The following is a 70,889-nucleotide window of genomic DNA, read 5'->3' as shown; positions in this document are numbered from 1 at the left end:
GGCTTGTGGTTCACCTTTAACCTCAATACAGTCCAGAGATTTTCAGTAGCTCAGAGTCAATTCCTCTGGTATCATTGCAGCCCAAAGTGAGTGGGACTGATGCTCTGGGAATGAAAGCCAGGCTTAGCATGGATGTATGGGAGCAAGGGAGCTTAGCGTGGATGTATGAGAGGAAGGGAACAGAGGATTATGAGTGGTTTTAGGCGAATCTATTATCACTGCTTACAACGTAACTTAGAATATGTTCCTCCGACCAGAATTCAGTAGCATTGCCTTTCACAGCAAAGCATAGCACAGTGATTGACAGGCATCCTCTGAGGTTAGTTCTGTTTATCTAATTAATGAAGACCAAAATCTAATATACTGAATGACTTGATCCTATACAGTCGGATTCTATGAGAATTTGGGGAATTCTCTATGTTCACTATTGCTTTGATCAGTCCAGACAGATTTATTTGTGCCACTGTCATAAGCAGTCCCTGCGACTTTCAGTGGCCTTAAATATTACATCTCAACCTATACCCATGACTATTGTGGGTTGGCTGGAAACACACTCTACCATCTGGATGCCCCCAGATTGCAGTGATGAGGGGAATGGAAGGCAGCTAGTGGCACTTCAGCAGGTAAGACAGTCCCTATGACAGCAGTAGATGGCTGTAACCCCAGTGCTTAGGAGCCAGAGACAGTCGAAGGATCAGGAGCTCAAGTCTCACCCAGTCTGTACAAGACCCTGTCTCAAAACAAAATGAGACAAAAAGATTCCGTGAGGAAGAACCATCTATCTTCTCTTCTCATATTGCTTTGACCAAGTGAGCCATGCATGCACACAGGGGCACGGAGAAGAAACCTACCATGGCGGAATAGTGACGCAAGGCCCTAACGATAACCACAGTCCACCTGTCTGCTCACCCAGAACTCAGCTCTTCTCATTTATTCTCTGCCCAAAAGGAAGACTTCAAAATCCCCAATGAGTCAGAGGCTAGGCACCTCTGGGTGACGCTCTTCATATCTCCATCATGAGTTCATTGCTTGCTGCGGCCACGGTAACAGAATACCACGGACTGGGTGGCTTAAAAAGGAGAGGCTACAAGTCCAGGATCAAGGCCTCTTGGTCTTAATTTCTCCTGTGACCTCTCTCCTTAGCATGCAGATAGCCAGCTTCTCGTTGTGTGCTCATGGGACATTAGTCTTTCCTCTGTTGCTTTTGTCTTCTTATAAAGCCACCAGTCTTATTGGGATAAGCCCTGGTCCTGTGGCCTCATATAACCCAACTACCCTTTTAACATCACGGTTTCTAAATTTATGACCCCATTGAGGGCCAAGGCTTCAAAATAAACTGTGAAGGATGCAATGTAATCCATAGCAAGAGGTAACAGGATAACTGAACTGGGTCTGGATGGGCACCTGCTGTTCTGGAGACCACGAACTAAAAAGACAGGTAATCTACATTCTAGACACCCAGTTCACAAAGGTGGGTCTGGAAACACACACCTCCAGGAAGCATTCCTGTTTGAGAAGAGGGAAAGAGGAAGATGGACAGCCACACTGGCTGTAAGCATCTCTGAAAGTCCCTGAACAGTGTGAGGTCCAGCGAGGAAAAGTCATCAGCCCTTAACTGTGCTCAATGAGGGAAGCCTCGGCACCGCTACTGTGGCCTCTGGATTGCTGTCCCATTATGCTTCATGGCATATGTAAAGTAGGCATCTGAGAACACCCTTAGCTTGAGTCTGTGCAGCTTTCTTACTTTACTTCCTGCTCCAAACTGTTTCTGGTCCTCAGATCATTTAATGTCCCTTACACTTAGCCTTTTTTCATTCTGGTGGTCTCTTTGTACAACATCTCTTGAAATGACTTCATCCGCTGTGTACCAGCTGATGACAGTTCCACGCGCTAACATCCACACCTACAATTTTCCTCAAAGATCTCCTTGGCCTTTGCTCTATACACTTTAGCTCCTTCACGGGCTTTGATAATGATATGATGGCAAATGACATATAATCAGTTGAGTGGTGTTTGAACATAGATGTCCAGGCCATGCCCTTTGCTTCAAGGCTCAGCTTTAAAATATTTTTATTACCAAAAGGCTTTCCCAATTTTATCCCCTTACTGTTTGGAACCAGAAATCAGTCAGCTTTTCTGACACTATGAAGCATCGCACTTTCCATTAATTCCTGCTTGGAGCCCAGCTAATTCTTCTGTGACCTTGTTTGTTATAAACACCTTGTCAACCAATAGAAACCAAAACACATTGCTACTATTGCGTTTCCCTCCTCTTCCCCTATAACTATCAATTTCACATATAATTTGCCTTCTGAGTCACCAGGGGCAACGGCTTAGCCAAGGTTCTAGCTGCTGCGTCACTTGTCATCCTCTAAGACGTTGCTCTCTCCACAGCCTGCCACTTGTCCTTCAAAACAACAACAAATTACTCGTCTCTAATTATGTTGGTACCCTGTTCCAGCCAGCAATTTATGAACTAGTCAGAATAAAACCAAGCTCTGGAATAATGGTTTCTTTGTGGAGTGATTCCCTCATTATGAATTAGCTGGAAGGTGGGAAGAGTAGACTTGGCCCCACGTCATCTTCACGTAGGAATGGGGGTCTGATAAAGCCGATACTGTCAGAACTGCTAGGACCAGAAAATATGCCTGCAATTGGTGCATTAGACTTCCAGGCTTCTGATGATGACACTTTATTGGCCAACTCAAGTCACATGACCAGGTTTAATTCATGATCGGGGAAGTACAATCTTACTTGCCCCTGGAAAGCACAGTATCGGCAGAGTAATAAGCATCCCTATGTCTAGCAGTGGTTTTGGCGGCTTGTTTTAGGTCGGGGTACTTTGGAATAAGCTCCAAGCAAGCTTCCCACGCACAAAAAGCTACACCTGCCTTCGTCCATGCTTCTACCCAAATTTCCCGTCATGAGCTCAGCAGGTAGCTTCACTGGATCTTAGGAGATTCTACATGGGGAAAAGAAAAAGATGTATGTTGTAACAAAGCTGACAAAGGTAGGTATGAAGCAGAATAGTTTTCTTCTCTGCAGATGCAATCAGAAGCCTCTCATGGAGCTAAGTCATGTAGCATCAAACACACTGTGTAAGGAAAAGGCTTTCATCTTTAATACTACAGTTTGGTGAGTTAACTCTGGGTTGTGCAGACTTCCATTGCTCAGGAAATCATTCCCAGCTTGGTTATTCTGGAAGACTCGGACTATAACATCTAAACAATTACCAGTATCTGGAGAGGCCTGGCTTCAGCATGCCAAAGTGTTCATCCTATGCTTCTCTGAGGAAGAGAGGAAGCTTTCAGTTAGCACAAAAAATGCCTGAAGCTTTCACGTAGGCAATTATCCCACCATGGATTTGCTCCCCTCTCCGCTTGACTCACATCAGCTATCTATGTGGAGTTGGTCTTTTCCTTCTGCACAATCCTAAACACTATCAAGAAATCGTTTCTCCCAAGTATCACCTTTGTAGTCTGCATGGAGGTGACTTTGCTCATTTCACAATAGAACACCAAACATATATTCCTTAACACCCAGGGTGTGGCCCAAGCTCAGCCTATCTTCACTGATGCTATTGCTAGAATATACTATTACTGGTGCCCTTCTTGGTATGAATACCATGACCTGGTTTTCCCTGGGGAGGACAGGAAAGCTTGTCCGTACTTGGACCTCAGTTAGTCTTACATCCACGACTTAAGAAGCATGAGCCAATCTCAGCTCTGCTGCTAAGTGCACTATGAAAGCTGGATGCTTGTTGCATTGCCACAAACAACTTTTCCTCTCTGTGCTCCTGTCTTATTTACTTCAACAACATTGGGCACACACTCAAGAAGGATAACGCTCCATGGTTATGTCTTCTCTGGGAGTTGCAAACAAGACTCAGCCAGCCTGCCGAGCACATGCATATGGGTATTCCAGTGTGAGACAGAAGCTGCACTGCTCACTGAACAGAATGATCCGCAGCTGCTGGTTTAGTTCTGGCTCGGATCACGATTTGTGACTCCTGCCATCTCCGAGGGCTGGTTAGAGCTCTGATTCATGCACGAACCACTCAGGCCATATGGGGTAGGCAATGCAGCTAGGTCTAAGGCTTTCTGTTCAAATGTCATTGAGTCCAAGAAAACAGGCTTCTGCTACCAGCTCACATCTATTTCTGATGACTAGTTCCCAGCTGCGTTTAAAGTCCCCTATTTTAATCTTCCCAAATACAATCTGGCTTACTCAGAGTAAAAGTTAGAGCTGTTAAAAAAAAATTTGCCCTCCCAGTCGCAGACCTTAGGCTAGAACCTGATATTGCTATTTTGCTAAGTGGCCAGGCTGTCACAGTGTCTTCTCGGTATCTGTGTTTATCCCACAGGCCTGGCCAGCTGCAACCTTGTTCACAGAAGCTTCTTTGCACTGGGCCGCAGTCAATAGGGAGAGAAGTGCATGCCTGGTCAAAGGGCTTGAGTGCTCTAGGTCAGCTCTCACACACACCAAACGTGAGGGAACATCTCAGAAAAAGAGGCAGAAAGAAAGTAGAGTGGGAGTATGGGAAGAGTACTGTCCCCTGGACATGACGCAGCTGTCACAGTCATGAATTCACAACAGCAGAGTTGCCTGCATAAGACCAGCACAGGACCAAGCCATCAACAAATCTTAGCATGGGTGGAGTAGATGACCTCCAGGCCCCGCCCCTTGAGTAGAGTAGATTATCTCCAGCCCTGCCTCTTCCTGGGATGTTGGTGGCTGATAGTTGTTGGAGGAGGAAGAATCATTTCTCTGTTGTTGTTGTTGTTGTTGTTGTTGTTGTTGGAGAATATGGCCACTGGACAGCTTCTCATATCCCAGCAGATGGCCTTGCACTCATGCAAATATGGATAGCATTAACTAGACTTAGTGAATTATAAAAAAAAAATAAGAATTCTTTTTAAAAAAGAGTTGGGAAAAGGAACATTGTAGGGAATATGGGAGGAGTTGTTGTGAGGAAATGGAGATATATAGGATTATACTCCATTGTATGCATGGATGGAATTTTTAAGAATAAAGAAAATAATTTTTAGGATAATTCTGCCTGGCCAGTGAGATGGCTCAGTGGTTTAAGAACTTGCCAACAAACTTGAATGGCCTCAATTCAATTACTGGGACCCTCATGGTAGCAGGAGAAAACAAGTTGCCACTAATTCTCTGGCATTTGGCGTGTGCACCTCTGTGTGTGTGTGTGTGTACATGTGCTTCCCTACTGATATACAATGTAATAAATTTTTAGTTAAAGATCCCTCGCAGCCAAAGCACCTTCTCCATCTCTTTTTTTAATTAATTAATTTATTTATCTTTTCACTTTACAAACTGATCTTAGCCCCCTCACTCCTCTCCTTCCAGTCCTACCCTTCCTCACTTCCCCCGCCCCCACTCCTCAGAGAAGGGAGAGTCCCCACACATAACAATCCACCCAACACATCAAGTTACATCATGACTGACTGCATGCTCTTCCCCTGGGGCCTAGCAAGGCAGTCTTGCCTGGGGGGAGTGATCAAAAAGCAGACAGCAGAGTCTATGTCAGAGACAGGCACCACTCCCCTAATGAGGGGACCCACATGAAGCCTGAGCTGCCCATCAGCTACATCTCTGTAGGGGGCCTAGGTCCAGTCCATGCATGGTCCTTGGTTGGTACTTGAGTTTCTGAAAGCCCCTCTGGGTCACCATACAATAAGGATATTTGCTCAACTATCTTCAACTTTATTTGTAATAGCCAGAAGCTGGAAACAACCCAGATGTCCCTCAATCAAAGAGTGGATAAAGAAACTGTGGTACATTTACACAATGAAATACTACTCAGCTACTAAAAACAAGGACATCATGAAATTTGTAGGCACATGGATGGAACTAGAAAAATATCATCCTGAGTGAGGTAACCCAGACCCAGAAAGTTATACATGGTATGTACTCGCTTATAAATGGGTTTTAGCCATGTAGGGCAAAATAAACATACTACAATGTACAGACTCAAAGAAGTTAAGTAACAAGGAGGACCCAAGGGAGGATACTTGAATCTCATCAGAAGGAGAAATAGAATAGACAGCAGAAGTGGTTTAAGAGAAGGAACAAGGGAGGAGAGGGAGCTCGGAGAGAAATGAGGGTGGAGATCAGACCTGGGGAGAGTGGGGCGAGAGGACAAAGGGCCTGCAAAGAGAAACCATGGGCAGGGGCATCTCTGGAACAAGCTGGAGACCTACAACAGGGTAGGTTCCTGGGAGGATATGCAGGTGACCCTAGCTGAGACTCCTAGTAGCAGGGGTCATGGAGACTGAAGAGGTCGCCATTTAACTAGATAGGACTCCTGGTGGAAGGAGGGGAACACTAACCCACCCACAAAAACTTCAACCTCAAGTTCACCCTGCGTACAAGATGTGCAGGGATAAAAATAGAGCAGAGCTAAAGGGAAAGTCCAACCAATGCCTGGCCCAACCTGAGACCCACCCCATGGGAGAGAGCCAACCTCTGACACTTTTAGCGATACTCTGCTATGCTTGCAGATGGGAGCCTAGCATAGCTGTCCTCTGAGTGGCTACACCCAAGGGTGGGTCAAAACAGATGCTAAGACTCACAGGCAAACACTGAGCAAAGTGTAGGGAGTCCTGTGGAAAGATGGGGCGTGGGGTGGATAGAAGGACTTGGAGGTGACAGGAGTTCCACAAGAAGACCAAGAGAGCCTCCTTCTCCGTCTCTTTAAACAAGGGCTCTACCAGTTCCTTGCCTTGCCTCCTATGTCTCCAGGAACAAGCTCTGAGCCTGTGCTCTGAAACCTTGCCACTACAGTGCCCTAACAGCAGCCGGTGGCAGTGTCCACTGGGAGGCAGGAAGCTCTGCCAAAGATACCTGCAGCTCCTCTCCATTCCTGTTCTCCTTTGTGTGTAATAAATTTTGTGCATGCTCTGAAGATAATCAGGACTAATTCTAACAAGATGGAGAATACTGAATGAAGTGCTTATATCACTGGGGGCATGTGCCACCGAGATCAGAAACACAGTGTGCCCACTGTTCAATGAAGAATTTAATATGAAAAGACTGCAGTCCCGTATTGATTGCTTTTAAAATGCAGATAGTAACTAACACATCAGACCTGAGCAGCCAAGGGAAGAGTTTAGGCTTATGAGACACCCAAAACTGAGAGAAGAGGCTTTCGAGAGCGGTACAGGAGCATCTCCAGGTGTTCCTGGGAGGTCAGGAGTCAACAAGGCTAGTTCTAAACAAGTGCAGAGACTGCAACATGCAAGTAAGCCTTGCTTCTGAGAGGCGACTCCAGGAGTAGCTGGACACCAGAGTCAGGCGTAGGAAAGGGGAAGGGGATGGGTCTTCCTGCACCAGGCTTACGGCCTCTATCCAGCACAGATCTTGCCAAGGTCTGCCAGGGGAAGCAGCTGGCAGAGCAGAAATGTGTTTGCGGTCTCCAAGTGGGCAACAGTAGCCTAAGCAGGGGAGGCTAAGAGGGGAGCTGGAGGCCACAGCTGACTACCTGCCACACTTCCTCTCTGCCCAAGGTACTTCCAGTTGATGCTTTAGGAAAATGGGCCAGGACTTTCATTCCCTGGCTTTATCTGACTCCAGCAAGCAATTTAGAGGCTTGACCAGGCACTGGCATTGGCTATAACCAGCCAGCGAGATGTGAAGCAAGCACTAGGACCACCAACTTTCCTATGCCAACACAGCAACTTCTATGACTTTGGACACACCACTTTTTCTGTTTCCTGCTATTTAACATGATGAAATTTTCTTAAAACTCATTCCAATCCATAATTCTTAGAAATCAACATGGAAAAGTTCATGTTATCAGCTTTGTTTTTTTGTTAGTTTGTTTGTTTGTTTTGTTTTGTTTTTATGGGAGAGAGGATCCCACTGTCATGAGATCCTGAGATCCAGAAGAAACAAAAAAGGTGGCTCATGAAAGGACAAAAGTCCTGATAAAGAAAAGTAGGAGAAAGAAATAAAAGGTAGAATAGGGCCATAGTGGTGCTGCAAGCCTCTAATCCCAGCATTCTGGAGGCTGGGGCAGACAGAGCTATGTGTATTTGAGGCTAGCTAGTTCCATACATACAAAGTTCCAGACCAGCCAGGCCTATGTGGTAAGACCCTGTTTCACAAAGGAAAATAAAAAGGAGGAAGAAGAGGAGAAAGAGGAAGAGGAGGAGAGGGGGAGGAGGAGAAATAAATACAAAGATGCCAAAGAGAAGCTGTGAGTGTTTAGGGGGAGGATGCACCCAGCAGGAGCCTGTCTGGCATCTCTGTGACTCTGACCACTGGTGACGGTTCCTTAATGGCTTCTGGTGGCTGTGTCTTGGAAGTTCTGCACCCACTATAATTCCTGCACAGGTTGGAGACAGAACGGGCACCAGCCCACTTCAAGGAAAGCCAGCCATCTGTAGGAACAAGTTAGAGTCCTAGTGTTGAAACTTAATCTTCTCTTCCCCTCGGGGCTCTAAAAAATGGAAGATGAGAGGTCCGTACATATAGCCATCTGCCACAAAGCATTTCTTGACACCCAACTCCCTTCAAATAGATGAAATACTTTGTGCTTCTTGGCAGAATGATGTTATTCCAATGTGCACGTATAACTCACTCCCACGCTATGGGACGAATTGCTTCCAACTGAATCATAGAAAAGGCTGGTGACATTGCTGTGGCTGGACTTTGTATGTGTAGGGCGGACATCAAAACCCTATCTGCCATAGCTCTCCCTAGAATATGGTGACAAATCACCTGATAATTAAATATCCTCTTCAGGGTACCATGGTTATTTTAATGAGGGCAAAACTCATCATAACAGATTGTTAATCTGAGCTGGGGTTCTTTTTTTTTTTTTTTTTTTTTTTTTTTTTTTCCCTTTGTTTCATTTCCAAAGATTTTTATTGCTATAAGATATTTGGTTATACTTCTTATTAGGCTGATAAGTTTTGAATTGCTTTTCATTTTATTATCACATTAGTTCCTTCTTAATGGTTTTACTGGAACTCAGAAGTCTCCTGAGTTTTAATAACCTCTCTTTTTCAGTACTTGTAGTGATGGAATTAATTGTATAGAATCATGATCCTTCACTGACTGTGTCACTGGGCCAAAAAAAGGAAATTCAATAAGAAGAATTGGACCTTGAAGAGTGATTAACGATTCATCCTACTGTAGGGTCTCACTCGAAGACTTTCATTGCCTTTGTAGTGGCAGAAATTCCCTTCTCTGTACGTTAAGAAATTTCACTCAGACTAAGTACTTCAGAAATCTCTGACATGGGGACCGGCACAATGAACTGTTTAGGCATCAGTGAAATTATTTTTAACATATGAAAGGACTCCTCTTACTTACATAGGAATGACCTCTTTGTTGCTGGCTTTGTTTAATGAATGGTAACAATAGTATGCATGGGAGGAAATTACCATGTTATAGAATCAGTAACCAAAGTTTCTTTGAGTCTTATTTCCCTGCTAATTTTCCTTGCTCCACGGTGATAGCAATCTTCCCAAGAATAAATACCTACTAATTAGAATACTGAGGTCAAATCTTCTCTTTACTAAATCACAATTTAATTAATATGAATTCATGTTGAAAGAACAAATGTCAGCTGTAACAGGCTCTAAAAGAACATAAAATTTACATAATTTCTTGGATATCGTCAAACAATCAAAGTATCAAGTGGAAATAGTCAAGCTTTCCAAAAAGAACAAACAATTAAACACCAGGTTACAGGAAAAAGACTTGGGCAAATTAAAATTATAGCTACCAAATATATCATCATCAAGCAAATGAATATTTTTAATAATTATAAACCTTTACTTTTGCCAGTATATAACTAGATAGACAGACAGATAGACAGATGGATGGATGGTAAGTAGGTGCTTCAGAGAACATATCTCCAGCAGCGACAAATGAGAACATTACCTCATGTCAAAATCTCACTTCTAAATCTAACCCATAATGGACGCCCTGTAAGTTCTACTAAGTGAGTGGGCTGTCTTTTTAATGGATTAAATAGGATAAAAGGAACAGAGACCATCAAAAATAACCCCTTGGTCTGAAAAAACTGAAAGTTTTGCATGCAGTCAATTATTAACGAAGTTTATCTTCCAGGATTTGAATTATTTCTAAAGGTAAGTAAGTAAGCAAAGTATTAAAGTGAGAACCAAATTAAAACACAATTGTTAACATCTTCAAAAGCACACATAGCCAAATGGCTTCACTAGTGGATTTTACAAAATGCAAAGAATAATTAACTTGAATACCTTAAATTTTCTACAAAATAAGCATCAAGAATATCAAAAGGGCCAGGCGGGGCAGCTTCTGCCTGTAATCCCAACCCTTGGGAGGCTGAAGGCATCAGAGTACATACTGAGTTCCAGGAAAGCATGGACTGCAGAGTGAACCTGTGTTTCATGAAACAAAACAGAAGAATATGAAGGAAGAGGGAGCCTTCCCAAGCTCATTCTGAATCCAACATTATCCTAATACCAACAGCAAAGTCATCATGAGAATAGAAAACTACACAGCACCGTCCTTTATGACTACAGATCCTAGGCTAAGCACTAGAATGCAGCAATGTGTTACAATTGCCCACCATAACCAAGTGAGATCTATCCTAGCAGCAAAAGACTGATCCAATATGGGAAAATCTACTGAAGTGATGCATCATAGTGACAGAATCGGTTGGGGGGGATCTAGGAAACACACACACATATGTGGCACTTCATAGCATCCGACAGCATTTCATAATAACAACGTTTAACAAACTACCTGGATAAAGACTGTACCAATCAGCAGAGAAGGCCCCATATATACTGCAACTGAAGAAATCCTGAGAGGATTTGGCTACTAAAACCATACAGTACTGGTAAAAACAATCTCGGCTTGTGGCAATCCTCCTGACACCCAAACTGTTGGTATCATAGCATGTGCCAGCATATGCTACCTCACCAGTTGGTCTTTAACACAGGTAAATTCACAGTGACTCAGTTGAGTGAGAAGTCAGAAGGAAAAAAAAGAAAAAAAAAGTCTTTACTTCACACCTTACTCTATAAACAAGAATTAATCCAATGTGAAACACAGGATCATACACCTAAGTGCAAAACTAAAGGTATAAAACTGAAATTAAATATATCAGAAAAAGCCCTGTGACTTTGACAAAGCTTTCTTAGCCACACCAAAGCACAATTCACTTATTTCAAAAACTTAATTAAATTGAACTTTATCAAAATTTAAAACTCCTACTCTTCAAAAGACACTGTTAAGTGATTAAAAAGAAAGGAAGGAAGGGAGGGAGGGAAGGAAGGAAGGAAGGAAAGAAGGAAGGAAGGAAGACCATAGACTAGGAGAAATATTAGCAAAACACAGCCTGATAAAGAATTCGTGTTCTGTTTTTTTCTCTTCTGGTCCCAGGCACTGACAGAGCCTCAGGTTACCATGCAAACATAGCCAAGTCCAAGAACCACATACACAACCGGTCCCGCAAATGGCACAGAAACACCAGTCACACAGATAGAAATCTCTTAAAAAGGCTAACCCCAAGTTCCTGACGAACATGCATTTTGCCAAGAATCACAACAAGAAAGGCCTCAAGAAGATGCAGGCAAATAACACAACGCGTTGTGCATGAGTGCGCACGCAGAGGCCATTAAGGCCCTTGTGAAGCCTAAGGCCGTTAAGCCCAAGATGTCAAAGGGCCCCAGCCTCAAACTCAGCCATCTTGCTTTTGCCGTTCACCTCAAGTCTCCGAAGCAGATTCGAAGCTACATGGCCAAGGGTCACAGGCTCTGCCAACAAAAGCCCAAGGTTTAAACCCAGGTAGAGGCTGTAGCTCCAGCTAAGGCCCAAGCTTCAGCCACAGCTCAGGCGTCCAAAGATGCTCAGGCCCCTGTAAAAGCCCCATAGAAAAGACTTCAGCCAGCTGGTGTGGTGGCTCACGCCTTTAATCCCAGCACTCGGGAGACAGAGGCAGGCAGATCGCTGTGAGTTCGAGGCCAGCCTGGTCTACAAAGTGAGTCCAGGACGGCCAAGGCTACACAGAGAAACCCTGTCTCAAAAAAAAAAAAAAAAAAGAAAGAAAAAAAAAAAGAAAGAAAGAAAAAAACAAAGAAAGAAAGAAAAGAAAAGGCTTCTGTCAATATGAAGACAGATGGAGTAGTGTGACACATCTACCTACACACTATTTACAGATGACCAGTGTCCTGTGCTGTCCTTACTAATAAACCCAAGGCAAAAGAGGGGGAAAAAAAAAGTTAAATGTTAAGAAAGAAAAAAAGTGTTCTAATTAAAGACCCATAAAAGCCCAATAAGAAATAAACAATCTAAAATGTTAACAAGAAAAGGGCTTTGTCGTCACTTACCAAGAAACTGGGACAGAGGGGAAGGCATCCTATTGGGACTCTAAATGAGAGACGCATGGGAGAATAGCAAAATAAAAGGATACAGAAGGTCCTAGAAACCTACAAGTAGAACAATATGATAGGCAGATTTGGGCCCAGGGGTCCCGCTCAAACTAAGGCACCAGCCAAGGACAATACAGGAGGTAAACTTTAAACCTCTTCCCAGATCTAGCCAATGGTCAGAATATTCTCCACAGTTGAGTGGAGAGTGGGATATGACTTTCTCACGTACTCTGGTGCCTCACATTTGACCATGTCCCCTGGAGGGGGAGACCTGGTGGCACTCAGAGGAAGGACAGCAGGTAGCCAAGAAGAGACTTGATACCCTATGAGCATATACAGGAGGAGGTGATCCCCCTCAGGAACAGTCATAGAAGAGGGGAATAATGGGAAAATTGGGGGGGTGGGGAGGAATGGGAGGATACAAGGGATGGGATAAACATTGAGATGTAACAAGAATAAATTAATAAAAAAAAATTTTTTTTAAATAAAAAAAAAAAAAGAAAAGGGCTTTGTGTAGCTATTTCCCTGGAGGCAGCAAAGCATATGAGATGCTGTTGCACTGCACAGTGTATGTCACAAGCAGCCAGTAGAACACACCAGGAGGGAGGAGCCAGGAGAGCTGAGACGGGGAGCACCTGGCACTCTCCCAGGCTGGCGGCACACTCTGCAGCTTGCCTATAAAGTGGGCCCATCCTGAGCCACCCTGCTCACAGTTGTTTTGTTTTTAATCATCAAAAGAGGACAAGAAGGGCTGGAGAGATGGCTCAGAGGTTAAAGCACTCACTGTTCCTCCAAAGGTCCTGAGTTCAATTCCCAGCAACCACATGGTGGTTCCCAACCATCTATAATGTGATCTGATGCCATCTTCTGGCCTATAGGTGTACATGCAGGCAGAACACTCTATACATAATAAATAAATCTTTAAAAAAAGAAAAAAGAAAAGAAAATGAATCTCTTGCTAGTAATGAGGAGGTCAGCAAGGTGGGGCACACCCACACAATGGACCCTGCTTCATAACAGGAATCTCAGATGCATGAACCCAAAGAGCAGCCAGTCCAACGAGCTCATCTCTGTGATGTCACTCATGCGACATTCTGTACCCTAATTGTGGTGATAATCACAGGACTCTGGACTGTCAAAACTCACAGCACTGTGAACTAAAAGGTGTGAATTCTTTCCATGTAAATTAGAGCTGAAATGTAAAGGGTACGGCTTTTATATTTTACCACAAATGTCTTCAAATATGAGGTTACATTTCTGTAGTGTTTATATATGTTGCCATTATCAGTCTCTGAGCAGATGATATTCCAATTTCTTAGGATGGACTATCAGTTTTTCTGAACAAAGAAATGAAGACTGACAGAGAAATATCAAGCTTGCTTTGAAATCCCCTCCTGCTGTGGGAAAAAGAATGTTCCGAAATTGCAAATCACTGTCCTCCGTTTCCCTTCACATGCAAGCTGAGCATAAAGCCTTCTTTCTTGTTTGTGTTCTGGCAACAGTCGTTTGCTTTGGGGAGAGGCCTCAGCATAATTCATCTGAATTGTTTCCTGCTTGCTAGCAGTTTGCAGGATCTGGCCAGTAGTCATGTGGACGATCTGAAAATGTGGCTTATTGATATCAGTCTGGACATAATCTGCCATATTTGATAGCAAAGTGATTCTTTCTGCTTGAAATAAAAAAGCGAGACCATCTGTTTTCCCAGAAGCTCTCCCTATGAAGGATCAAATTGCATGTCTTAAGTGGCACCAAATTTTTAAAAAGAAAGAAAGAGAGAAATATTCACCAAACAATTGAAAGTACAAAATCCCCGCGGGTGAGCCAATTGACCACGCTGAGTAAAATATGAATCTACTGCACACTTATCTCATCCAGGGAAGTGCTGAGCATCTGAGCAGCTACTCTCGCTTCTCAGCACTAATGGGTGGAAATGTTTTTCTTTCATTTACTGAAAACAACAGAGATGCTGCATCAGCAGACAGGCCACGACACAGAACACACACCGAAAGCTAGATGCCGCCTAGCAAACCGTGAGCAAAACAAAGAGCCTTCATTAGGGCCTGAATTTTGCAGTCTACAGTTCAATTCTGAAAAAGTAAATTGTGGAAGGAAAATGCCTCCACCAAGGACAGAAAGAGTGCGTGGCACACACAGTGACACGGAGGACCAGAGGTCTTAGGCACACACAGTGACAGGGAAGACCAAAGGTCTTAGGCACGCACAGTGACAGGGAGGACCAAATGTCTTAGGCACACACAGTGACAGGGAGGACCAAATGTCTTAGGCACACACAGTGACAGGGAGGACCAAAGGTCTTAGGCATGCACAGTGAAGCAACAACTAGCTAAATGTCAGAGACTGGAAGATAAAAGCAGCTTGATTTTCCTTTGGGTGGAAAACTGTTAAGTGGAAAAGAATTGGTTACATGGGAATAAAAGCATGTGGGACTCATGATAAAATTATCTGGGCTCCAACAGCCTTCAGTTGACCCACTCCTGAGTTCTGTAACCCACAGCACACGTAGCCTCCAGCCTGCTCTACTCAATGCCTGCAGTTCTCCTCAGGACAAAGCCCGTGGTCCTGGCATCTCCAACATCCCATAGTCTCCACTGTAACTTGGGCTTCACTGTCACCACTTTCTGCAATGTCCTTGTCAGATAACCGCACCTCAAAACGCCCTACCTGGCCTCAGCATGTTTCTAGAACCTCGGTGCAAGTCTCCATGACTGCCCGCCCCCCCCCTCAATCTCACATCTATCATGTCTGACAAGAGATAAGGCTCTCAAGTTCTGCTGCCAGCTTAAGATGTACCCTGGACACTCCTGAGCTGCAGCTGCCGCTTGTGTGCCTTGGAGAATGCGGCTGGGGACGCACTAGCCTAGGCAGCTGTTTTTGAGCATCTTCTGTGATGCCCTTCTCCGTTCATGTTCCCTCCACTCAAGTTTGTATTTCCCAAGTTAGAGCCTTTGATGTGTGGAGTCTTGACATCAGGGCATTCCTCCTATCGGCCCAATGCAAAGTGAACAGTTCCTCTCCAATGGTGCTTATATTCATTGTTTTCCTATGGCTGTAATAAACAAACAAACAAACAAAAACAAAAACACATAGCCAAGGTAAGTTATAGAAGGATTTATAGGGGCTCATGGCTTCAGAAGGATAAGACTCCATTTGTGGGTCAGGCATAGAAGCTGGAGCAAGGGTCTGAGGTTTCACATTCTTGAATGGCAAAGCAGGAAGCAGAAGACAAAGCAGAAAATGTGTGAGCCTGGATTCTCAAAGCCTGCACCCCAGTGACGTTCGCACTTCCCCCATCTAGGCCACATCCTGTAAACCTCTCAAGTGTTCCAATGTCCAGTGGTATGGACCCACATTCTCATTCAAAACAGCGCAGTGCTAATCTCCAAATACAGCTGATTCCCTACTTATCGTGTCCCCGACTGTACACTCACTGAAACCTCTTCCTCGCCGTCTACACATCTTCCCATCTTTCTCCTCCATTTGCTGCTCCTTCTCTTCGTCGACCTAGATAAGGAAGGCACAACAGCCACCCCAAAGTCTGCACGCTATCCCGTCCCAAGATGTCCTCAGCTAGTCAGCCTATTCCCTTTTCATTTATCCTAGGGGAGAAGCCTCTGGTGAAACCAACTCTGTCGGGACTTCGGCCTCCAGAGATGAGGAGAAGTTCCTGTTGTCTAAGCCTCAGTCTGTGTGTGTGTGTTGTCATTCTAGCTCCAGCTAATAGAGACATGTGCATGCAACGTTAGTTTTCTAACATGGGTGATGTTTTTGCATTGGAGTGTCTGAGAGTGGGGGAAAACTGTAATGCAGTTCTGTTCTTAGAAGATCCCGCTTCGATAACCTTAGTTAAAGTGGGTAGAAGAAATCTGTTAGATCTGCAGCTTTCTCCTTCAGGCATATGCCTTCGATCAAGGACCACCCTTTGCCTACCAAAGAGAAGCCTGATTCAAAGAGGCTCAGGACCCAAGCTTGGGAGCTGCTCGGATGCTGCTAATATCTGAGCTCATGCTGTCAAAGGGATTGGCTCACAGCAGCAGTGCCTTCCCCATGCCCTGGCCAAGAAGTACAGATAAGAAAAGGACGTGTGTGTCTTTACTGCCAGCCAGAATTTAGAGATTGAGCAGTTGAGTGTGCCTCGCCAAACGTTGTCGCTGACTCCGTGCCTTAGTTTATCCAAAAGAAAAATGCCATGTCTACACTGCAGAGTTGATAGGATAATTTAATTCTTTCCCCCTTTTTCTGCAACAAGGTGTCATGTAATCTAGGCTGCCCTTGAATTTACTATGTAGCTGAGTCTGACCTTGAACTCCTGACCCTCAGCTTTCATCTGCTAAGTGTAGAATTACAAGTGTGCCACCACACCTGTGACATTTTCCTATGTGTGTAAGGCCTGTGGTGGACAGGTGACGTATGACAGCAGTCACCATCAGAGTTCCTCAGTCACGGGCTTCTCATCACAGCTCTGCCTTCCTGAGCTGCCATGGGTATGCAATGCGCTAAATGGGAACCACAGACGTCAAGAACCTGACATTGCTCAGTAACAAATTAACGTTTTCCAGTCTCAACAAAATTAAACTTATGTTAGATTCTTTGAAAAAATATAAATACCTTTGAAGATAGCATTAAGTAATCTAAATCTAATACTTAAGTGGATATGTGAACAAAAGGCCACTGATAAAATGATCTTTTTAAAAAATATATTTATTATGTATACAGTATTATGCCTGCATGTACTGCATGCCAGAAGAGGGCACCAGATCCCATTGTGGATGGTTGTGAACCACCATGTGGTTGCTGGGAATTGAACTCATGACCTCTGGAAGAGCAGTCAGTGCTCTTAACCACTGAGCCCTCTCCAGCCCCTAAAATGATCTTTAACAAGCTAGGGACCATGCGGAGATGGAGGGTAGAGGGAAAGATCACAAACAAGCAGCTTTGCCTGCCTTGTCATTTTGCCAACTGCTACTTACAGGGATTTAGTCCAAAGCATTCTACCACACCATCATCCTGTTAACTGTTCTCTCTGTCTCTCTGTCTCTCTGTCTGTCTGTCTGTCTGTCTGTCTGTCTGTCTCTCTCTCTCTCTCTCTCTCTCTCTCTCTCTCTCTCTCTCTCTCTCACGCATGTGCGCGCGCACACACACACACCAGAGTTGAATTCAAAGCAATTCCTACAAGACCCAACTTCCTAATGTATCCAGCAAATTGCAGACATGTGTACAGTTTTCTGAGACCAATCTGGAGCTTCGTTTTTCACATCGGTTTGGACCTGCTGCTTATTTCCCATTCGGCAATATGACGAGAGAGAGAGAGAGAGAGAGAGAGAGAGAGAGAGAGAGAGAGAGAGAGAGAGAGAGAGAAGGAAAAAAAAAAAAAAACCTCAATGTCTCCCTTCCACCCTTGGATTAAACCCGGAGATCAATGAGCCATTGTTTGATCAATCCTTCCTGGAAAATGTTCACACCATAATATTAAATTAGAAAAATAAGACATCTAATTTCCCCACCTATAAAAGTTATATGGCGCTTTTGTTCATGTTCAATTTGCATCAGTTCATTGAGTCACAAGTGTGCCGCTTCCAAGAGACTCATAAGGTGTCATTATTACAGAACACCTCGCTCTGAAGGAAGGTGTCCCCCGAAGAGGGCTCTCAAACCCCTAGAGGTTCCAAGCTGAGAGCCATTATTGTGTTATTTAGATGCAGCTGCCCTCTCATTTATATAAATACCCACCTTCCTACTTAAGTATATGGTCCATGATATCTTTAGGGATAATAAGTTCCCTGTGCTTATGCCTATTTTGGCAAGTGGTATTTTCACTGGGTCTAAAAATTACCTGGTTTTATAAATGGAGTCCTGCAAGAAAAAGTTCACTCAGTCTGAGCAAAGAAGGGCAGACGGGCTGTTTGTTCCCAAGGGCCTGTGGCCCTGTGGTCCTCCTCCCATTTGGGACCATAGCATGCTCAGAAGTCTGTTGCCTTGTCCTTCCAATGAGCACTTCCAATGTTCCTCTGGCTTCAGCCCCTAGCCTTTAACTCTGACCCCTCTGGCCAGTCTTCAAGTTCCCTAGTCTAGCATGGACTCGAAGTGGCTGCTTGCTCCTTTCTGCCAGCAAACAGTCCACCTGCCAACAGTGCACAGATTCACATAGTCCTGTTCCGACCAACTTCGGGAGGTTTGCTTTCTTGACAAGGATGGGAGTGGACAGTGTCCCTTAAGACAAGATGAGGAACCACTAGTGACCTATACTGACAAGAGGTCTCAAGAGCTGTGTCCATGGACCACAAAAGGCTGTGTGAGTTAAGGCCTTTGTCACCAAACCTGATGATCTGAGATTGATTCCTAGGATCCACATGGTAGAAGAGAAGTGATTCCCACAAGTTGTCCTCTGACCTCCACATGTGTGCACAGGTTAACTCCCTACTCCCCTGCCCCATGTGTGTGCACGCACACACACACACACACACACACACACACACACACACTGTGAAAGACATTTTTTAAATGAGCTCTGTCCACTCTAGCTTAACCCCTCTCTAAATGTTAGAGCCCAGCTTCCCTGAGCTCCACACTTCATGGCTGCTCTGGTATAGTTTAATTCCACTCATCCTCACCCCAATATTCTGATCATTTTGTTTTGCAAAATTACAGTGAAAACCAGCCATGCGCAACCTACATCTGTGGGGATAGGAACTTTTGCCAAAATCACACTCCACCTTATCATACTGACTTTAGAGGTCTGTTCCAATGATTCAGGAGGCCCTCTGAAGGATGCAAACCCCTGTCACTTCGGTTCATCTTGGGACTCAGGCGTGCTGTGAGCATCGCTTCTGCAACATTCCCCACTGAGTGGCGGCCCAGCCTCTGTTTTCTGCCTACAAGAAGGAATTTCCTGGGCAGGGCAAGCCTAACTCAGGTGACCTCACAAAGCACATTTCTTACTGCGCTTGGACTCCTTGTCTACATCTTCCCAAGGAGCCTCAATGTTCCCAAGAGCCGATCAGCACAGCCTAATGCTTGGGTTGGATGAGCACACTGGGGAGCTCACACTCATTAGCGAGGACCCCTTGGACCAAAATATGTATGAGCGAGGAGTGACAACTAGGCCTTGCACGTGCTAGGTGAGAGCTCTCACAAGAGGTTCGCCCCAGAAGCCAGTCTGTCTTCTTTAGCTTTGAATTTTATCAAGTTGGCATTTGTCCCTGATTCCAATCTGTTTAGACATGAACCCTATTTTTGACATTCAACATAGTAGGGCCTCATGAGCAAGCTTGATCAGTGTCCTTAACCTAGTAACCGATAAAAATTCAAACTAGGCAGAGAGGAGAAGCCATACCTCCCAGTAGGGAAGTCCTCATTCGTTTACTTAACGAAGCATCACTCACTGTAAGGAATAATCCTGGACCTCACAGAAGCTGCTCAGTGCACTTCTATGAAGCTCTGAGGTCACAGGACCTAGCAACTGCTAACTCTTACCATGGTGGAGGGGGAAATGACTGCAAGTCTGATGCCGTTATAAACCTGTCAGAAGTATACATAGAGAGCACCTCCATGGTGCACATCTACTCACTGCATATGTGTGGCAAGGAGCAGTGGCGGCCCCTCTCAAAGTGTGTCCAACATATCACAGCAGTCGCTAGAGCAGGAGGTGAGAGCCAGAGACGGACACCAAGATCTGCAGTCCCACCACCCATGCCTACACAGTTCACTGGAGGCCTGGGAAGGGAAGGCCAGCAGCAGACAACACATGATCTAATGCCCACACCGAGCATGTGTTCCTCACCAACATACAAAGCATCTACTTCTTCAGGGCCTCCCACACACTAAAACTTACTACCTGTTGCTGCGCTCTACAAATCTCCCAGTGGCCAGCAGCCAGGCAAGTCTCTCATTGTGAACCAGCAGACCAACATCATGTGTGTGACGAATGAGAGATGCGCGTGTCCCCAGTTGGTCCTCACAAGAAAAGCATCAAGTGTTCCTATCTTCCTAAGTTTAGCTAAATATTCAGCCATTTTTTAGAATTCAGTTCTCATTAGGACAGCTGGAGACTTAGGTCCCAGGTGTAGGAATGGAGCTCAATCTTTTCTCTGATAAGAACAGACAAGTTGAGCTGCCATGCCACCACTCAATATTCATTTTTCAGATCTATGAAGCCTGTCTACGCACAGTCAAAGGTTTTTGTTAACTTGTCTTCTATCTAAATCAGTCAAGTCTCTTCTCATAAGTGAGAAACGTTAAATAAATGGCTGTTCTCATAAGAGAAGTGACTAGCAGAAATAATCTGTGACTTCCCTGCATACACTTCCCCTTGTGTCTAAAATGTAAAGACCACTGGCAGATCAGAGACTGCAGTTGAGTCTTAAAAACTGATTCCCCCTGTACTCATGCTCAGTGTGCCATGGTCGGCAGCCTCCAGCAAGGCTCAGAGACAGTAAGTCACAACCTAAGACCTCCTGCTAAGAACAGAAACTCAGTTCAGTTTCCAAAGCTTAGTCACTCACTGTTAACCCATAACTAACTGCTGCACAGGCCCAGCCAGATCTCAACCCCTCCCCCATCTCTGTGTGTGTGTGTGTGTGTGTGTGTGTGTGTGTGTGTGTGTGTGTGTGTTAACCCCTTACTAACTGCTCCATAGGCCCAGCCAGATCAGTCACTCACTGTTAACCCTTTACTAACTTCCCCGTGAGCCAAGGATCTTCTCCAACTGCCTCATCAAATCTAAGACATTACCCATGTAACACAATGATTCCAAATATACAACACTGCCAATTAAAAGTCAAGTGCAATTTGCCACAATTTCCCAATGTTAAAATATGTGCATGCTACATTGTCCATTTACATACAGTTGTACATGTACATATACATATTTAATTAATAAAGTACAATAAGCCACCAACCTTAGGACTAAACATTGCTTATAAGTATTGAAAAGCATAAATGTCACTCTGAATTTTTCAGAGAATTAACTTAGGTTCCGACTACAGAAAGGAAGTCATTCTCACTATGAACACAGCTATATGGAACTGCAGATGTTTGCATAAGTGCCCTTCGCCTTCATCGGTGGCATCAAGCTGAGAGATGACAACCTTCCGGCCCAGAGACAGACTGTTACCTATGGAAGTCTTCATGTATGGAAAGGCAGCACAACCAACCACAACAGTCCACTAAGAGATTTTACTGGGAGGGCAGAGATGGATGGATCACAAATTCAAGGTCAGCAACAGCAAATTCAAGGCCAACCCAGGCTATGTGAAACTGTTGTTTAAAGAACAGCAGATTTTAAACCAAAATGTTTTTCTGAGCTTGTTTGTTTTCTCCAAAAGGAAAGGAAAGCAGCAGCGGTGACTTCTTGTTGAATGTCAAGCAAAGTTTGCTGTGTGGCCTCAGACCCAGGGGCATCTCGGGCAAGAGGAAACGCACATCTCATCTGTCTCCACGAAGCTCTACAAGATGCTCCACTGGTGTTCAGGCCCTCCTTCGCCGGCCTCTGAAAGTGCCCATGTCGTACACCCAGACGGTGTCGATGCCCTCTCCGGCAGTGTGTTGCGGAGTCCAGTGTGGGAAAGGAAAGCGGCAGGCAATAACCCTAGCACCATCCTCAAGTTCACGCTCCAGCTTCCTCTCCAGCTGCGGCATCTGTGGAGGACAGCAGCCACCAGGCTCCCTGAGCACAGGAGGTGACTTCAAAGTCCCTGACAACCCTGCAGAACGCACCACCTCAGGCACAAACACTTATCTAGCAATCCACTAACACAAGCAGACACGTTAACAGCAGTTACAGGGACACCTTCTAGTACCAATTATAAAATAACCTATTTCAGTAGGTATGTATCATACATTCTTGGCTTTCTGACAAAAATCTTGATCTGGCAATAATTAAAATACTATTTTAAATCCTTTACCTACTAAAGCACTTCCACATAGTATGTGGCATGTATTTCAGGCATACTTTTCTAAACTTTTAACATCTCTAAATTGGGGCACATCATACAACTGACATTACCCCAGGATTATGATCACTGTTATTTTTTTCCCTCAATAATTCACAGTACACTGAAGCATCAACATTTAGAATCTGTGAAATATTGTTTAATCAGACTATGAAAAAGTATACACATTCTACCAATTAGAAATAATCTTAAAGTGTGTTTATAATGCGCTGATGATGCACGTCTTCCCTTAAGTCCTCCTCTACAAAGCGCGGCCAGGAAGGACCTTACACATGCTAGGCGCTCCTCTTCCACTGAGCTACATCTGCACAACAGTGAATTTCTGAATAAAATCGATTATAAAATTCTTGTATTAATTTTAATTATCCAGCCTACCAATAAAGTATTTTTAATATTTGCTGAAAGTATTGACATTTTAATTACATCAACAATTTAACAACTATTTAAGATGATATGTAGTTTGTAAAAATGTATTAACACCCTCATATCCTAAAAATGTTTGTTTCACTTTCTACTTTGAATTGAATTTGAGATGGTATCAATTTGTAGACAAGCTATAAGAACTTGTAAGGATTCACATGTAGTCCACGCAGGGCAGAGTTCCAGTGCTGCCTCACAGCTCATCGCAGGCTTCTTCCTCCATGAACTCTGTTTCTAAACCTTTTACAAGAGGTTGCAGGCAGCCCTCCCATTGCCCACACTCCACATGAGGATCACATCAGGAGAGCTATCACTGTACCCACGGTAACCCTGCAACAAGTCAGTTTCTTCCTCCCAGTGGGGTCCTGCACCACCCAGGAAAAAACCAATACGGAGTAAGGCTCTGTCTAAGCTGTATGGTTTCTTTGATCTCCTAGTTTTAGTTTGTTTTTGTTTGGTTGTTTTGTTTTGTGGTAGCAGGGGATAAGCCTAGGGTGTTGTGCATGCCAATCAGGCAGGGCTCTACCACCCAGCTGTACCTCCACTTCAGTCTCTTCTGATCTGGAACAGTTCCTATCTTTGTCTTTTATGACAATGGGCTAAATGACTCTCACCTTATGTTCCTCTGATATTTGTTCTTCATGGCTCAGTGCATGGTGTGTGGGTCTCTGGCAATGCCCCTGCTACAAGCCTATGAACTTACCAGAGTTCTAGAAGCCCAGGGGGCCCTTCTGCCCTTGATGGTTCCACCAACCACTTGTTCAGGATGGATCTGGTATCTCCATAATGTAATTACTATGTTCTCTTTACCCTTAGTGACCCCTTGTAGGAAACTATAAGCACCTTTACTCACAGACCATCTCTGGCCTAGAAGTGCAATTTTTACTATAAAGGCTGCAGAGTGACAATGGCTAATCCCTTCCTGTGTCCCTCTGTCTCCTTACCTGCAACATCTATTGATGGCAAACATGAATGTCCATATGCCAATGACTCATAACTCATTGCGGCCTGCCTATGATGCTGTTCACACTGTGCAGAGTCAGCCATGGAGGGCCTCCTGCATCTGGCTTCTCCAACCTTTGGCAGCACTCCCATTAAATATTTTGAATACTTCCTTATGTTTTGGCTCAACAAAATGTTCAAAGCTTTTGTACCTTCCCTTCTGCAACCCTAGGTCAGCGATTCTCAAGGATCCCTGGTTCCCTGTAGTGAAAAATGATACTCAGAAACACAGATCTAGGCAAAAACTATTCCCTCTAAAAGTAACTACAGCAAATAGAGAAACCAGCAGGGCTCTTGTGACCAGCATCTTATGCAAATGACTTAGAAAAGCCCCAAGATATGGGTAGAATAAGCCAAAATTCTAATACATCATTAGAGCTGATAACAAAGAATAAATTCCATTAAGGAGACAAGATTTCTATTCTTCTAGTGGCTGAGAAAGAATTAAAAAAGAGAAATTATTCCATGAGGGAAATATTAAATAAGCAAAAAATGAGACAACATGCATTTTTCAAAATATCAGGTTTCTTATGGTAATTTGTTCATAAAAGATAATTGTAAATGTATTCATATTACTATTCTTTTCTTTTTTATAGTTTCTTTTATTTCGGAGTGACTGTCATATGCTAAGTCAAGATAAACCTAAAAATGAAAGAAGCTATTTCAATCATAAGAAATTAACTGACTAAATTACACATAAATATGCATCAAATCTGTCCTGATATCACACACGAAGAGAAGCAGTGATGTGTTATGCCTCTAATAGAATTCAAAATTATTCCTACAATTATGGGTTCAAAGTGACACAAACTCATCCTATTCTAGTCATATCTTCAAACCTTGAAGCACGCCTTGAATCAGCTGAAGGCGTGAGGCAGGCCTGTGGCTGGCAGTGCTAACCCATGACCTGGCCCCCTCCTTCCTCCTCCACTTGGATCCAAGAGTGGGGACATCCTTAGCAGGAGGGTCTCCTGAAGCCTTGGCTGGTTGTTCCTCACTTCAAGCCCTGGGCAGTTCTTCCCTGAGATCTGCCTGCCTCCTGGAGCTGCCCATGTGTGTGCACCACCATCAGTCATGCACACCTGAGCTCCAGACTCTTCCTCACCCACCACTCCAACATGACTTCAGGAGCCCACACTAAGCTACTGCTGATGGCTCTGTCTGTTCTTCTCTCTCCCCCAGCTCAGCTCCTGGCCACTCAAGCATCCAGAAAGTAGAAGACAAGTAACTGGCCTTGACTCCACTGTCTCTCACTAGTACTGGATATGCCCACTACTGCTGCTGAACTTTTCTTTGCAGTGCAGCTGGAATTTGTCATCTTCTCATCAGAACCTACCCTAGCTAGACTGAGCCTCAGTCTGTCACCTGGACGCCCAAAAGAGCACATAATATGTTTCCCAATTTCTAATGTCTTGGGGCTGAGCTCCATGAAGCTGTGGTAGTCTTTTTCTGCTGTAAGCAGTCCCTATTCCCTCTACTCACCCTCAACAGTTCCTTCCCTTAGGAAGACCAGCATCCTTTATGTACTGGTTCGACTCCCTGACTCATCTCAGATTCCCATCACCCTCATCACCTGTACTTAGCTATTGCTCTCCAACCAACAGGTACACACCCCATTCAGCACTGTGAGGCCCTCGGCCTGGATGACTAGCCATGCGCAGGATCCTTCCAGGGATGCTGGCCTTCCTTGCCCCTTCCTTACTTCCAACAGCCACACAAAACATATTTCCCCTCTAATACATGGCATATTCTACATAGGTGTCTCATTTATCATATAATCTTTCTACTAGTGTAGAAGTACTGTCACACACGGTTCCAGAATGGAGTCATATGAGGAGAATTCTGGGTGCTCGTGAGAACACTCCAAGAAACCATACAGGAGTCTTGTGACTTCGGTTTTTTCAAAACATAAAATTGTTCTTAGAATTTTTTTTGGTCTCCTCCCAGGTGTAGTGGATGGAAGTGAGTTTATTTCAGGTTACTCATTAGTGCTTGCTGTTGTGATAGAATTAAATGCTAAACTATCTTTTATATGCCTCTACGGAAAAACGTGTTTTTGCCACATGTGCCTTGTCTTTGTGATTGTGTACAGCTTGAACTCATGAGAACTTTACTCATGTGACCCAACTAACCTGTTCCACATTTTAAAAAGGGCCTCTTGCTGCATAAGCTCATGCTAAATGTGGGTATTTGCAAGCTTTACAGTGTGTTTACCAGGTCCAAATGGGACTCCTCAACCTACTTTGGCACATACTATATATTGAAGCGTTGGCACTAATGTCCACTTATAAATGCACTGTGCCACTAGGAATAACCCAGTTGGTACCAGAAACAGGGCTGAGGATTCGCAGTGCCGGCTGTCTTCCCCTGCACTTCCCTAAGGCTCCCCCTGACTCTCCAAGTGCCTATCAGTGCGTCAGCTACCTGAGCCACTTTCCCACAGCATGCTGGCTTTAGAGGGCCACCTGCCCATGCCAGGGGTGGGATGCAATTTAACAGCGTCCTTACACAGATGGCTAACGGGCTTTCCCAGGCCTGCTCAACGACCAGAGGGCAAAGCTGATCTCCAACTCCAGCCAGCATTCTCTCCAGCCCCTCACTACCTCCACTTGAGCAAAGTTTGATGTGGGCTGAAAGTGGGGGTTCCACACATGAAACTCAGCCTTTCAGCTCAACAGAAGCCAAATGAGCTTTCTGCGCCCCTTACCAACACAGGCTGGCTCAATCTCTTCTTTAAAGAACATGAATGTTCTATGAATTCCCGCTGTTCCTCTTTTTCCCTGGGAACAGTGAAATGCTGAAATTCCTTGGTTGAGATTCGTCTGTGTGCAGGAGAATAAGCAATAGTTGCAAATGCATTTTTTAAAATAACAAGACTCACATTGCCTCTGAGGAAACAGCCCTGACAATGTGCAAGCCAGCCCTGACTCAGGCGGCAGAGCAGCCTCACCCAGCATTACAAAGGCCGCTGCTGCCCCCAGCTGGGAAAAAGAAAGCAGCAGGGCTTCACAGCCTGCGCCCGAGCCTGACTCTCTCCAGGCAGCACAGAATTCCTAGTCGATATACTTTGTATTTTCCTACAGTAATGTTACTCCAATGTGTGAATTATTACATCTTAGAAGGAAAAATCCAAGCATCATAAGTAGTAAATCAGCATCAAAATTCCCTATTAGTCTATGTTCCCAAATTATGTTTATTTGTGGGGTGAGGGAATTGAGACAGGGCCTCACTCTGTAACCCAGGTTGGCTCACACTCACACTAACCCTCCTCCCTTGCCTCCTAAGTGCTGGGATTGCAGGTGAGAGCCCAGGCCTGACCCAAGCAAGTTTCTAAATGATCAGGGACCACAACCTCACACCTGCCTTCACTTTTAGAACAAAAGCAGTTATTCTCAGATCCCATAACAGACATGAGTACAGTCACTTTCTAATACCATCACTTCTGGTTTATAAAAAGCAAAGAATGTACCATTACACTGAAAGTTCCAATGTGGAGATAAATGTGTCAAGCAGTTAAACATTATGTATAAAAAGCACAGCTGAGCATGAGAGTGCGCAGGCCCAGAACCGCCACACTTGGGAATCGGAGGCAGGAGAACTGCTGCAAGTTGAAAGCCAGCCTGAGCTACATAGCAAATTCCAGGCCAGCCAGGGCTACATGATACTCTAGCTCAAAAAGAAACAGTAAAAATCTAAGGTATAAAAAAATAAAACACAAATGAAATTTCCTCTTTTTTTAAATTAAAAACCATATCAGTTATATAGCGCCATTTCAGCAGACATCCAATTCTGCCAAGACTATTATAGCTACAATTACATACTTTGAGAAGTAAAAGGGGGATGGTGTCTCTGGCCTCTAAGCCAGCAATGACAGAAAGCATCCTACCCTGTCTGTCTGCAAAAGCTGAAGAGGCCCACTGTCAGTACAATAGTGACGTTTTCACTTTGAAAGTACATAATCAAAGTTCAATACTCAGTTCTCTGGCAAATCTGCGAGTAGGAGGAAATTGAAACCAGTCAATGCTCATCCACCCTGAAAATTATCTTCCAGCAAAACTGGAGGAATGATCAATTCAAAGGAAACATCCCATTAACTTCCCCGAGTGGCTGCGGTGGGTGTGAGTGAGCAGCCATGGAAATCACCAACCATATTCACTGCCGGAATCTCATGAAACAGTCCTCAACTGCGATTGCTAAGCTCTGAGATTTTTTTTTTTCCTCTGAAACTTAAGTTTTAAAATGTGGCTGAATCCTTAATGATTAAAGTTTTAAGGTCCATAAGTACTTTATTAAGCCAGTGAGCTGAAACCCAGTGTTCCCTCAAAGTCGCTGGGAAGCCATCACTGCATGTACGAGAGAGGTGCAGCTGATAGTGCCAGCTATGTACAGATCACAGGGAAGGGAGTGCAGACTTACCATCTGGGGTACACCAAAAATAACAACATTGGAATACTGTGCAAAGGTGACCTGAAAGATGGATAACAAAGGCGAATTAATTCTAAACAGTCATGCATCACAATAAACTTGTTTCACAGGAGCCCACAGTACCAGTTGGCAGGTTTCCACACACCATCCCCCTTAAGAGGCACAGCAAAAAGAGCACACTGCCAAACTTTGATGCATTGGCTTTCTAGATGCATGCTGGGACTCATCTCCTCATCCTCACAAGGACTCCAGCAAGCCCTGCTGTGCTGCTGCTCAAACTACTTAAAGCCACCTGTCTCACACTATGGCATCTTCAGGCCCCTAATCCTTTTCCTTTTCCCTCAAACAGGACACTCAAAGTACAATAAAATGGTTTTGCAGCAGTGGATTCATTTCTGGGTCTTCGATTCGATTCCATTGATCTACCAGCCTATTGCTGTGCCAGTACCATGCTGTTTTAATTACAGTTGTTTTATAGTACAGCTTGAGATCGCATATGGAGATTCCTCCAGAGGATCTTTATCGTATAGGATTGTTTTTGCTATTTGGGTTTTTTGTTTCTCCATATGAAGTTGAGAATTGATCTTTCAATGTCTTCAAAATATTTTGTAGGTATTTTGATAGGGATTGCGTTGAATCTGTAAATTGCTTTTGGTAAGATGGCCATTTTTACTATGTTGATTCTCCCGATCCACGAACAAGGAAGATTCCTCCATCTTCTGATGTCATCTTTAATCTCTTTCTTCAGAGATTCAGTGTTGGATTTTATCAAATGCTTTTTCTGCATCTAAGGAGATGATCATGTGGTTTTCTCTTTCAGTTTGTTTATATGGTGGATTACATTGATGGATTTCCGTATATTAAACCATCCCTGCATGCCTGGAATGAAGCCTACTTGGTCATGGTGAATGTCTTTGATATGTTCTTGTATTCGTTTTGCGAGTATTTTATTGAGTATTTTTGCATCAATGTTCATAAGAGAAACTGGTCTGAAATTCTCTTTTTTGTTGGGTCTTTGTGGGGTTTAGGTATGTATCAACATGACTATGGCCTCATAGAAAGAATTTGGTAATGTTCCATCCATTTCTATCTTTTGGAGTAGCTTGAAGTGTATCGTTATTCGCTCCTCTTTGAAGGTCTGGTAGAATTCTGCACTGAAACCATCTGGCCCTGGGTTTTGTTGTTGTTGTTGTTCTTGAAAGTAAAATATAAAGATGCTGAAGTGTAGCTGTCCACAGCTGAGACTCTGCTGGGGTGGGTGGGGAAGGACTCCGTTCTCTCTAAGGGCTGGCCACTGGGATTTTGACCACGCTCCAGTGAGCATATGGGCAACACAAATTATACTGTGGGGACTTTCCTTTCTTTGTTTCTTTCTTTCTTTCTTTCTTTCTTTTTTTGGGGGGGGGTGGGCAGGTCACAGGAGTAGGGAGCACACATGGGAGGGCTGAGAAGTGAGTGTGATAAGGGTACATGATATGAAATTCCCAAATAATCAATAAAATATCACGGAAAAAAAGAGTACAAGTATATTTAGAAAACCTTCAAAATTTTATGAGGACAAGAAAGAACCATCATAGAATGGTTCATAGGCTCTTTTCTCTATCATCCATCTTTGTCTGTCTCTTAACGTAAAACACACACACAGAAAAGACAAATATTTATCAAGAATAACCTATGATTTTCAAGTGAGATGAAATACTTCATTATTCACAATGGGAAAAATGAAATGAAAATGCTTTAATTTGGTCAATAAATTCTTAGCATTCAAATTAATTTTATCAAAACTTGAAGCTTTATACTAAAGTACAACCTATTGTAAACCCTATCAGTTTAAAATGCATATAGACTTTCTTATGCCAAAATATTCATTTGGACTTTATTTTTCTTTCAACTCACTTTCTTATCAGTCATACTAACTATAAATAAAGAAGGTCTGTTAGCTTTGCAGCACCATCATCCAGAGGCGGTACATACCTTCCACAGATCTGAAATATAAAACTTGGCAGAGCCATGCACTCCCTCTCTCCAGGCACGGTATCTGGAGTACCAAACCAGCCACGGGTTCAGTTCATAGCCCACAGCTGGGAAGCCTTCCTTTGCAGCTGCAATCACCTGGACAGGGGCAGGTTAGCAAAAGAATGAAGTCATCTTGAGTGAGAGTGCCCTAGTTATGGCTTATAACTCCAGAACATCCCATTAAAAGGTACTTCTTGGGGGCTATTAGGAAAGAGGACTAGATCAGAGAGAGAAATTCCCCCCAGAAACTCTCTCTTCTGTAAGTTGCCTTGGTCATGGTGTCTTATCACATCAACAGGAAAGTGACTAAGATGGAAGCTAAGAGAAGGCAATGGAGTGAGCAGGAGCAAAGTGCTTATTGCACATGGTCAAAATTTCACAGTGAAACTCATTATTTTGTATAATTAATATAGGCTCAAAAAGGCCACACTACTCCCTTTGATGAGGATGCTATGTTAAAAAAAAAAAAAAGTCATATCTAAAGTTCTATAACTCATGAAAAGGACAATGGCCAACTCAGTTTTCTATATTTTGTCAACTATCAGGAAAGCGACATTCAGGGTTGTGTTGGACAAATGTATCCCTGATTCTGGCTAATCCTAGGTAGCAACAAACTACGGCTGAAAATCTGCATTTCTCTCCACCAGTAGCTGGCAGAGCAGAAGGGAAAATGAAAATAATGAATAATATGCAATAGAAATAACCTGTCCAGGGCCAGAGCACTCCTGAGCTCACAGCACTGCAGTTGTCTGCACGAGATCAAGCCAATCAGTCTTCTAATCTGGAATGGAGAGGCACACACAAGCCCCATCCTAACCCAGAGGAAAGCATCCATGGTGGGCAGTGACACCAATTGACCAACAGGGATTACTTAAGATCACACGACTAAAAATGGTGACAGTGCTAAATATTATAGTTCACAATATTTTGCCACAGTATAAGAAATATTGTTCAAGTTGAGAGGCTTTTACGTATCTGTTATTACAGGGCTCTCCCACAAAGCCAGCGTCCACAGGACTACTAAAGGTGCTGCAGTCCTGCTGCTCTTACCCCACATGCTGCCAGAACACAAGCCCTTGCTGTCTCCACTCTGCTCATCATCAGGATGTGGCCTCCGTCCTCACTGAGGGTCACCTGCCAGTCAGTGACCTTTTCTTTATTCAGAGATTCAGGCTGGGATCACACATTGAACCTCACGTAGCCCAAATTCTGTATATAGAAGAGGCTGGCCTTGAAGTCACGATCCTTCCACCTCCACCTCCCAAGTACTGAGATCACAGCTACCTGCAACTCTGCCTGCCCACCCTGAGTTCTCATCCTAGTCCGCAGGGCCTCAGCAATGGCTTTTCTTATTTTAAGCCTCTACCAACTCCTGGTCATTGATTATTCACTTATCAATACAGAGAAGCATAAAGCAAGCATCTAAGCTGCAAGAATGAAGATGATTAAACTCCATGACTCAACATGGTTCCTGTAATCATGCCGCCTTTACTGGGCCAAAAATTCTAATAGACTACTTAATAATTAGCAATTAACTGCTTCTTTCTATCTAGCATGTTTACAGAGTACTTTTCCTCTGGCGGGCGGGGGGGGGGGGGGATCAATAAGAGAAAAATGAACTCTAAACACATGCTGGTGGTCCAACAGTTTAGCCAAACACAAACTGAAACACACACTTTTCAAACTGTCACATTTGGCAAATCTTTGCAGAAGCCTCATAAGAAATGTTAACAATTCTGGTTCGAAACCTTAAAATGTTTGGCATAACTTACAATCCGCCCATCACCACTGCCAATGTCCACGAGGGATCCTCTTCGGTGCTGCAACATCTTGACAACATTTTCAATCTGCTTCGACGTTGCAGGCACAAATGGCAAGCAAACCTTCCGGAGGGCCGGTGTGATAAACGGTGTAGCCACAGCATACACTGTCACCAGTGCGCCACCAATGATCCCAGTAAACAAGAACCCCCAATTACTCTTCTTCAAACAGTCAGATTCCAGACTCGTAGGATGAACACCGTACTTCTGCCTTTCTTCCTCGGGCTTTTCTAGGTATGAGCCATTGTAATGAGAGAGCAGAAACACATGGTAGCACACATTAGAAACCCAAGGCTACATCTTCTCATCCACTCCTGTGACACACTGACTAGAGCTTTTTATTATGCTTATTATATGTGTGTATGTGTGTGCGTGTGTGTGTGTGTGTGTGCGCGCGCGGGCGCGCATGTGCGTGTGCACAGATGCCTGCAGAGACCAGAAGAGGGTGTGAGATTCCCTGGAGCTGGAGCTACAGATGTCTGTGGCTGCCTGGCGTGTGTGCTGGGAACTGACCTTGGGTCCGCTGCAGAAAGCAGCAAGTACTCTTAAGTACTGAGCAACCTCTCCAGCCCCACTAACCTTTTTTAAAGGTTTAAGTTCACTAAATATAATCTAATTTACAAGTATAAAATTCTACAATGACTTTTAAATCCCACTGACAAATTAAAAGTGATCTGGGAAAAATTCTTCAATACTAAGAAAGATTAAACTCTTTTCTTTCAAATCTAGTGTATGTCCAATACTCTAGTAACTAATGTGTTATCTTAGTATCCATTATTTCAAGTTTTAATCATAAAATTGACATTTTTGTAGTCTGAACAAAGAAAGCTTCAAGAAAAAAACATTTAAAATAGGCTGAATGCATTACACACCAAAACTGCCCTATAATCTATAATCTAGTTGCATAAATACAATTTTGAAGTAACCAAGACGAAAATCAGCATGGTATCACTACAGTAGTAAAAATATTTTTTAAGCACACAGTGGGGTATTTTAATATTCTCAACCCAGGAAGAAAGCAAACAAACTCTAATCTGTAACTTCAAAGAAACGAATGCACCTCAATACCCTCCTTTTTAGTTCCGCCCTTTAATGCATCCTTAGTGGGATGCAAAGCTGAAGGGAGAAGTTCATTAATGACAAGCAAAGCACAGCTAAGAGCCAGAAGGCGTGGGTGCCAGCTTTGTCAATGTTAACAATGTGACACAGCATGGTGGTGGTGCAAGCCTTTAATCCCAGCATTCAGGAGGCAGAGGCAGGGGGATCTTTGTGAGTTTGAGGCCAGCCTGGTCTACAAAGCAAGGTCCACACAGAAAAACCCTGACTCAAAACAAAACAAAACAAAATGTGACCTCACAACCAACCTCCACCTCCATAAACTTTGGGCCCAGAGTAGCTGGGAGAGTGAATGAGTGGATGCAGGTTAGGCACCCAGGAAGCAGAGGCACCCAGGAAGCAGAGGCACCCAGGAAACAGAGGCACCCAGAGAGCAGAGGCACCCAGGGAGCAGAGGCACCCAGTAAGTAGAGGCGCACAGGGAGCAGAGGCGCACAGGGAGCAGAGGCGCACAGGGAGCAGAGGCGCACAGGGAGCAGAGGTGCACATGCAGTAGAGGCACACAGGAAGCAGAGGCACACACAGAGTAGAGGCACACATGGAGTAGAGGCACACACGGAGTAGAGGCACACACGGAGTAGAGGCACACAGGAAGCAGAGGCACACAGGAAGCAGAGGCGCACAGGGAGCAGAGGTGCACAGGAAGCAGAGGCACACACGGAGTAGAGGCACAAAGGAAGCAGAGGTGCATAGAGGCACCCAGTGCCCTCTATTTATACATTACTGGGAAAATGTGGAAGACCACAGCAAACAGACCACTGTGTGGGTAAGTTGAAAACACAAGTCCACAGGAAGCAGGAAAAGGTCAGAGGACGGACAGCAGATGCATACCATTCAGATATGACTGGTCATAGTTGTAAGAATGTCATTCAAAGGCCTGCAGTGTAGGCTCTGTAAGAAGTGGTCACCGCCTTACTGGCTCATAACAGCACACGTTTCTCACCATCGCCTGGAGGTCAGTAGTGTGCTGTGGGCTAGCAAGGCTGCATTCCTCCTAAGGCCTTAGACTAAGACCAGTTCCTTTACATTTCTCAGTTCTCAAAAGCTACCTGCATGCTTTGATTTTTAAGCCCACAGCACTCCAACTTCTGTTTCCATTCTGTCTCCTTTCTCCCATCCCTTTCTTTTTGACAACAGTGTAGCCACCTAGTAAGTCCAAGATAAACTCTGACCCAAGAGCTTCAACCACATTTGCGTAAGTTACACCTGTCAGAATGCAGATATATTTGGGGACCATTCTACACACTCTACCCATGAGCTATGACACTCTATTCCTTGAGATAACCTCTGAACATAGGACACAACACAAGTTGCCACACAGCAACAGGACAGCTCTTAATGGCCAGCTCCTCAGCCAAACTTCACGCTCCTTCACTTCTGATGCCCCTACAGTGACTTTAAAATCTGCTTCTGTAGTGGAGAGGCAACATGAGGCGGGGGAGGAGTCTGCTGCTGGGGCTGCCTTTAGGTGCTTGGTAGCTGTAATTTCAGTTAGAATTCTGACACCGTGTAGAAGGATATGGTAAACTAAGGTCATTGCACACTAACTTACTTGCGAGAAGTCAGGGCTCATTTGCCGCCTTCATGCAGTGGTCTCCTATGAGACACAGCACAGGTTGTAAACACATTTCAGATGCACATCTGGAGTCTCAGAACCTAAGTTAGCTGCTTAACATCTGGTAAGCTGGTACTGCAGTATGGCTTGCTAGCCAGCAAAATTTTTATTTTATTTTTTCCTGCACAACTCAAAAATTAAGAAAAAAAAAAGTTTGATAATACTACTATATTTGTCTGCTTACCACAATGTTTAACATGTACAAGGTAGAAACTGAAAGACTGAATAACAACTGTTAGCTCCCATCCAGAGACCACCACTGGGAGGGGTGGAGGCTCCACTGTTTTTTCTTTTTGAGACAGTCTTGGTATGGAGCCCATGCTGGTCTTATATTGATCCTCTTGCCTCAGCCTCCCAAGTTCTAGGATTACAGGCATGCACGACCATTAAACTTGGAAACCCAGTTTTTTAGGCTTTACTGGGACAGGATTAATCCAATTTGTCCAACTCAATGGGTTTTAGCAACCCTCCTCAGTGAGTTTTAGAACATCTTTATTGCCCTAGAGCCCCCTTCATCCTTCAGCTGTCATGTACCCATCCACCCTCTGCTTCCTGCCCTAAGTAACCGTTACTTGTAGTCTCTCTATCCTCAACTGTGGACTGGCCTAAGTGCCGCACAAAGGTGACTCGTGTCAACTAGCTTGAAAGGCAAGGGAGATGGCTCAATACGAAAATGCTTGTTGCTCCCCCACGATAACCCGGGGTCAGAATCTCAGAACCCACACAAAAGCCAGGCCTACCCATGGCACCCATGCAAAAGCCAGGCCTACCCACGGCGCCCGTGCAAAAGCCAGGCCTACCCACGGCGCCCGTGCAAAAGCCAGGCCTAACCACGGCGCCCGTGCAAAAGCCAGGCCTAACCACGGCGCCCGTGCAAAAGCCAGGCCTACCCACGGCACCCGTGCAAAAGCCAGGCCTAACCACGGCACTAAAAGGCGAAGGCAGGTGGACCTCAGGGGTGGGCTGTCGAGCAGCAAAAACAGACAAGTTCACCAAGTGACTGTCTCAAAAAAATGAAGCGAAGTACAACAGAAATACCTTAGGTCACACTTTGGCTTACATGGGTGTGCATATGGAACGTCTGTGCACACACGAAAAAATATAGACATGTATGCATACATACATACATACATTATGCATTTAAAATGTCCTCTAGATTCATCGATGCTGTTCCTTATCAGTACTTGATCTCTTTTACAGCTGAACATAAGTCCATCATAAAGACAGATGACACTGTTTATCAATTTGGACAAGGACAGTTAAGCACATGTGTCGGATGGCTCAACTTCTACCTCACCTGTATACGCATGTACCATTCCATAAAACCAGAAGGTATACAACAACAGGGCCTTGGTCTCCAGGGTCTCCCAGCTGGCCTTTGAGTAGCGGGGAACCAACTGAGGCAGACAAAAGAGGAAACAAATCATAGGCCACAAGCAAGCATCTGAAAGGATACAGGGGAATGACAGGGAACGGAAGCAGAACACTGAGGGCAAAAGCATCTTTGCCTTTGGACCAGGGGACGGGAGGAGGACAGACTGGGTGCAGAGTGGAAGCCTAAGAGAAAGGCAGGTCTGTAAACATGTGGGAGTCCATGTTCTCTTTCACCATGGGGGACCCAGAAGCCAAGCACAGGGGTCAGGCTTGGCAGCAAGTGCCTTTACTTGCTGAGCCACCCTTGATGTCTTTCTTGAAACCAGCTTCCTGTCCACCAACAGGTGAACAACAGAGTGTGCTATATACACCCAACGGAGCTTTATTCGGTTTTAAAATGACTCAGAAAGGCAAACATCATGCTTTCTCTCACATGTAGAACCTGTGTGTGCGTGCGTGCGTCTGTCAGAGGAAGAGGTCTAAAAGGAGGGAGAAATAAGAGAGAGCAACAAAAGAGACAAAAATACTGCATGTTGTCTTCTATGTGGGACCTAGAGTTTGCAATATAAAATACATACATACATGTGATAAATAACTACTTGGAGAACAAAAGGGGCCATGTTGCGATGGGCATAATGAAATATGTCATGAGATATGTCAATATGCATAATGAAACCTGATTTTTATGTTTTTTAAAAACCCTTTCTTATACTGACTTAATGTCAATCTGTACCTTTTGCCTACATATTTGCTATTGATTCCAGGAGTGATCCCAGACAGCCTTCTGACAGGAAATAAGATGCAGAGGACACCATTAGAAATTTTCTATTCTTCTCAAATTAGCAAGCAAAATGGATTACTGAATCCACCACTTGAATTTTTTAAAACCCAAAAGACACTAGGAGCATCACTGAGTCTAGGAAACAGAGGGCTAGACATTAGGCAAGATTAAGAAATCACCAACTGTATGGCAGCAGGCTGGCTTTCAGGTCTGTGCTGTCACATGCATTCTAACTTTGAGTACTCTAATAAAAACCAGAACTAATACTGTAGGGATTCTGTATTCTTTTCTGTAGGGTACGGGTGGAGAAAAAGTTAGTAACAAATAAATCCAAGCTTATAAAATGGATCGTGATCTCGGGTAGGCATACAGTGCAATTAGCGTTCCAGGAACACCAGGCGGTGCTACTTTGTCTCCACCTAGTAGTGTGCCCGTGGAGAAGTCACAGGGTTTGCGGAACGTGGGGAGTTAAGAACAGATACTGCGTGCTGACTATAAGACACTGTTCTCCGAGTACTGACAGCAACCTTGTGGAGTAGGCATTATTATTGCTATTTGTGCAGACAAGAAAATAAAACCGCGGCTCAATAACTCCAAAGCAACAGTTAGCCCACGACAGGGCTGATTCCAGCAGCCCTAGGACCCGGCCGAGGAGTGAGTCGTGTGCACGGCAGGGTGGACAGCAGTACTCAGCAAGCACTGCAGTAGCCGCGACACAGCCAGGAAAACATCAGCAGGGGCATGGCGGACAGCGCGGGGCAGAGAGCTCGGCAGCCGCACCTGCCGCCAACCGCGAGATGCTGGCGGCCCTGGTTCACACACACCCGAGCCCCACACACGCCCACGCCGCAGCCAACTAAGGTGGCCGCCGCCATGCCGGTGAAACCTCACCTCCTCGCTCCATCGCGGGAAATTTCCGGGGAGACCGGAAGTGGAATCTATCAATGTCTCAGCAGGGGTGGGAATAAAGGGGAAAAAAAATATCTTAAAGAAATTATCTCCCGGCTGAGACTCTGTATTCAAAGAGTTTCAAACATCAAAACTTTTAATCAGTGACTGAATTACGTCTAGTGTTAGTAATTGGGTTATAAAAACTCCCTTCTAAGTTTGGAATCTCCCTAGTTTTCTGGATGATAGACGCTTCCAAGAACCTTGGATTCCAGAAGGTACTCTGTGGCGTTAAAAAAGTCACAGTTGAAAAGTAAATCTCGCGGTCTTCACTGCGCACGCGCGAGAGTTTACGTCCTCTCGCGAGAAGAAGGTGCTTTCCCTATTCTGGAGTGGTCCCTGCCGGTTATTGGAGAGCTCTTGTTCCTGTTCGTCCACCATGGCGTCCGTGGGGACCCTCGCCTTCGATGAGTATGGGCGCCCCTTCCTTATTATCAAGGACCAAGATCGCAAGTCCCGTCTCATGGGGCTTGAGGCCCTTAAGGTAACGGCCCGGAACGCGCGGCAGCGGGATAAAGGGAGGCGCCGGAGCGCTCTTGCGCCTGCGCCGGCAAAGGGCGCAGTTCGGCCATGTGCTGGTCTGAAAGGCTGAGAATCTCCGGTTCCGGGGAGCCCCTCTGAGGTCCAGGTGCACACCCACTATCTGGGTGCGGAAAAGGGTGTAGAGGCCTTAGCCTGAAGGTGGGGATGGGAGGGCCGGACTGTTCTTTCAAGCTGGGTGGGGTCGTATCTCTAGGCTCCTCTGGGGAGCCGGCCCGCAGCCACCTCAACAAAATGTGTAAGTCATTCACTAGTGCAGCTGTAAACGGCTTGTCCCTTAGACACGGTGCCGCCCCGTAAAGAAAGAATTAGAAGCGTGAAGAAGGTGCACAGGACAGGCCGTGTGCTAGCCGAATGGCAAATTGTAAGCACGATGACAAATGACAGTGGAAGGGAGCGCTTCCAACTTTTGATGGAAGGAACTACACATTTGAAAGGTCCAGGGCATTGTATTCAGAGGAGACCGTAAATCCTCTTGTACCAGAAAATGTTGGAGTGGTTAGGAGACCGTTTCAGTGTAGTACAGTTGGCTGCAAATTATGATGCTTCCCCAAAATTGGAGCTCTTGACCCCATGACAGGGAAACAAAGTTACGCTGCGGGAAAGCAGAGCCAAATTATTAAACAGAAAGGGATGTTCTGCAGAAGGAAAGAGATTTAAAAAAAAGGCCAAGGCGCAATTTTAGGACCCTAGTAAGAAAGGAGTGTCATTCACAGGTGTTGCCACAAAAAACACAGAGAAAGGAGGGAGCCCCACCTTTGGTGTTGTATGCCAGTCATTCCTCCAGGTTTGAGGCGTCCTTTGTTCACCTGATGTTAGGGAGATCTCACTGACTCCCAATTACACAAGCTCTCTGCACCTTGTTTCTCAGTGGGGATTTTTCTGTCACACCAAGGATTAGACAGGTGTGTTGGGATGACCAAAGAAGTGGGCAAAGCAGTTGAGGCATGGTAGATTATTGGTTCTGTTTACTTTCTAAGGAGAATTTTTTTCAGGTTGTATGAATTATGTTTTCGGTTCCACTTTTTCCCCCCCTCACCTCCAGGGACTTGGAAATAAAGTATCATTCCAACGGACTGAAAATTTACCCATTAATTCTTTCAACAGTTCCGTGGTGTCAGCCTTTTGTGCTAATTACATGTGGTCCTCACTCAGGATGGGTACTGTTTACAGAATTAGGTGCCTAGGGGCAGGGCCATAGAGAAATTGTCAAAGATTTCACAGCTGCAAGAGAAAAAGACCATGACTTCAGTCCACCTCTAAGCAAGTCAATGCTAGTGGTCCAGAGCAGTGAGCTTAGCCGTGGCATTTGGAGCCAGTCCTTTGTGGCAGAGGCCTGTTCTGTGTACAGTGTTGAGCTGTTTCTTTAGCCTCTGCCCAGTACATCCTAGGTTAGCCAACCAAAACTAAGTCCAGATGTCCAGTATCTTTGGACACCCAGAGAAAGAGTTCCCTATGGAAACACCATTATGAATACATACTTTAAGAGTGCATTTTGAGAGTCACCAGAGTTTGCAAATACCAAATGAACTTGGTGTTTTGTAGTCTGTTGCTGGGGGTGACAGGAGAAGTTAAGGAACGTGTACTTACACAGTCTGAAAACGCAGGATTTCTTTGGTTAGAGAAGTTTATATCAGAGGTCACAATCACCCAGGGAGAGCCAGGAGTGCTCTGGAGTACTTTGCAGAAAAGGCTGTTGCTTTTGCACTTTAGCACTAAGGCACCAAAAGTCATTTTAAACCTTTGGAATTGTTAAAGGACTCATTAGAAAATAAGTGACTATAATGCTTGCATGGGTAAAGTCACTTACACTTTCCTCCTTTGAAATTTTGTGTGACCAGAGTTATAGATGTAAATAAAAAATGGGTGCATGCAGCTGGGTGCGGTGATGCACACCTGTAATCCGAGCACTTGGGAGGCAAGGGTAGGCTGAGCTCTGAGTTTTAGGCCAACCTGGTCTACAAAGTGAGTTCAGGACAGCAATGTTTGTTACACATGTAACTTTACCATTTGTAAAGAAAAAAAGGCAGATTTGCATGATAATGAGATTGTGGCCTTTTGCTTTGTTTTTTAGATGAACTTATTTTATGTGTATCCGTACCTTCTATGTATGTGCTTTCTGGTGCCAGTGGAAGCCTGAAGAGGGAGGGCATCAGATCAGCTAGATCAGGAGCTGCCATGTGGGTGCTGGGAACTGAACCTGGGTGTTCTGCAAGAGTAGCTAGCACATGCTGGGCTGGAGAGATGGCTCAGAGATTAAGAGCACTGTCTGCTCTTCTGGAGTTCTTGAGTTCAATTCCCAGCACCCCCATGGTGGCTCATCCATCTGTAATGTACGAGTAACACATGCTCTTAGCCACTGCGTCTCATGTGCATGCTAGGCAATCACTCTCACGGAGCTGCATTTCTAACCCTTACTCTAGTATCTCTCACAGCTAAGAACGGTCTCCGGGATCCATGCCCGGTAGGCACGCTGTTACTAAAGTCTTAGCCATCATTCAGAACTTTCCTTTTGAAAATAGTGTTTGCTAAAAAATGTTAGCAACGGTGACTCTTCTGTGTGTGGGTTATGCGGTGTTTCTCTTCAGTAAGCCTTGGTGCAAACTGAACGTATAGCCGGCGATTCTAGCACTCAGGGAGGCAGGCAGATTTCAGTGAATTCAAGACCAGCCTGTCTACAAAGCGAGTCCAGGACTACACAGAGAAACCCTGTCTCAGAAAATAAATCAATTAAACTCTGAAAGTGTCATGAGTTGGGTTTTTTGTCTTCTCAGCTCAATAATAATGACAGCCTGTATGCCCTTAATTGTTGAAATGACATATAACTAGATGTTTGTTTGTTTCTTTTAGTCTCACATCATGGCTGCAAAAGCTGTAGCAAACACAATGAGAACATCATTGGGGCCAAATGGTAAGAGAACCATTGATATTTTCTATAAAGTTTTAAATCATAGCACAGCCAATAATGCTGCTTGAGAAACGCAGCGGATGATCTTGCACTCAGTACAGCCAAGGTTCTGAATATCCAGGCTCCTTCTCGTTAGTGTGCTCACAGCTTAGAGAGAGGCTTTTCCTCATTTCATTGGTGTGTTCCAGAGCACACCTGTGTGTCTTGATTTGCCACTCTATTTAATGGATCGTCATGTGGCAGTTGATCACATTTCTCTGGTTTGAGATGGTTAGGCTATTTTCAGTGTGGAGTACGGGTTGGCTGGTGGAAGAGTGCCGTTGGTGAATATTTCATGTGTGTTGGATTATTTGTTGCTAATAAATTTCATGGTAGGAACGGGAGAGATGCTCTAAATCCTATAGAAGCTTTCAGTACTGAGTACCCATTATTTTGCCCAACTTCCTTCTGAATGCTTTTCTTTTAGGGCTGGATAAGATGATGGTTGATAAGGATGGCGATGTGACCGTAACAAATGATGGTGCTACCATTCTAAGCATGATGGATGTTGATCATCAGATTGCCAAGCTGATGGTTGAACTGTCCAAATCCCAGGATGATGAAATTGGAGATGGAACCACAGGAGTGGTTGGTAAGAAGAGGCCTTTCTAACTTAAGAGAGGTTGTTTAAAAGTGTCACAAGAGATAATGTTTCTGCATCAGATCATGAAAACCGTCCGAAGTTAGGGACACATGATAGGCACAAGTGGATCAGCCTTTGAAAAGTGAGTGCTGGGAAAGAGCTGTAGGCAACGAGACAGGACAGCCAATTGTGCTGTGTGCTTTTGATCTGTTTTTTTTTTTTGAAACTGCGGAGGTTGTTGGGATAAATTGGGGGAGGGACTTATTGGATTGTCCATTGCATTGTATTGCTGACACTACATTGTGGACATACAGAGAATGCCCTGGTTCTCATACCAAGGGGCAGGATGTGCCTTGATTCCTCCACCTAATTCTCAAAGAGTTAACTAGAAAATATGTGGGCATCTGAAGAGAAAACATGGATTACCTTATTTGTTTATAGCATTTTTCACCCCTTTTTGAAATCTTGATAGCTATCCAAAATTTGAGGGCTGGCAAGACGGCTTGAGCACCTGAGTTTGATCCTTGTGGTTCATGTCGTAGAAGGAGGACTGACTGCAGCTAGCTCACCCTTGCCTCCACACCCATGTGTGCTTTTGCATATATTCAAAAATAAATATAATTTTAATTACTGCACAAATCAAAAAAAATGAAGATATATTAGAATATGCAGGGTTACCTTTGCCACAGCTAATTTAAAGTCATTAATTCTGTGCTCTTTTGGTTGTTGTTGTTGTTGTTGTTTTAAGATTGATTTATTAAGTATACAGTGTTTTGCCAGTATGTACACCAGAAGAGGGCACCAGACCTCATTATAGATGATTGTGAGCCACCTTGTGGTTGCTGGGAATTGAACTCAGGACCTTTGGAAGAGCAAACAGTGCTCTTAACCTCTGAGTCATCTCTTCAGCCCCTTCTGTGCTCTTTTGGAGTTGGCATGATTTTCCTAGTGCTGCCGAAAGGTGTGCATGGAGCACAGGAAGTTTTAAATTAGCAGAACTAAACTCAGTTTTGTCACCAATGGGGGTAAGGGTTGGTGATGACAATCAGCACTTGTCAGCCTTCCATACGCCAAACTTCTTTCACTGAGCCCAAGTCTCTGGCCACAGAAACACAATTAGGTGTTTTCCCTTTCAAATGTTGTTCTTGCATTGTGGCCTGTGTAGTGACAATTTTGGAATTTTGGTTTCTTTTTAAAACACACACACATAAATATAAGGAAGTGTTCTGGTTTTAATCCCAGGGATGGGGGTGGGGGGATTATTTGGACTATCTGCAGCAGATGACTGATTTGCCTCATGCTCTAGCTGGCTGCAAATAGTTACTGCAAATTTGTGACATTTAGAACTCTGGGAACTTTTCAGAGGGTATATAAATGCTAGAGCCCTGCTAGGTGTGGAAAAGGGTGGTGAGGGGCTTGATTGCAATTTGTTAGTAGCCATGGTCAATGAAGAAACAAAAGGAAAGAAATTAGAGTCATGGATCTCTGTCTCTTTCCCTTCCATCCTTTTTCTCCTATCATGAGGGTATGAAACTGGGGACATACAGGGTGCGGAAAAAGACGAACCCACAAAGTAGCAAAGACCAGATATTGGCCTACATTGTTTTTGGCTTTTTGACACAGGGTTTCTCTGTGTAGCCTTGGCTGTCCTGGACTCAACTTTGTAGAACACAGGCTGACCTCAAAGTCACAGAGATCCTCCTGCCTCTTCCTCTGAGTGCTGGGATTACAGGTGTACACCACTGCACCCAGCGAATTCCAGGGCTGTCGGTGTTTTATAAACCACTGGCCCGTCTTCTTATCCCCTCCTTGTCTAAGTTCTTATTATCTAAGTCATCTTTAAGGAGCAGCCTATTGGACCTTGACTGATCAAAACTAAGAGAGGGGCCCACTCCTCCCTTTCAGTAATAGCCCTGGCTTCTAAGATTACATCCAGCCCAATTCTAGAGTGTTCTGATTTTCAGGGTAGCATGTAAGGCTGTCCTAAAATGTGTATCTTAAACTGATGGTCTGCTATCTTGCTTGCAGTCCTGGCTGGTGCCTTGTTGGAAGAAGCTGAGCAGCTGCTGGACCGAGGCATTCACCCAATCAGAATTGCTGATGGCTACGAACAGGCTGCCCGAATCGCTATAGACCACCTGGACAAGATCAGTGATAGTGTGCTTGTTGACATATACAACCCTGAACCCCTGATTCAGACTGCAAAAACCACGCTGGGCTCAAAAGTGTGCGTGTCCTAGCAGTAGAGCTATGGTTTGCAAGCCTCCCCTTGGAGAACTGTTCGCCTATTCTAAAAGGCAACACTGTGATTTCTGTTGGTTTTGCTCATTTTCCTGTGTTTTGGTTGGAGGCAGGAATTGCCAGTTATTAAAGCGCCCTGACTATAACATTCTTCTACCATTTGTTCCCATCACCTCATCACTAGGAAGCCATTCTGAGGAAGCATTTGTATTGTCATTCAATAAGTAGATGTACTGATCTAAAATTTGAGTGTAATTAGGAGGATGGTCTTCACATTGACCTTCCTGTCTTAATATGTTGTCAATATTTCCTAATTCTGCTCTTGCCCCTGAAGACTAGTGACCTCAGCCAAGAGATGCTCCTCTATACAGTGGCAGAAACCCTCCAGGCTACTACCATAATGTAGTATTAAAACCTAGCAAAAACATTGGTATACATGAACTCCTTTTAGTTGCACATAGTATGATGGGCTTTATTACGACATTTCATAAGTGCTTTCTTGTACTTTACTCCTGTTTGTCCCCCTCCTGCTTGACACCACTCTTTAAATAGTCTTAATGTAAATATTCCATATATGATAGAAATTGGGTAGTTGTTACTTCTTTTTTGCCGTCTCATCTCCCCCTTACTACTCTGCTTACTTTTGTTTGTGCATATACAACTTGTGGAAGTCTGCTTTCTCCTACCATGTGGGTCTGTGAGTCAAAATCAAGTCACTGGGTTTGGCAGCAAGTCCTTTTACCCTTTGAGCCGTCTCACCTGCCTTATTTACCTTTTGTTAAGTCACTTAGTAGTGCGAGTGGTACTTAAATGTGTCATCTGTTGGATATTTAATGTGTATCTGGTAGTTTTAGCAGAAAAGGAATGGTCTCAACACGAAGGGAAATGCAGTAAGTCTGAGCTGTGAAGCACGTGAGGACTGCTTAATCAGTGTTTGAGAAGACATGGGAAGCTGAGCACTTGTAATAAAGGGCCAGACATTCAGAACAGAGAGCATGAGGCTGGAATGTAGTTAGAGCAGGTAACTGAAGATCCTGCTGTAAGGTGGACCTAGCCAACACCAGGGGATTCATGCATTTCTAGGGAGAAATCGGCATATGCTTGGGTTTCAAGACTTTCTAGTTCAAATCGTAAAGGGTTACATGACTCAGATTTACTGCTGTTCCTAGACTGTTCCTGTCCCTGTTCTGCTCTGAACTTGCAAAGTTGCGCAGGTCTTCCTAGAAGCGCTGTTGAGTTACATCATGTGGTTTGGATGCTGTGGTCATGTAAGGAATGTAAACTTTGTGTGTTTTCCTCAGCGTTAACAGCTGTCACCGACAAATGGCTGAGATTGCTGTGGATGCCGTCCTCACTGTGGCAGATATGGAGCGAAGAGATGTTGACTTTGAGCTCATCAAAGTGGAAGGCAAAGTGGGAGGGAGGCTGGAGGACACCAAACTGATAAAGGGTGTGGTCGTCGATAAGGACTTCAGTCACCCACAGATGCCAAAAGTAAGTTGGTGCGCTTGTAGCTTTACCCTGCTTTCAACCCAACACACTGTTTACAGTGCTCTTCCTCTCCTGTAGAAAGTGGAAAATGCTAAGATTGCAATTCTCACATGTCCATTTGAGCCACCTAAACCAAAGACAAAGCACAAGCTGGATGTAACCTCTGTGGAGGACTACAAAGCCCTGCAGAGATATGAAAAGGAGAAGTTTGAAGAGATGATTCAGCAGGTGAGTCTTTGTGCTCCACTAAACGGCAGGCGCTGAGTTAGGATCTGGGCTTTGTCACGTGGCACCAAGTAACACGTAGTGTGGCCTGTGCTGTTGCAGTCATAAAAGCAAGCACAGTAAAAAACATAAAATGACATGAGGAAAGAAGTGGGTTTTGTCCTGGACTGTCATGAGAGTTTGGCATCTTAGCTGTGCCCACGGGGAACAGACAAGAGCTGTGAAGTAGCAGGGATGAGAGCATAGTTTGGCTTCGTGGGGGAAAGAACAGATAAAGATACACATTTCCTTCTATGTGCTTTTCTGTCCCTTTCACACACAGCTGTGCACCTCCCCTTTATCAGATCATGTAACAAGGAGCAAATACCTACTTGTATTGATACAGTTGTGGTATTTCTTTTCCCAGATTAAAGAAACTGGTGCTAACCTAGCTATTTGCCAGTGGGGCTTTGATGACGAAGCCAATCATTTACTTCTTCAGAACGCCCTGCCTGCAGTTCGCTGGGTAGGAGGACCTGAGATTGAGGTAGGAGGCCAACACTTAGGCCTTGCTGGGTGTGGGGTGAACCTGTAGGGCATGTTTCAGCGTCACCCTTACAGCACTTGCCCATAGCAACCACAGCACACCAGAAAGCAACAGGAAGAGGAACTGTAGAACATTCCAGAGTCATGTTTGAATAGTCAACTCTCTGAGCTTCCCTGTTGGCTTTCAGAAACAGGAAACCCTGAGCTGCGCCCTCCTGTAGCAGCAGAATGGCAACAGCTCTCCTCAGAGCTGGTCTGCACAAACCTTGCTCTCCTTTCCGTCTCCAGCCTGCTGTGCTGTGGTGGGCATGTGAACTGGGTTCGCAGACAGGGCCACCCAGACATTAGAAGACTGGGTTGAGAGTTGACAGTGACAGAGCTGGGTAGCACCAGCTCCTCAGCCTGTTGGTCTAACAAGACGTTTTGCAGGAGACATGAAAACTTTGCTGTCTAGTGAACAAAGTGGTCCTAGGTTAGATGTTGGAAGTTCACTGGCATTGACCGCAGCTACCTGTCCTCTCTGCAACCTAACAGCTGATCGCCATTGCAACGGGAGGACGGATTGTCCCAAGGTTCTCCGAGCTTACCCCTGAGAAGCTGGGCTTTGCTGGTGTGGTACGGGAGATCTCATTTGGTACTACAAAAGACAAAATGCTGGTCATTGAGAAGTGTAAGAACTCTAGAGCTGTGACCATTTTCATCAGAGGAGGAAACAAGATGGTAAGACTTCCATCCTTCACCTGGGAGATGGCTCAGTGGGTCCAGGTGCTTGCTCTGCCAGCATGAGGAACTGAGACATGCCTTTTCCCCCAGATCATTGAAGAAGCAAAACGATCTCTCCACGATGCCCTGTGTGTCATCCGGAACCTCATCCGGGACAACCGTGTTGTGTACGGAGGAGGGGCAGCCGAAATAGCCTGCGCTCTGGCAGTCAGCCAAGCAGCAGACAAGGTAAGGGCAGAGGGCCGTGAGAACTGCTGTGTCTGAGGTCTCAGGTGTGTTCATGTCCTTCCCACCTTTATTCTATAGATAAGTAACCGTGGTTTATTAAACTTGTCTTGAGTAAGTTTTTCAGTATGTGCTTATGGACAACTGTTCGGTTGGCTCTTATTGAGTGTACTCGCTGTCCTTGTGCCCTTCCAGTGCCCAACTCTGGAACAGTATGCCATGAGAGCTTTTGCAGATGCCTTGGAAGTCATCCCCATGGCCCTTGCAGAAAACAGTGGCATGAATCCCATCCAGACCATGACTGAAGTTCGAGCCAAGCAAGTGAAGGAGTCCAACCCTGCCCTAGGGATCGACTGTTTGCACAAGGGTTCAAATGGTGAGTTGCTTATTGGGGCTCTGGGTGGAACAAGCTTCCGTTGACTTGGAAGGTGATGTGTGAGCTTTCACATGCTATAAGACTGTTCTTTGTGAGTTCTTGGATCCACTTGGGATAGTTGCGTTCTAGATTTTAGTGTCTGAGTTGATCATTTAACCACAGCACAGATGTCTGATGCCATACAAAGGAGTTTCCATTCACAGTTTGACACCTGGCTGTCCCATGACTGTGGGGTGTTTGGGAAACTAACTCTGGAGCAGCTTGGCAGTTCAGCTTTTGAAAAAGTGACATACATTTACCTTGTTTAAACTTTGCTACATTTCTCTACTGATAGACCGCCCATACCTGCATTTCTACAATGAATTCACCCACAGAACTTGACAGTTTGTAAAAGCATTTTGACAGTATGGACTCCAGCATCAAGCCAGAAACCAGGGTTCAGTCTACTCCAGCATTCAAAACAGCAACTCTTCAGTGGCTCACGTTGCTGTTCTGACAGGAAGTGTCTGCTGGCTCTGTGTTGCAGAGAAATGCATTTCACTGCTGTCCCTCTGGATACTTTGAGATGTCATGTCACTGTCTAGCTTCTTCATGGTCATGATCCCTGGCAATTCTACTACCATGTTCCCACTTACATATTGTCCTCAGTACTGAGGAAATCCATCTGAAAATGACATAGCAAATTGTAGCCAGTTGACTGCTACAGTTTTGGGTTTTCAGGGTTTTGTTCGTTTGGGGGTTTTTTAAAGGTTTTGGTTTTGTTGTACTTCGTGTGTATGAGTGTTTTGCCTGCATGCATTTAAGTGTACTGTGTGTTTGTCTTGTACCCGTGGAGGCTGGAAGAGGGCATTAGATCCCCTGGTCCTGGATTTAAATAGATAGGTGTAAGCTGCCATGTAGGTGCTAGGAACTCAGGTCCTCTGTGAGAGCACTAAGCCATCTCTAGACCCTCTTTTCATATATATAATTTTTTTTTTTTACTTCATTGTTTGACACTTTGATAGGTATATGTGATGTATTCTGAATACTCTTGCCCCTATACCGTTTCCTCCCTATGAGTCTGTCTCCCACATTCCTGTCTTTTGTTCTGTTCGGTATACTGCTGGGTTTAACCGGAACTATCTCTGACCATAGGTTAAAATTGACTATTAGAGCCTGGTGGGCTCAACCATTTGTACAGCTGAAGACAAAGACCACCCAGTGTCCATCAGGGGCAAGTAGTTCAGGGAGAGGTAGGGCCTAAGAGCCACTTTCCATCCATGACTAACTAATGATAGAGTCTTGAACCACTTTTGTTTTTGAAATAGAATTTAACTATGTTACCCAGACTGACCTTGAACCCCTCAGCTCCACCTCAGGTTCCCTAGTAACTGGGAACACAGACACGCACACAGCAGCCACTACATTTCCTGAGCGTTTTGTGACTTGTGTGACTTGAAGCTGCCTGTTGGTGGTGCTTTTGGGTCACTGATTGCTGTGTTTGTTTTTCAGATATGCAGTATCAGCATGTCATAGAAACCTTGATTGGCAAAAAGCAGCAGATCTCTCTTGCTACACAGATGGTTAGAATGATTCTGAAGATTGATGACATCCGTAAGCCTGGGGAATCTGAGGAATAAACTGTCCATCCACTACTGTGACTAAATAAAGGGTGTGTTGTGCTGTATATGCAGTGACTGCTAGCCTTCTCCCAGCCTGTAGAGGCAGGAATAAAAGCAGCTGATTGGTAACTGGTTCCAATAATTCAGAGCTCGGTGGAGGATATGATCTCACAGCCTCTGTATTCTTTGGATGTCTTTGAGCATCCTTCTGCAGCGTTAGATGTGACAAAAAGCAAAACAACACTACAGATACTCTTTAGCAGCTCAGATGTCCTGGTGTCAGGTTTCATTTCACAGTTGACAGGAATGTGAACTGCCCCTGTGAGAAAGCAGAGGCAGGCCAGTCCTGACTTGTTGGACAATGAGCCAATTAGCTCAGGTGCCAGTCAGAACTGGCTGGGGCAGCACTGTGCCTCTAGCATGTGGTAAGAGGGCAGGTACTTGAGGCCTAGGTACCTTTTTGGCTGGGGTGGCATAATTTGAGTCTGGGAGGTTAAAACCAGCCAGCGCAATTCCCTGTCCCAATGGATCCCATGAAAAACAGCACCGCTGGTTAGATCTAGAGCCTCGTGCCTTGTAGGTGCAGACCATGCATGGCTCTGCCCTCCACCTCCACCAGTTTGATGGTCACCTGCTGCTCAGTCTGGAACAAAATGCCAGTGCTTAGGGAAAGTCTAGGACACAGCAGGATGATGGCCACCTTACCATTTTCTGTTCAAGAAAAAAGCCTGCAAGATGGTTCAGGATGAAAGTCACCACCAAGTGCAGTGACCCAAGTTCGCAGACCCAGGAGGTAAAGCCATTGCCACAAATTCAACTCTGACCTCCACGAGTAGCACATACAGGTACAAAGTGCTTATTTAAAAGTAAAGCAACAAACTCATAAATTTAAATTTTCAGTTTATTAGATCGAATCAAGAATCTATGGGAACAGAATTTCAACACTGTTCACACTGCATACGTATGGCATTGAGCTTCAGGAAAGCCCATAAACATCTGGGAGGTTTAATCTACCTAGTTGGCAACTTGTGATTTTCCTGGCTTTGTATATTACTTTAAATGTTCAATTACCAGTATAAGGCCATATCTGAGAATCTAGCTGGTCCCTCAATGGCCCCAGATTCCCCTAATAATTATGCTATCATTTGTGTTCTATAGGTATTGAGCACTTATTTAGTTTCTATGTTTCAGAGGAATTTTAGGATTCCTATATTTTATGTAAAGTAAGAAGTCATGGTTAATTATTTCCAGGCAAATTTGGGTAACAGCTGTCTTGTGCTTAAGTGCTGCTAAATGTACTTGTTCAGCCACTCAATGAGATTCCTTCGAGCCTCCTCAATGTAGGGCTTGTCAGCAGGAGAGCAGTCTTCTCGCTTCCGGTGCACAAAGCCATGAGTTTGCCCAGAAAATGTTTTAACTTGGTAGTTGACTATGCAGTGTTCTTTCAGTTTCTGGGTCAGCACAGAAACCTAGTACAACAAAGTATAAAATTGTGAGGATGACATGACTTCTAACCCTTTGGTAGCATCTTCCATTCCTTTTGTTTTTGAAATAGGGTTGATACATGGCCTTGGCTGTCCTGAACTTGATATGTTGACCAGGCTGGCTTCCAGCTCTGCCTCCTAAGTGCTGGGATTGCGTCTTCTACTACCACACCCAGCTAGAGTCTTCTATTCACTGCAGTACATGTTCACGGGAGCCAATATCATGCTTTGCACAGAGAACAGGCTCCACAGCTACTGAATTGACTTGACAGTTCCCAGCTGCTGTGAGAAGTTGCAGAGCACATGATGATGCCATACAAGTTATAGAAGCTCCTGCATTCACACTGGGGCTAAGACCCAACAAATTCCTGTGAGTTAAAAATACTGTAGGTCGAGCAGTCCCTGATGATACATGCCTTTACCCAGCACATGGAGGCCAAGGAAGGTGGATCACTGTGAGTTTGAGGCCAGCCTTGTCTACAATGTGAGTCTAGGATTGCCAAGGCTACATGGAGAAACCCCATTTCAAAACAAAATACTGTAAGTCAAAAGTGGACAGGGATGGTGGTGCACATTTTTAACCCCAGCAATTAAGAGACAGGCAGGCAGATCTCTGTCTGGGGCCAGCACAATGAGACTTGTTTAGAGAAAGCCTCAGTGGTGGGGGACGTGTGTGAAGCCTGCTGGTTCAGTCCCCAACAGCATGGGTCAGGGTGAGCATTCAGTATAGCTGCTACTGACCATCCTGGCTTAGCAAAGCACATTGAGACAATCGCTGGTTTCCCTAATGACTGTAGGCTGATGGGGAAATGCACTTTGCCCCAGCTATCAATATTATGAGACTGTACACATGGGTGGCCAGGCCTGAAAACATCCAAATTTAAAGTTGGTCTGCTGTGTGTTACTACTGCACATAATGAAGCTAAAATAACCAAATGATCTTAAGTTGCCTGCTGAAAATCATTTATCTTACAAACGACTGCTTTTTTTTTCAAGGCAGAGTTTCTCTGTGTAGCTTTGGCTATCCTGGACTCGCTTTGTAGACCTTGAACTCACATCAGTCCGCCTGCCTCTGCCTCCCAAGTGCTGGGATCACAGGCATGCACCACCATGCCCGGTGAATACAAACGACTACTTATAACTAGACTTTTGTAATCACCTTCCTGAGTGTGGTAACTGCTGTGACATTCCTTCTCAGTGAACAGGCTGTGTCAGGAAAGCATCCTTCTTAGTAAAATTTTATCGTTGGAAAACAGTTAAAAGTAATAAATTAGTTCTTTGGTGCTTTCTCCAAAAATGTAAGTGGAAGGCTGCTCACTCACCTGCTCAAGTGGAATCACGGCATCATTTTCTGCAAAAATGAACAGTGTTGGGTTCTTTAGATTATAAACATCCTCAGCATCTCTGATAATGCCTGGAAAGAGTGGAGAGAGATTGACTTCTGCAGAAAGCTGCCTAGATTTGGTGTGATTTTACCAATCAACTGTTTGGTTAGAGACTTTATTTTCATGTGTGTGGGGAAGGGGCATATGCATGTGATCCTATGTCCACATAGGATCTGTATGTATGGAGGCCAGATGTCTATGTCAGATGTCTTAACTCCTCAGCTTATTTTTTGCCACAGGGTCTCATGGAACCTAGAGCTCAAAGATTTTTCTAGACTAGCTGGCCAGTGAGCCCGAGGAATCTTTCTGTCTCCACCTGCCCAGTGCTGGGGTGACAGATGTGAGCAACCCTCCCTCAGCAGATTTTGTTGGTCTTTGTTTTGTTTTGATTTAAAGATTTGTTTGTTTGTTTGTTTGTTTATTATATAGTGTTGTACGTACATGTACACCTGCACACCAGAAGAGGGCATCCGATCACATTATAGATGGTTGGGAGCCACCATGTGGTTGCTTGGAGTTGAACTCAGGACCTCTGGAAGAGCAGTCAGTGCTCTTAACCTCTGAGCCATCTCTCCAGCCCTTGTTTTGTTTTTTGAGACAGGATTTCTCTGTGTAGCCTTGACTGTCCTGGACTCAACTTTATAGACCAGGCTGGCCTCGAACTCACAGAGATCCACCTGCCTCTGTCTCCCAAGCGCTGAGATTAAAGTCATGCACCACCACTGCCAGGCCCTCAGCAGACTTTTATACAGATGCCAGGGATGTGAACTCAGATCTTCCTTGATAAGCAGCCAACACTTCACTGCCTTAACCATCTCCCCAGCCCTTAGTTTATTTTCGTTTTTAGCAATTCCATAGAAGCCTGGCCTATGAGATTCTGTAGACGTGCAACTTAGGAAGCCTGATCTTTCTACTCTGCACCTTGTTCAGCAGGAACCAGGCCAATAAACATGATGCCATGTGCTGCTCCATGTGTGAGGACAGAAATCTAAGAGATGGGCCCTCTTGAGATGGCTTCATACGTAATTCTTAACCACTGCTCTAAAAGTTTCTACACAGATCCACATGTTCAATGAACTAAACAGTTTTATTCATTACAACAATAGCCATTGGACCCCAAGACCCCAAGGATCAGTGTTTGCTCTGCAGGTTGTGTAAAATTCAGTGTTCATCCTTGTCTCGGCACACTAAACTAAAAGTTAATTAGTGCACAGTATTGCTCTGCCAGGCCCAAGACAACCCACTGTTGTCCTGTGTTTGCTTGGGAAAAAGCAAATCTATGTACTTTTGAAAGAATGGGGAGGAAAGGGCTAGTGAGATGGTTCACTTGCCACACAAGCCTAGGGACCTGAGTTTGATCCCAAAACCCACATAAAGTTTCCTCTGGCTTCCACACAGGCATTGTTGCGTGCAGGCCAACACACATACACGTGATCATGATTTTAAAAGACAAGAGGAAAAACAACTTTTTCCCTGCTTCCTGCCAGTGTGATAGCCAAGCTAATTAACACACAGCATTGAGGGTGGCAGTGCTCCCTGCCCAGTTGAAAAGCCACTCACATGCTGCCAGAAGGTGGTGCTAGACAGTCATGCACCCAGGAGTGCCTTTTAAGTCACTCACGGACACCCTTGGCCTGACAATTGGCTGCCCTCATACTAATGATGTATTGTGTTTGTTTTGTTGTGTGAGACTAGCCCTCATGTAGCTCGTGGGTCCAGAAAATTTCAGCCTCCTAACCACTGAGGTTACAAGTGTGTGTGCCATGCCTCGCTTTATTTCCTTTTGTGTACAGATACAATTTTTTTCTTCATTCTAATAGAAGATGAACTGCTATATCAAAGAGTTCAATTGTCAGATAAGAACAACTGTGCGTGGTTAACTTTGAAATAGCACTCAACTTTCTTGTAATTGTTTTTGATGTATTTTAGTCTAGATGCTTTATATATGTTCAAGTGTGTTGTTTCTATCAACAGATTTTGGGTTGGGTTTTTGTTTTGTTTTGGTTTGGCTTTTTATTTTTCGAGACAGGGTTTTTCTGTGTAGTCTTGGCTGTCCTGAACTCACTTTGTAGACCAGGCTAGCCTCGAACTCACAGCCTCCCAAGTGCAGGGATTAAAGGCATGCGCTGCCGCCACCCATCCAGATAAAGGGTTTGTTCTCAGGGTTAAAATGACTTGGATTTTTTGTTATGTTTTTCTGTTGGGTTTTTTGTTTGTTTGGGGTTGGTTTTGGGGGGGTTGTTTTGGTTTTGTTTTGTTTTCTTTTCTTTTTCCTGTTTTGGTTTTGTTTTGGGCTAAAATGTAATCGTTGAGGCTGAAGAATTGGGCATCCAAAGAACCCAGATTTAGTTCCAAGCACTCAGATGGTGGCTCACATAACTATAGAGGGAATCTGATAACCTCTTCTGGCCTCTGTAGACACCAGGCACACTCTTGGTGCATAGATACACATGCAGACAACATACCCATATACTTTTTAATCTGCTAATATAAAAAAGCTAAAGTTGCTGTTTGTGCTTTGAAGTTTACTTTGCTTTTGTGTGAGTGTGTGTGAGGGGGGGTAGGATTTGCTCGTGCACAGGTGCAGGTCAGAAAACAACCTTGGATGTGTTCCTGGGGAGCCTTTCCACCTAGATTTTTGAGACAAGTAGGTTTGGCAAAGGCCTAGTAAGCCAAAAATATCACCTGTCTACCTCCCTCTACATGGGTTCTGGGGACCAAATTCAGAATCTCATGCTTGCAAGACAAGAACTATACTGATGGAGCCATCTCCCCAGCTCTATTTTCAGATTCTGAAAACCATGCTAAGCTAGTTTATCTCATGCCATCAGGTTTTGTATTGCAGCATGTGGGAAAGGCCTGTCACTCAACCATCCTCCTACTTAAACTGAGTAAAATGCCCTGGGCACTTACCATAGACAGACACCCCCGCACTGACTTCTGGGTATGTCATCATCACTTGGTGCACAACACCACCCCCCCAGCAGAAGCCTACAATGCCAATCTTCTGGGCATGACACTGTTGTTTCAGGTACCTCAAGACAGCATCGACCTCCCTAGAACAGAAAGAAAGGGCATTGGAAACAGGGCTGTTTTGTGAACCCTCAAGGTTGCTGGTAACCAGAATGTCTCAGTGAATAGTACTTGAAGTTTTTTGTTTTTAAGATCTATCTATATTATGTATACAGTGCTCTACCTACATGTGCACCTGCAGGCCAGAAGAGGGCATCAAATCACATTATAGATGGTAGGGAGCCACCATGTGGTGGCTGGGAATTGAATTCAGGACCTCTGGAAGAGCAGCCAGTGCTCTTAACCTCTGAGCCATCTCTCCAGCCCCTACTTGAAGTTTTTGATCAGTGGTGAGAACCAGAATTCCTAGAAAGACTCTTGACTGCAAGGCTGACCTTTCCCTCCTGTGTTGGCTCTAACACCTGTAATTAGCAGGTAAGCCTGAACCTAATGTCCTGATAAACAGATTTTAAAAACCATTGGAATGTATCAACAAGGCCCTATTCTCTACCAATCAAAGGATGTTATCAGATAGCATCTGGGTCCTATAGCTGAGACTTTTCAGCTATGCTATAATTGCCTACTTAATGTCTCCACCAGTGTCTTGATTTAAAATCTTTATTCTGTTACTTCACAGCACTGCTTCCATGGTGTGATGTGGAATTTGAGGTAAACTAAGGCTCTGGCTCATACCTGGCCAATCAGAGAAGAGCAATCTCCTGGTCAGAAAGAGGGTTTTCAGGGTGGACTGCAGAGCCAGTGAGGGTGGGGTGGGTGATGCTCTCTCCAAGTTGCTGGGCAAGGGGCTTTGGAAATGGGCTGTCTCTGAGAGGAGAGCTTTCCTGAGGATGAAGCCAGCACAGGAAGTGAGGCTGAGCAGCGATGGATGAATGAGAGCACTGATAATGTTCGTGCTATGGGCCAATTCCTACTTGAATACCCAACGACTTTCTTTGGTTCTACAAACCAATAGCTCTTTTAACTGCTGGTCTACTGGGATAGGTGTTCTGTCACTTGCAAACAAGCACCTAGGTGGACATAGGACTTTGAACTCATCGCTTTGGGAGGTGAGGAGCTATGATTGCTAGGGCAGTGTGACAAAGAGTACATGTCAGCCTCCATCCTCAGCCCACATAGTGTGCTGGGGCAAAACTCTCCTAGCCTGCTGTTGGAAGGACTTTGTCTAGGGCCAAGGGGAGGGAGGGAGGGAAGGAGGTAGTAAAGCTCAGCTCCTCTGTCCCCTCCTTGGGCTACATCAAATACAAAACTAAGCCTGTTGATAACTTACCGATTGACTTTTCTGGCATTTCTTGATTTCAACCACTCAGGAAAGGTGGACCAGTCACCAGCTGGGTCCCATGGCTCTTGCCCCACAAAGAAGTCTGGGACAATAGTTCTGTAAAAATATGAGCTTGTATCAACCTTTGAGTCACCTGGACTCAATGTCCAGGCTTATTAACTGCCTTGGTAGGTTGCCAATTCTAGGCAGAGGGAGGGAAGAGCCTGGGCCATGAAGGCCACCCTTAATTGCAGCAGAGGTCATCTGGAGCACAGACTGCTTCAGATTCTGCTCTGGCAAGTGAAAAGGCAGTCATCAGGGACACGTCTCAAGAGTTATTCCAGTGCAGAAGGGAACCCTGGACCGTGGGCAAGGGCTGTGAGCCCACAAAGGTCCTTCCTGCCTCTGAGGAGTTAGCTGTTCCTCGAAGCCAGTCGAGGACTTTCCTGGCCATGAGCACTGGCTTTGGTGGAAGGGTATCCCTGAGGAATCTAAGGGCACACTAATCATTGGGATCAAGAAGTGCTTCCTAGCCTCCACACAGGCTGCCAAACAGCTTCCTGCCCCAAGAGTAAGGTCCACAGCAGGTTCTAGAACACGCCACAGAAAGGTAAAGTGAAAACTAGCACCCAGGATTGTCCTCTGACCTCTAAATGCTTACCATGGTGAACATGAACCCTCAATCATACGTGTGTGTATACATATATATGTATATAGCTGTACACGCACACATCATATAAAGGATCAAATGGTAGATTAAGCAGCCATAAGCAACTCACACAGTTGGAAATCGTGGCTATTACTAATCTAGTGCTTGGGAGGACAGAGGTCTGGTTGCACGTTGGGGCAGGAGGAAATAAGGTGGCTTTGCATGCACAGAGTAAGGATCTCAGGAGCAAACTGAGGGTCGTCATGAGGGAGTCGCCATGAAGACAGATGGAGCAGGAGCAGCTAGGGTAAGGCTAAGATGGCAGATAACAGGCCACATGGCTGAGAAGTAGGCCAGTGTCAGAAGCAGTTTTAATTTAGATTGAGCTAACGAAATCTGCCCAGCTATGGTGCCTAAAGCTGTTGATAATAACTAGAAAAGTCTGTGTTGTGATTTGGGAGCTAAAGCAGGCATATAAAAGCCTGTATTAATTTTTAGGCCAGTCCCTGCACGGGATCCTTCATGGGGAGAGGACCCACTGTCCAGCATGTCTGTAGGGTCAGGTAGCCTGGAGCTGAAGAGGGGGCAGATTCTGTTAGGAAGAGTTGGCTCCAAAAGCTGGGTGTTAAATTTCAAAGAACAGTTCCCACTTCCCAGCACTGATCACTGAGATAAATGGCTAAAGTAAATGAGAATTAACTCGGACTGTGTTAGGTTTTTGGTGTTGTCTTTCTGAAGGGAACAAAATGGACCAGAGATTGACATGAATTTAAGCTAAGAGCAGAACTTCATACGTACGTGTATCCATTTCCGGCAATCATGTCAGCCATATACCTGGTGTTTGGCAGCTGCCAGCCAAATATATCCTGAACGACAATCACAGCTTTGCCAGCATCCACAGGGGACCGGGTGACATATGCTTTGATGTGCTCAACCTGAACTTCCTGGCCCATGCCACCATACTCTAGCTTGTGACCAATGTCACATGGGCAAGGGTTAGCTTCATTAGCCATTGGGATCTTGATGTCAGGCTACAGAGGGAATGAAATATTCATTACATGCTGAATGCTACAGATCTACTAAAGATAATCTATACTAAAAAAAAAAGGGGGGGGGCAAAACTATCAAGAGTACTGGGAGAAATCTGTCTATGACATTTATTCTAAAGTAATAGCACAGTGGTGTCGTGGCTGATGACTGTGATTGTGATTGGACTAAGAGACACCTAGGGATTTAGTGAACCTGTTGTTTCCAGAGACAATTAGATCATGGATGATAGACACTTAGGAGCTGTTCAGTGGATTAGTCCCTTGACAGTTTTGTATCAGGAGATAGACAAGCAGCGCTTTCATGAAGCACTGGCAAGGACAGTTTTTTCAAAAAGATGTGAACAAACTTTCCATATAGTAACTTTGGTGTAAATATCAACAAATGCTTTATGTAAATGTTGTAAGTGTGATTTTAAAAGTCAAACTGGAAACATAGTCCAATTACTGTGACACTCATCTAGTATGCCCGAAGCCTGGACTTAGATCTAGCACTTCATAAACCAGGGGTGGTGGTGCATACCTGTAAAACCAACGAAGTCAGCCAAGCATAGGGGCTGAGGACTCCACTTAGATTGAGCTATGCACTTCTAATAGCAAGGCTAGCAGCCTAGAAATGGGACCTGCACATACTGTGCACCCTTACCCTCTCAGAGCAATGCAACCCATTACCACCTAGGATTTCCACTGGCATCAAGCTCCATGCACAACCTCTCAGAATAACAGATTAAGTTTCTCCTGTCCTTAACAATCACCAAACTTGGGGCTGGAGAGATGGCTCAGAGGTAAAGAGCACAGACTGCTCTTCCAAAGGACCTGGGTTCAATTCCCAGCACCTACGTGGCAGCTCACAATTGTCTGTAACTCCAAGATCTGACACCCTCATACAGACATACATGCATGCAAAACATCAATGCACATACAATAAAAATAATTATATTTTTTTTAAAAAAATCACCAAACTTAGATTCTATTCAGTCATGCCCCAGTTGCATTACAAGAGGGAATGATCTGGTTTCAACTGGATTTGGGGGTATTTGCAGCAAAGCAACATGTATCCTCTAAGTGACCTTTTAGAAAAGATACTCTATTGTCATGTTGTGCCTATTCTCAATTGAACATACATGTGATTAAAATCAGGTGTACTATGGGTCTGGACTTGCATAATAAAGAAAAGACTATATAACTTAATAGAAAACCACTTTAAAAAAAAAAAAAAAGCTAGGGATAGTTACACAGACCTTTAATCCCAGCACCTAGGAGGCAGATGCAGGAGGACCTCTGAAAGTTCAGGGCCAGCCTGGTATATGTAGTTCCAGAACAGCCAGGGCTACATACAAAACACAAGATGGAAAACCACCCAAACCATCCCCCTATTAACCAAACTCCACAAAAAGAGGGCATGATCGGGATCCCTTAGGTCCTTTCTCAGCCCTATGACCTGCTGTCACTCTTGATGGTGAATCTGACCCATTCTGTTGCTTTGTTTTAAATAACATTCCCTTGATACTCGGAAATTGTGTGAACCTGTATTTCAATTCCTTGAATAAGAGACAGCCTGAAAAATAACAGAGCTTGACCAGTTACCCTGGTTGGCAATTCACCTGTCATTTGGGAGATGATAGAGGCAAGGCATGAGAAGTTTAAGGTTATCCCCAGCTACATAGCAAATTTGAGGACATCCTGGACTACATGAGAGAGACCCTGTCTCAAAACTAAATAGGAGAGGATCAGAAGAAAAACTCAAGAGGTTTGGAGTCAGTGACAATGGCAAGAGTACATTTAAGGTCTTCAATCTGCACTGACTGCGCATACCCAGGAGTGCAAAGTGAAATGAGTGCAGCCTCAGGAATCCAGGAAGAACAGAACAGACCTCCTGTCCATCCTCCAAAGCTGCAGCAGCAAAATACAACAGCTCAAAAGTAACTGCATGCTCCTGCAGAATCCAGGATGGAGAAGCCCACAGTCAAAGTGACAACGGCTGTGCCTTCTGCAGCAGGCACTCTCTCTGACCCACAGATGTCACCTCCTCCCTGTGTCCTCATATGGTAGTCGGACAGACAGTTCTCTGCCATCCTAAGAGGAGCTGGACCCTTGTGACCTTTTCCCCTCCCACAGGCCCCACCTCCTGATAGTACTGTCTTCGGGATTACGTTTCTCTGTAATTGTTCTGGAAGCACATGTACATTCAGATCTGACAAATCCTTCAAAGAGATGAACAATAGAAGAAACCAAAGACACTAAATTCTGACTCTGAAGAGTTCTAAACCAGGCTAATATACAGCCAAGATGGGACACAGACAGACAGATCAATAAGCACAGTAGGAAAGCATGGGGCACAGAGGGGAGCAGGGGGTGAGGAAAACAAAATTAACATTTTAAAAATCTTTAAAAGCTGTCCAGCACATGAAAAATGTTACCCACAGGTGTCTTCTGCCCTCCATGTATGCATACACATGTGCACATGTGCTCCACACACATGCACAAAGAAATAAAGTAAAACATAAAACATCTAAAATTAGTAACATAAGGCATCTGAAAATAGTGGTGAAATTCCATGGAACCAAGGAGGGGGAAAAAACAGGAGAGAGATGAGGGTGACAGCCCAGCCTTTAATCCCAGCACTCAGGAGGCAACGGCAAGTAGATCTCTGTGAGTTTGAGGCCAGCCTGATCTACACAGTGAGTTCCAGGAGACAGCTAGGGCTCTTACACAGAGGAACCCTGTCTCAGAAAGCAAACAAGCAAATAAACAAACAAACAAAACACACAGGGGGTGGGGACTATATCACAAGATTGGCTGTGCTTCATTCATTCATAGAACTAAGGACTAAGATCAGATGGGGGTGAACTTAAACCAGGAGGGAGCTATCCTCACACCCCAGGCCTTGTTTTTCTAGCAGGGTCCTGGAGTTGGGTGCAGGTGTCAGGTGGGCAGAAAGGCACAGCAGGGTTCTGTTAGGTCATCCCAAGACATGGTTGATCCACGTGGGAAGGACATGCTGGCCAAGGAAGGAACAAGAGAAGCCACACAGAGTGGCCCAGCTGAGAAAACAAGTCACACAGAGCCCCCTCAGCACAGCAAAGACAATACTCCAAGACTTTTGAGTCCAAGTGGAGAGTGCAGAATTAGTCTGTTCCATACACATGCCTTTAACCTTCTGGACCATAATGAGATTTCTTAAATGAGACTCAAATCATAACATCAAGGGAAAGATTAGTAAATTCCATTTTACTTTAACCAACTGCTTTGGTTTGGTTTGGTTTGGTTTGGTTTGGTTTGGTTTTGGTTTTTCAAGACACAGTTTCTCTGTGTATCCTTGGCTGTCCTAGACTCATTATGTAGACCAGGCTGGCCTCAAATTCACAGTAATATGCCTGCCTCTGCCTCCCAAACTTTAACCAACTGTTAAGGAAAGAAAACAAAGTCAAGACTGGAGAGATGGCTCCACTCTGCAGCTAAAAGCACTTACTGTTCTTGCAGAGGACCTGGGTTCAGTCCCCAGAACTCACATTAGGTAGCCTCCAACTCCAGTTCCAGGGAATCTGAAGCCCTCTGACCTTTGGGACACCAACATGCATACAGTGCACATGAACTTACACAGGTACACACACAAATATAATGAATAATTTTTTAAAGAATAAAAGCCAGGGGTGGTGGTACACACCTTTTATCCCAGCACTCAGGAGGCAGGAGGGTCTCTGAATTTGAGGGCAGCCTGGTCTACACAGTGAGTCCAGGACAGCCAGGGCTGCACAGAAAAAAAAAGGGGGGGAGGGGGAGAGAGGGAGAGGGGAAGAGGGAGATGTAGAGATCTGTTATTATAATGGGTGAGCGAGAGTGGCTATGTTGCAGAGTCCTCTCTTTCATAGACAAATGACATTTGGGACTTGTTACCCAGTGTAGTGGGGTGAGGCTTCAGTGAGTTCAAGGATGGCCTAGTCTTTCTACTTAGATAGCTGGAGTTTGTTCACTAGTTTTTAAACATTCAGTATAAAGAAGACACTAAAGTTACCAAGTAATAATTACAATGAATAATAAGATTAAAAGGCAAAGGGTATGGTAAGCACACACATTTAATTCCAGCACTCAGGTGGCACAAACCAGCAGATCTCTTGAGTTTAAGGACATAGCAAGTCCCAGGCCATCCTGAGCTATATAGTAAGATGTTGTCTTTAAAAAAAGGAAGAAGAGCCAGGCGTGGTGGCGTATGCCTTTAATCCCAGCACTTGGGAAGCAGAGGCTGGTGGATCGCTGTGAGTTGGAGGCCAGCCTGGTCTACAAATCAAGTCCAGGACAGCCAAGGCTACACAGAGAAACCCTGTGTATGTCCTGGAAAAAGTCACAGGGATGAGTGCACACTACCACACATTAGTGAAGAAACAGCATTCTTGATGGCACTATGGTAACAACAATTTGACACAATGTTACTACATACCAAAAAGAAAAGGTTGTTTGTTTGTTTGTGAGCTACATAATGAGATCCTGTCTCAGAAGAGGGAGAGGGAGGGAAGGTAATATGTATCAATATTGGGCTATGTATCAGTGGTTCCCAACCTTCGAAATGCTGCGACCCTTTAATACAGTTCTTCATGTTGTAAACCTCCAACCATATAAATTATTTTGTTGCTACTTCATAACTGTAATTTTGCTACTGTTATGAACTGTAATGTAAGTATATGATAAGCAGGTATCTGATATGCCATCTTAAAGGAGTCTTGATCCACAGGTTGAAACCTCTGGGCTATATGTTGGGCTGATAAAGTGAGTAGATGTTACATAATTTACTACATTCTACTGAATATTCTCAGTGTTTCCAATTCACAGAGGAAAAGTGAGAGTTTTAGGAGGAAAAAAATTAAGACGTGATTCAGTTGAGCAAGATGAGTAATTTCCTTGGCTTGTTTTTATGAGATCAGCATCAAGACCCATGCCCAGTGCACTGTGCTGAGAAGTGATTCCAAGGCCAGACATGGGCTGCACACCTGTTAGAACAGCATTCTGCAGTCTCGATGCAGGATGTGTTGGCTAGTTTTCCGTCAACTTGACACAAGCCCAAGTTATCTGGGAGGAGGAAACCTCAGCTGAGAAAAGGCCTCCATCAGATTGGCTTGTAGGCAAGTCTGTAGGGCTATCTCTGGGCAGGTGTACTGGCTGGTTTTGTGTCAACAACACAAGCTAGAGTCATCAGAGAGGTAAGAGCCTCAGTTGAGAAAATGCCTCCATTTTCTCAATCACTGTAGGAGGGCCCAGCCTACTGTGGATGGTGCTATCCCTGGGCTGATGGCCCTGGGTTCTATAGGAAAGGAGACCAATAGGCAGCACTCTTCCATCGTCTCTACATCAGCTCCTGCCTCCAGGATCCTACCCTGAGTTTTGGTCGCGGTGTTTTGTTGGCATGAGAAACCCCAAGACAACAGGAATCCTGGGCTGTAAGAGAAAGCTGATCTTCCACTCATATGCTTCTGTTGTGGGTCTGCAGGCTGCTTCTGAGCTCTCCTCTGCTTCCGCCTTCCACGGAAGCAGGGGGCTGAGCTTAGGCCCTCCCAGATGTCCAGTGTGTGCTGCCTTTCCTTTAAGTCTTGAGTTCCCATTCTTAGGTCTAATGTTTCCCCTTGACCCCACATCCCTATGAAAATGTCTTAGAAAAACCTGACCAGCCTGCTTTGCCCCATGTATTGGCTGAAGTGAGCAGATTTGAGATGGCCTCTGCAAGAACTAGGGTCAGGCAAAGTCCTTGTACCCTGCTCTGGGCACAGAAGGTAAGTGAATCTTCCAAAAAAGAAAAAAAGGAAGCAAGCCAGCAGGCTGAGCAAGGCCAGGGGAGCAAGCCAAACAGCATTCCTCCATGGCTTCTGCTCCAGTTCCTGCTTCCAGGTTCCTAGCATGAGTTCCTGCTTTGACGCCCATCAGCAACGGGCTGTGATGTGGACGGATAAGCCAAATAAACCCTTTGTTCTTCATCTAGCTTTTGTTCATGGTGTTCTACCTCAGCAACTAAGACAAGGATTACATGTTGGCTTGGAAGCCAGCCTGGGTGAGAGACAGTGAGAGAGAGAGACCTACCTAACTCAAAACAAAAGAAGAAACAGAACTGATCCCAGAAACTTCTCTCTTACCTGCACTCTGCTGTGAGGACCCAAGGGAGTCTAGTCTCTCCCAAGCCGCTGGCAACAGGCTCTTCTGACTTGAGCTCCAATTACAAAAGGAATTTGTAGACCCAGGAGAGCCAAGTTTTTTCTCCCACAGAGTGGGGTAGAGCCAACACAGGCCCCAGCACACCACATGTGAAAGACTGGAGTCCTGCCCAGCTCTTTTCACACAGTCTCAACTGCTGAGGCCAGCCTATAAAGCAGGGGCCAAGTATACCCTGGACAGGACAGGGAGCTTCTACCCATGGACTAGCCCGTGGGGGTCCAGGCTAAGAACCGGGAGCACATGCTTGACCCTTGGCAGCCCCTGTTTTCTGGGTCTGCCTTCAGGATTTTTGCTTTTCCTCATAACTCATTTTTTAAAAGACAAGTTTCAGGGTAAAGCAAAGGCCTCACTCCCACGCAGATGTAAAAATGATCAGCCGGCCCCAATGGCTAAGTCTCAAGGATCAAATGATCTCGGTGGGGACAAACTGTGACACTCCAGCTTCTGAGCTCCAGGGTAGAACAAAGCACTTCTCAGTGTTACTAACGCAATCAAACACACGGTGATGCTTGCAATTAGGTTAAGCAGATACAGTAGAGTGAGAAAACGCCCCTCGTGTTACATTCGGTTCTCTTCTGCCATGTGAAAAGAGCTAAGGATATTTCTCCCAGGCTTTTGCCTTTCCCACAAAGCTAATGTAGACACACCAGGGCATTTCTTTTATGTCCTTGTTTTCGGATGCATTCACTTGTGTTAGTTTATGCAATCCTTTCTAGAAGGCCACCTTGTGAGAACACTCTGCCCTCTGCCTGCCATCTCCACAGTTCACAGTAAGTTCACACCTGGGGTGATAGGAGAGAAAGGGAGAGATGCCCTAACTGGCTGGAGTGCACACCCTCAAGAAGGTGAGATATGGAGTTCACGCAGATACAAACTTTCTTCTCCATGGAAGAAGGAAGATTAGTGGTAACAGGCAGGGCATCGTCTGGAAATCTGTCAGCCTACCAGTGACCCATGACCTACAAAGAATTGCAAAATGACTCAGATACATGGAATAGGGCTGGACTCCAAGATCCAGTCTAGAAGTGAGGTACGGAGGAAGGGCGCTCTGGCAGAAGAGTGGTTTCCTCTGCGCATTACTGGGTCCGTCACAGGAGTGGCAGGGCTCTGGTCCTCCTGTATCGGGGCAGGCTCACTAGCTGTGTCTTTTAGGCTACACCCTTAGAGCGGGTTTTGGTCCCCTCCAGAAGCCAGGGAACACACGTCTGTCCCCCTATGGAGGACATCCTGATGATAGTGCCTCCCAGGGCTCCAATGGCTACCAGCAGAAAGGGCTGGCTTCCTCATAAACATTCATGGGAGACACTGCGAATGTATAAACCACAGGCTTTCTCCTGTAGCAGGACATTTGTCGCCTCTATAGAACTGCCTCCCACAGGCAAATCCCTCTGTAAATACAAGGCAAAGGGCAGGGTGGGTTGGTGCTATCCCTCAGCTGGTGCAGTGCTTGTCTGGCAAGCATGAAGCCCTGGGTTCAATCACCAGAGCCCCCAAATACAGCATGGTGGCACAAACCCATAGTCAGAGCACTAAGGAGATAGACAGTGAGACATTCAGGGTTATCCTTGGCTTCATTGGGAGCTTGAGGACCCAAGGGAGTCTAGTCTCTCCCAAGCCGCTGGCAACAGGCTCTTCTGACTTGAGCTCCAATTACAAAAGGAATTTGTAGACCCAGGAGAGCCAAGTTTTTTCTCGCACAGAGTCGGGTAGAGCCAACACAGGCCCCAGCACACCACATGTGCTGACCCTTTCTTTAAAAATAAAAACAAAACTCCAAGAAGATTCCTATTAGTGCTGGGCGATGGTGGTGCACACCTTTAATTCCAGCGCTCAGGAGGCAAAGGCAGGCGGATAGATGTGAGTTTGACGCCAATCTGGTCTACAAAGGGAGTTCAGGACAGCCAAGGCTACACAGAGAAGCTCTGTCTTGAAAAACAGAAGAAGAAGAGGAGGAGGATGAGAAGAAGAATCCTATTGTAGGTTTGATGTGCAAATTTCAAGGTTTCTTTCCTGCCCTTGAAGGGCTCCCTCACCCTCTACAAGGGCTCCCTAACCCCCTACAAGGCTTTCCTGTGTCTCCTCTCTCACAGGCCTTCCTTTACTGGATATAAGCTTATACTTTCTGACTTCTTTCTCGACCTCTGTCATGCCTAACACCAAACCTCTGCTGTGTTTACACCCAGAGAAACGTCCACCGTTTGTGGAAAACAGTCTTTTAGTAGCAGAATTCAATATCACTCCCCGACTCTCCCTGCCCCCCAGCCCCCGGAAGTCAGACACGGTAATGCGGTGTGTCGGAGTGTGGGCTTCTTGATTTCATGCTGCAAATAAGGATCTGTGTAGCTCAGACGCCAGATCACACAGTGAAGCTGTCTAAAAGGAACGGAGCAAAAAGCTCAACGAGCTCCAGGCACAAATGACTGTAGCAGGAAGTACCTACAAATAGGAATCATAGATGGGGTTCAGGGTGCAAGGGCATGTTGGGCCTGGTACAAAGTCGGTGTGTAACAGGGAGGAGCTGGCAGTTGGCCACGGTAAAGGTTGCAGAAACTTCACTGGCCTGGACTTTGAGTCCTGCCCTGGGGAAGGCAGAGCTGAGGCCTAGCCTTGGGTGACTCTGCTGTCCAAGTACTGAGTTTTCCTTAACACGTGTGCAGTTTGCATAAGGTCCATGGTTTGGATAGCATTAGCTAGAAACCGAAGCCAAGGAAGCACACAGTGGCCTCTTTAAACGTGTCAATCACAGCCCTGCCTCTGGCCCGTTCTCTCTGCTGCAGGCCCAGCAGGCAGTCCCTGTTGTGTGCCTAGGGCTTCTTTCTGACTACCTTGTTTTAAACGGGCTCTGAAAACAACAGGTGGCCTCTCTGTCAGCAAGTGGATATAAACTGCATCATGGGCCAGACCCAGTGGCCATGGAGTGTGAAACCCGCACTGTCTGTCTTGGCAGGACTGACCTACCATCTAGGATGTCGTACTCTTAAATGACATGCACCCAGGACTGCTGCCAGACGTGGGTACTGACTCTTATGCAAATATACTCAGCTTGTTCATGGTTACACACACACACACACACACACACACACACACACACACACGATACAATCAAAATGCCCAGCCTAAAAATAGTATTTAAGGGGAGGGAAGAAGGGTTGTTCTTGGGAACTTGGGTTTGTCTACAAGCTCTCAGCTGTTTTAAAAGCCAACATCTGAACACCTGCAGAAAAATATACTCAGAGGTAAAGGGTGGCTACCTAGGACTGGCTCGGGTTGTGGTCCTTGCCTTTTTACCAGGACGATAATATACGGTCATTAAAGTTCATTTTGGAAAATGGACTTGGAAGTGCCTGACATCTACACGAGCAAAATGTCCTTTGCTTTCATGCAAACCCACGTGCAAGGTCCCGCAGATTCGTCTGTCCCCAGCGACCTGCACCTACCTTGTCTAGTGGTGAAGAGCGAGACAGCCTACCTTGTCTGGTGGTGAAGAGAGAGACAGCAGGAGGCAGACGCCCTCAAGTTGACCGGGTTGGGAGGAACGCGAAGGAGGGAGGAGCCTCGGTCTGCACGGGAAGTGGACGCTGTGACGGTAGCCGGGTGACCCGCATTCTTGGAAAAAGCCGGAACCACCGGAGCAGGGAAGGAGAAAAAAGAGAAGCCCTAAAATCGGGGGCGGTTGGTGTTGAAAGTTCTGCGGGGCCCCGAATGGGCTCGCTCCTTCGCTCCTCCGCTCCTCCACTCCTCCGGGTTGGAAACAAGAATGCAGGGTGGGAAGATAGACGAGAGGAGGGAAACAGAGGCCTGAGGAGGCAGGGCGGGAGCCTGTCTCCTGGGACCTGTACAATCAGGCTATTTCAAGGTATAAGCCACTACATTTGTGTACTTAGCCTGCACTTCCAAGATCCCTTCATGTGACTACAAAGCCGTTGTCTGCAGAGGAAGAAAAGTAATAAACGAAAAAGCCTTGAGGAAAAAAAGATGGATGGGGCAGCGGCTTCCTATTTCTTCAACCTTCCCCCAACACCCCAGGCAATCTACAGCTATCACGAAAATAAGGGAGCAGGCTCAAGGCTTTGCTCCCGGCAGTGCTTGTCCTCAGGGCAAGACAATAGTACAAAAAGACCACCCTGGGGCAGGGGTGTGTCTGCTAAGATGAATGAGATCCCAAGTCCACAAGCTCCTTTAAGCATCTCTGGTGGAACAGGATTGCTCTGCTCTGTTGTAAAACTGTCAAGAGACGCATGCACAACCGAGTGGGAGGGTACCCTTAGTCAGTTTTCCACAAAAGCAAATTGTTTTCCCTAAGATTGAGGGATGGATATATATATCATATTATATACATATATGTGTATGTATATATGTGTGTGTGTGTGTGTGTGTGTGTATCCCTGCTGTGTATATCTTTTGTTTTTGTGTATTTGAAGAGAGTTTAGTTGGGATTTTTGTTTGTTTTCTCTTATTTTTTGATTTTTAAACTTTATTTTATGTGTATGATATTTTTGCCTACATGTATGTCTGCAAGCCCCGTGCCCCTAGAGACCAGAAGAGGGCAGCAGACCCGTGGGACTGGAGGTATAAAGAGCTGTCAGCCCCTGTGTGAGTGCTCTGAACCAAGCATGTGCCATCTGGAAGTGATCTTAACTGCTGAGCCATCTTTCCAGCCCCTGTTTGTTTTTGAGACAGTCTCCATGAGTAATCCAGGCTGGCCTTGAATTTGTTCTGTAGCCTTGAACTGTTGGTGTGCCTGTCTCTGCCTCCCATGTCACTGGGCCATGGTGTGTGTGACACTACCCAAACTATATGATTTTCTTTTCTTTTTAAAAGTGTGTGTGTGTGTGTGTGTGTGTGTGTGTGTGTGTGTGTGTGTCTGCCTGTCTGTGTGTGGGTGTCTGTGTGTTTATGTGCATGTTGAATGAAATGAGGACATGCCCACTCCAAGGAAAGGTTGAGGAGAAGGTTTTTATTGTAGATATGAGGAAGAGTACAGCTGCAGGTATCTGAAAGAGTCCAGACTGAACATGGCCAACAGAATAGACCTGGCCATGAGAGGAGAGAGGACAGGAGAGCAAGAGGGAAAAAAAGAGAAGAGAGGGAGCAAAGGAAAGGGGGCCAAGAGAGGAAGGAGCCAAGGGAACTAAGAGAGCTCATAGCTGGAATGGCAGGATTATATAGGAGAAAGAAGCTTGTGGGTTTAGGGGGGTAGGCAAGGGAAATGAAGGCCCTGGGCTGGAGAGGTTTAGCTAGAGTAGGGGGGCAGGTAAGAAGAGCTGAGAGGCCTGTGTATGCTTTGGTATGCTAATAGGCACCATAGTTAGCCAGTTTCTTTGAGACCTGACACATGTATGTATGTATGTATGTATGTATGTATGTATGTATGTATGTGTATATTAAGAAGAGGAAAGCAGGCTAGGCATGGTGGCTCAAATCTTTAATCCCAGCACTTAGGAGGCAGACCTCTGCAAATTTGAGGCCAGCCTAGTTTACATAGTAAGTGCTAGGATAGCAAAAACTACATTATGTGACCCTGCTTACACATACATACATACATACATACATACATACATACATACATACATACAATTTAAAAATAAAAGGAAACCAGGTGGTGGTGGCGCATGCCTTTAATCTCAGCACTTGGGAGGCAGAGGCAGGAGGATCGCTGTGAGTTCGAGGCCAGCCTGGTCTACAAAGCGAGTCCAGGACAGCCAAAGCTACACAGAGAAACCCTATCTCGAAAAACCAAAAATAAAAAATAAAAATAAGAGAAAAGCATTCCCAAGGATGAGAGTGGTCTAGTAACCAGGGAACAAATGCAGTCAAAAGCTGTGTTTTCAAGGACTGGAACTGTAGCTCAGTTGGTAGAGTGCTTGCCTGACAATGAAATCAGTGATGCTGGTATATTCCATTGATCCAGTGCTCTGGGGATGGAGGCCAGGAACAAGTTCAAAGCTTCCCATGGCTACATGTCACCTTTGAAGCCAGCCTGGGCTACAATAGACACTGCCATGTTAACAACAAACTAAAACTTTTTTTTGAAACATTGTTCAACATCTCTGAAACAGGCAAGGAAATAATAGATGTGACTAATTACATATCGTTTTTCTCTATTTGATAAATTTAGCTCCTTAAGCATCAGTTCTAGTCTCTGATTTCATAACAATGTTATTAATAGATGGGATTTTAGATTGGCGGGGCTCTGCCTTGCCACACGCAGCTTGAGGGGCTGAGCAGAGTGGCATTAGAGAGAAGCCATCTCCTGTAACTGGGCCTCTGGACCATCTTCTGCTTGAGGAAAAGTCTGTTCTCCACATGAGTCACCACTGAGGGTTTGCATGCTCCCACTCTGGGTAACCAGTGAGGGGATTACACCAGATTTGGCCTTCACACACTTCCCAGGGGAGGCTGGCTAAACCTCGAGCCCTGACTACAGAGCTTCTCATCCAGGCGGTCCAGATGAGCATATGCACACACCACACACCGTCATT

At 45.0% G+C, this 70,889-nt stretch overlaps 3 protein-coding genes across 3 annotated transcripts; 1 reads left to right on the top strand and 2 right to left on the bottom strand.

Moving 5' to 3' along the window:
- Positions 1–21,872: 21,872 nt before the first annotated feature.
- Positions 21,873–34,732, bottom strand: Atpsckmt (ATP synthase c subunit lysine N-methyltransferase). Its single transcript, XM_051150846.1, has 5 exons — positions 34,712–34,732; positions 31,996–32,337; positions 30,182–30,319; positions 28,199–28,249; positions 21,873–22,046 (listed from the first exon to the last, which is right to left on the bottom strand). Exons 1-5 carry the CDS (start codon positions 34,730–34,732, stop codon positions 21,876–21,878), a joined length of 723 nt encoding a protein of 240 aa, XP_051006803.1. The 3' UTR covers positions 21,873–21,875.
- A 3,435-nt stretch (positions 34,733–38,167) lies between these two features.
- Cct5 (chaperonin containing TCP1 subunit 5) lies at positions 38,168–49,378 on the top strand. The gene is made up of 11 exons (XM_051151030.1): positions 38,168–38,361; positions 41,268–41,328; positions 41,792–41,956; positions 43,976–44,174; positions 45,490–45,682; positions 45,758–45,907; positions 46,311–46,430; positions 46,964–47,149; positions 47,243–47,380; positions 47,573–47,753; positions 49,245–49,378. The coding sequence occupies exons 1-11, from the start codon at positions 38,257–38,259 to the stop codon at positions 49,370–49,372; spliced, it is 1,626 nt and encodes a 541-aa protein (XP_051006987.1). The 5' UTR covers positions 38,168–38,256; the 3' UTR covers positions 49,373–49,378.
- A 909-nt stretch (positions 49,379–50,287) lies between these two features.
- On the bottom strand, positions 50,288–68,018 carry Cmbl (carboxymethylenebutenolidase homolog). Its single transcript, XM_051151029.1, has 6 exons — positions 67,877–68,018; positions 57,962–58,194; positions 56,524–56,631; positions 55,137–55,279; positions 52,161–52,252; positions 50,288–50,823 (listed from the first exon to the last, which is right to left on the bottom strand). Exons 2-6 carry the CDS (start codon positions 58,174–58,176, stop codon positions 50,644–50,646), a joined length of 738 nt encoding a protein of 245 aa, XP_051006986.1. The 5' UTR covers positions 58,177–58,194; positions 67,877–68,018; the 3' UTR covers positions 50,288–50,643.
- Positions 68,019–70,889: the final 2,871 nt, after the last annotated feature.

The sequence above is a fragment of the Acomys russatus genome, chromosome 9 (assembly GCF_903995435.1).
Source record: "Acomys russatus chromosome 9, mAcoRus1.1, whole genome shotgun sequence".
Lineage (NCBI taxonomy): Eukaryota > Metazoa > Chordata > Mammalia > Rodentia > Muridae > Acomys > Acomys russatus.
Note: the sequence above shows the minus strand (reverse complement) of the source record. Positions and strands in the feature narration are given on the sequence as shown.

What these genes read in the sequence shown, in the direction of transcription:
- Cmbl (XM_051151029.1), bottom strand. Translation starts at nt 58,176, where the DNA reads ATGGCTAATGAAGCTAACCCTTGCCCATGTGACATTGGTCACAAGCTA. An exon ending in AATGCCAGAAAAGTCAATCG is followed by an intron (nt 55,280 to 56,523) that starts GTAAGTTATCAA and finishes TTTCTGTTCTAG; the next exon opens with GGAGGTCGATGCTGTCTTGA. An exon ending in TGCGGGGGTGTCTGTCTATG is followed by an intron (nt 52,253 to 55,136) that starts GTAAGTGCCCAG and finishes CACTCTTTCCAG; the next exon opens with GCATTATCAGAGATGCTGAG.
- Atpsckmt (XM_051150846.1), bottom strand. Translation starts at nt 34,732, where the DNA reads ATGAGCCCTGACTTCTCGCAA. An exon ending in TGAGCCCTGACTTCTCGCAA is followed by an intron (nt 32,338 to 34,711) that starts GTAAGTTAGTGT and finishes GAGAAGATGTAG; the next exon opens with CCTTGGGTTTCTAATGTGTG. An exon ending in TTTTTGGTGTACCCCAGATG is followed by an intron (nt 22,047 to 28,198) that starts GTAAGTCTGCAC and finishes TGTCCTCCACAG; the next exon opens with ATGCCGCAGCTGGAGAGGAA.
- Cct5 (XM_051151030.1), top strand. Translation starts at nt 38,257, where the DNA reads ATGGCGTCCGTGGGGACCCTCGCCTTCGATGAGTATGGGCGCCCCTTC. An exon ending in TAGGAGGACCTGAGATTGAG is followed by an intron (nt 46,431 to 46,963) that starts GTAGGAGGCCAA and finishes GCAACCTAACAG; the next exon opens with CTGATCGCCATTGCAACGGG. An exon ending in TCAGCCAAGCAGCAGACAAG is followed by an intron (nt 47,381 to 47,572) that starts GTAAGGGCAGAG and finishes GTGCCCTTCCAG; the next exon opens with TGCCCAACTCTGGAACAGTA.